Source organism: Triticum urartu, chromosome 2A, assembly GCF_056163025.1.
Source record: "Triticum urartu cultivar PI428250 chromosome 2A, HENAU_Tu73, whole genome shotgun sequence".
In the NCBI taxonomy this organism is placed as follows: domain Eukaryota; kingdom Viridiplantae; phylum Streptophyta; class Magnoliopsida; order Poales; family Poaceae; genus Triticum; species Triticum urartu.
Genome location: NC_141874.1, coordinates 73,969,327 through 74,041,196, shown reverse-complemented (window position 1 = coordinate 74,041,196; position 71,870 = coordinate 73,969,327). Strand labels below are relative to the sequence as shown.

Here is a 71,870-nt window from a genome sequence, read left to right as displayed (position 1 = left end):
GCAGCGGGGTTGCAGCGATGGGAGGCAGGCGAGGCATCGCGGCTGAGGGGAGGGGGGGGGGGGGGGGGGGGGCACGAGGCGGCGACGGGCGCAGGCGCTGGGCCAGCGGCAGCAGTCGAACGCAGCTGTGGCGCGCGCGTGTGCGGACGCAGGGGGTGCGACCATGGCAAGCAGGTGGCCGGAACAGCAGGCGGGTGCGCGCGGGAGTAGAGATCGAGTAGCGACCATGGCGAATTCAACACGACAACTACAACGACGGATACAAGGGGAAAAATAGGGGAATCGGTCGAGCGCCTCACTGTGGAGCTCAAGGATGGCTCGTTGACGGTCTAGGAGCAGCAACGCGGTCGAATTTGAAGACGAACGCCGGCGGCAACCGAGGAAGAAGAAGCTCGATCCGCATGACGCAGAGGCGCCGAGCTCGAATGGGTGGTCGTAGATGACGTAGACGAACTCATCGGAGCTCCTGGATGCGACCTCAGGGCGCAGGGATGACGGTGGGCGCGTCGACGAGGTCGGCCATGGCGACCACGATGCGGTTGTTCGCGAGAAAGAGGAAAGAGGCGCGAGGGGTGGGGGAGAAGCTAGGGTTTCGGTCGAGTGGGTTCGAGGGCTCGCTCTTAAACAGCCAGGGGACCGGGGGATGGTCGGCACGTCAACTAGGGGGCGCGGCCATGGTGGGATGGCCGCCACGATCCCCTTCTGCTCCTGTAGCGAGGAGGGAGATGAGTGGGGTGTGGGTTGGGCCTCCCAGTAGACCTAGGGCCCAAGTATACATTATGTAGGCTTTTTATTCTCTCATTTTTTTGTCAAATAAATAGCTACTGTTTGCATTTATTTGAGTGAGCAAACAATCCTTGCTATAGGTGAAACTTCACACATAAATATATTTCATTACTCTAGAGGGGCCCACAAAGTTTCAAGTCAATTTGAAAATCATAAACATTTATTCGTTTTGAAAAGACCAAATATTTGTTGTAGGACCACTCATTAATTTCCTAGGAATTTATTGGCAACTCAAAAGAAGTTGGCTCTATCATGACAACGATCAGGGGAATTTATAGAATTATTCGAACATTTTAGTTTTGACATTTGAAAACTTTTGAGTTTGACTTGATTTTAAATTTTGAATTCGAACGGGATTGAATCATCGCGAGGTTAACAACAGTAATCGCGGTGACATGGCATCACTAACAGGGGATTACTGTAGCTTAGTTATCCGGGCGTCACAATTCTCCTCCACTACAAGAAATTGAAGAAAATATGCCCTGGAGGCAATAATAATGTTATTATTTTATTTCCTTATATCATGATAAATGTTTATTATTCATGCTGGAATTGTATTATCCGGAAACATAATACTTGTGTGAATACATAGACAAACTAAACGTCACTAGTATGCCTCTACTTGACTAGCTCCTTAATCAAAGATGGTTATGTTTCCTAACCATAGACATGTGTTGTCATTTGATTAACGGGATCACATTATTAGGAGAATGATGTGATTGACATGACCCATTCCATTAGCTTAGCACCCGATCGTTTAGTATGTTGTTATTGCTTTCTTCATGACTTATACATGTTCCTATGACTATGAGATTATGCAACTCCCGTTTGCCGAAGGAACACTTTGTGTGCTACCAAACGTCACAATGTAACTGGGTGATTATAAAGGAGCTCTACATGTGTCTCCAAAGGTAAATGTTGGGTTGGCGTATTTCGAGATTAGGATTTGTCACTCCGATTGTCGGAGAGGTATCTCTGGGCCCTCTCGGTAATGCACATCACATAAGCCTTGCAAGCATTGCAACTAATGAGTTGGTTGCGAGATGATGTATTACGAAACGAGTAAAGAGACTTGCCGGTAACGAGATTGAACTAGGTATTGAGATACCGACGATCAAATCTCGGGCAAGTAACATACCGATGACAAAGGGAACAACGTATGTTGTTATGCGGTCTGACCGATAAAGATCTTCGTAGAATATGTGGGAGCCAATATGAGCATCCAGGTTCCGCTATTGGTTATTGACCGGAGACATGTCTCGGTCATGTCTACATTGTTCTCGAACCCGTAGGGTCCGCACGCTTAAGGTTTCGATGACAGTTATATTATGAGTTTATGAGTTTTGATGTATCGAAGTTAGTTCGGAGTTCCGGATGTGATCACGGACATAACGAGGAGTCTCGAAATGGTCGAGACATAAAGATTGATATATTGGACGAGTATATTCGGACACCGGAAGTGTTCCGGGTGATTTCGGAGAAAACCGGAGTACTGGAGGGTTACCGGAACCCCCCCCCCCCGGGAGAAGTAATGGGCCATATGGGCCTTAGTGGAGAGAGAGAAGGGCAGCCAGGGTGGGCCGCGCGCCTCCTCCCCCCTTGGTCCGAATTGGACTAGGAGAGGGGGGCGGCGCCCCCCTTTCCTTCTCCCTCCCCACTTCCTTTCCCCCTCCTAGTAGGAGTCCTGCTCCTACTAGGAGGAGGACTCCTCCTGGCGCGCCAATTGGGGCCAGCCGGCCTCCTCCCCTTGCTCCTTTATATACGGGGGCAGGGGGCACCCCTAGACACACAAGTTGATCCACGTGATCATATTCTTAGCCGTGTGCGGTGCCCCCTTCCACCATAATCCTCGATAATATTGTAGCGGTGCTTAGGCGAAGCCCTGCGACGGTAGTACATCAAGATCGTCACCACGCCGTCGTGCTGACGGAACTCTACCCCAACACTTTGCTGGATCGGAGTCCGGGGATCGTCATCGAGCTGAACGTGTGCTAAAACTCGGAGGTGCCGTAGTTTCGGTGCTTGATCGGTCGGGCCGTGAAAACGTACGACTACATCAACCGCGTTGTGCTAACGCTTCCACTGTCGGTCTACAAGGGTATGTAGATCACACTCTCCCCTCTTGTTGCTATGCATCACCATGATCTTGCGTGTGCGTAGGAAATTTTTTGAATTTACTACGTTCCCTAACAGAAATCTTGTCCCAAGATTTAAGAGGCATAAGGGGGGAGGTTCTAGTTACGAAATTCTAGCGAGTGTACTCGGTCTTAGTTGCTCTCCTCGAAGTGGTCGATCCATAACGCTGATGTTTTCATACTTCAGCTTGAGCTCATCATGATGAAGTCGGCATCCTTTCTTCAGGAACTCCATCGTACTTACGAAAAGGATAATGGGTAGCTTCGGAAGAACGAAACTCTACAAGGTTGCTATCCGGCGTATAACTCAGGGAATGTGGCAGAAAGTAACTCTCGAGTTGAAACTTAAGAAAATATCAAGAACAAGTAAGAAGGCACAATAAGAAGTTTCAAGCGGGTAGGCCATCGTTCGATGCCTAATCAGAAGGTGAAAGGGGTTCAGAGCAATGGGAATAAGTATTGCGTCAGATACCAGAATAGATCACTTGGCAGGTGGCCCGTGAATTACATATGAAGTCAAGCGCGAGGAATAACTTTGACAACAGGGTGCATAGGAGAGTCAGGTTTTAATCCTGGGACCTGTGGTTTATGGGCCCATCATGTGGGTTAAATGTCGAAAGGGCACTGACATCTTGCACGGTCATGATAGCAAGGCATGTCAGTGGGTAGCTTGCCAGTTATGTTGGCAACAATGTTGGTACCAAGGGCGAGGGACGAAGAGAACCATTTTCCTGCTCGTTGAAACGAGGCGGACCTATAGGCAAAGTTCTCGTCCATCGGTGGTTACCGGAATGTCATCAACAATAGTAACAGGGTCTTGCTGACAGAGTTGTACACTGAGGTGTTTACATAAGCAGGAGAATATTACTGCTTAGATCATATAGATCATGAGAAGGTTTAAACAAACCAATGGAAAGGAAAAGTGATTATCAGGTTTAAACAAAACAATGGAAAGGAAAATGTGTTTAAACACATATTTCAGGGGTGTATCCTTCCCAAGGGAAAGCAGAGCATTAATATCCATGACAGGATATAAAGTAGCAAACCCTTTAGGTAAGGGAGAGAAATTTCATGACATTACCCATACGACGGTGTTGGATAATTGGTAAAGAAATTTTAGCATTGTGTTTCAAATGTTCTTATCGATGATAAGAGTACCACAGACATGCTTCGAGATAGCATTGACATGGTCTTCAAGCAAAGGTCAGGCCCTGGATACACGAAGGGATTCATCAGGAACAACTTATAGAATAAGTCTTATAATTTCCTCATGGAAGAATGGTTAACCTTGCTAAAAAGGAAGAACCATAACAATAGGTCCTTCGGCCAGGTGTGCTAGGCATGACGTCACCTTACCGGGTCATATAAAGACCAATGTTATAATTCTTGGGTATATGTTCCAACCATCATATCTGACCGAGATTCAGATCTGATTGGAATCAGGATGCCTCAGACTCAGGATGCCTAAGCATAAAAAGGTGCGACACAAGTTGACGAGAAGACATCGCAAGATTCTCGGGAAATGAACTATGGAAGCAAGTTTTGAATCATGCGTTCATCATTAAACCAAGGAGAGGATGAGGAGGTGGCTGATGATCTCAGCCACAATTCATTGGGATTTCCAAAAGATGGATTTCCACAATCATGTGAACAAGGAGATAACATTAGTCGGATCAAATGATATAATGATGTATGCTCGATGAAAACACACACAATTAAACATTGGTTGAAAGTTGCCCCTGAAATATGGGCAGAGGTAGCATGATCAACGTTAGAATGGTGATTTGATAACCAATGGTCTAAGAATGAAATATCGACCATTAACTTCAAAGCAATAGGGTTGCTAGAACTTTTGAAGTGGCACATCATAGTTCAATTGTCGGTTTTCCGGTTAGAAACAACACGGGGACCAAGGGATGAACGGATATGGCAAGAAGTATCACCTGTATCAAGAATTCTTAAGAGGTGGTGAAATTCTAACAACATTCTTGACATAAGGGATGGTAATACTCCAAGGTAGAACATAACATAACCTAGATAACATGGAACTCAAAGTATAACACAAAACACAGACGAATTTGTGTTGAACGGAAGGCAATAAAGTGGTCGAAGATAACACAAATCATCGAGGGCAAAGGATGGTATTTCTCATCAAGAATTCAATAGATATCTTGGAAGGCCTCGGAATGCTGATGATGATCACGACACATGTGTCGGGAGATTTCATGAAGATTTAATCGATTGGCGATGACATCAAGCCAAAGGAATGATGAAGCGCAAGGTCATTGGAACCACGGGTACGACACAAACTCGAAATCAGGCTTGATGTTCAAGGCGGGATGATATGATAAGGAAGATTGACGTAAGCTTAGCTCATCGTCGAAAGCCGTGCTTTGGGAATAAGGACCGGGTGGCACAGTTTAAACTTTAGCACAAGGTGATAGCTGATCAGGCTAGGATTGACATGCTCGAGTACAAACTCGTGAGTAAAGGAGATTACTAAGAGTTGTTTAATCATGGTGTGGACCCGATTTAGTTATCGGTGTCCTCGAGTGACTAACAACTCGGAACAAGGAAACATTGGAATCGGTGAGGAATAATACTCGATAAAGGCTCATAATAAGCAACATGGTTCGATGATATTATCAAGATACTAGAGGGTAATACTCGGAGGTAGAGCAAAATAGAGGGTTGACAAGTGTATTGATCTGCAAAAGACAAGTACTTTAACTTGTCTGAGAAAAGGAATCAAGGAATATCAACATGGCCGAAACCATAGTTGCAAGGGATCCAATTCAAAGACACCGGAAGAATTATCCAACTAATTAAAAGTTTTTCAAGAAGCTTCCATGATAAGTTCCACATTAGGTGTTGGGGAACGTAGTAATTTCAAAAATTTCCTACGCACACGCAAGATCATGGTGATGCATAGCAACGAGAGGGGAGAGTGTTGTATACGTACCCTCGTAGACCGTTCGCGGAAGCATTATATCAACGCGGTTGATGTAGTCGTACGTCTTCACGTCCGACCGATCCAAGTACCGAAAGCATGGCACCTCCGAGTTCTGCACACGTTCGGCTCGGTGACGTCCTCGCCTTCTCGATCTAGCAAGAGGGGCGGAGTAGTAGATCAGTTCCGGCAGCACGACGGCGTGGTGACGGTGTTGGTGAAGAACAATCTCCGCAGGGCTTCGCCTAAGCACTACGAAAATATGATGGAGGATAAACTAGAGGGAACGGGGTTGCCGGCACACGGCTTGGTGTTTCTTGATGTGTCTTTGGTGCTAGCCCTGCCCCTCTATTTATATGTTGGGCCCTAGGGTCGAAACTTGGAGTGAAAGCCTCCACAAAGTCGGTTTCACCCGAAAGGCAAGAGTCCTTCTCGGACTCCAGGGCCAGACGCCAGGGTTCCCGGCGTCTGGACCCAGACGCCAGGGACCCTGGCGTCTGGCCCCTGGACTCCGCAAAACTTCCTTTTGCGCTTTCCAAAAACCTTGTGGGCTTTCCCCTTTGGCCCAAATAAAGTGTTCTCGTACCCAAACATTTTGGGAAACATCTGGAACCCCTTCCGGTGATTTCCGGAACCCTTCCGGTGACCAAACACTATTATCCCATATATCAAACTTTATCTCCGGACCATTCCGGAGTTCCTCGTCATGTCCATGATCTCATCCCGGACTCCGAACAACATTCGGTCACCAATATACATAACTCACATAGTACTATATCATCAACGAACGTTTAAGCGTGCGGACCCTACGGGTTCGAGAACTATGTAGACATGACCGAGACACCTCTCTGGTCAATAACCAATAGAGGGACCTGGATGCCCATATTGGCTCCTACATATTCTACGAAGATCTTTATCGGTCAGACCGCATAATAACATACGTTGTTCCCTTTGTCATCGGTATGTTACTTGCCCGAGATTCGATCGTCGGTATCTCAATACCTAGTTCAATATCGTTACCGGCAAGTCTCTTTACTCGTTCCGTAATACATCATCTCGCAACTAACTCATTAGTTGCAATGCTTGCAAGGCTTATGTGATGTGCATTACCGAGAGGGCCCAGAGATACCTCTCCGACAATCGGAGTGACAAATCCTAATCTCGAAATACACCAACCCAACATTCACCTTTGGAGACACCTGTAGAGCTCCTTTATAATCACCCAATTACGTTGTGATGTTTGGTAGCACACAAAGTGTTCCTCCGGTAAACGGGAGTTGCATAATCTCATAGTCATAGGAACATGTATAAGTCATGAAGAAAGCAATAGCAACATACTAAACGATCGAGTGCTAAGCTAACGGAATGGGTCAAGTCAATCACATCATTCTCCTAATGATGTGATCCTGTTAATCAAATAACAACTCTTTGTCTATGGTTAGGAAACATAACCATCTTTGATTAACGAGCTAGTCAAGTAGAGGCATACTAGTGATGTTTGGTTTGTCTATGTATTCACACAAGTATTATGTTTCCGGATAATACAATTCTAGCATGAATAATAAACATTTATCATGATATAAGGAAATAAAATAATAACATTATTATTGCCTCTAGGGCATATTTCCTTCAGTCTCCCACTTGCACTAGAGTCAATAATCTAGATTACACAGTAATGATCCTAACACCCATGGAGCTTTGGTGCTAATCATGTTTTGCTCGTGGAAGAGGCTTAGTCAACGGGTCTGCTACATTCAGATCTGTATGTATCTTGCAAATCTCTATGTCTCCCACCTAGACTAGATCCCGGATGGAATTGAAGCGTCTCTTGATGTGCTTGGTTCTCTTGTGAAATCTGGATTCCTTTGCCAAGGCAATTGCACCAGTATTGTCACAAAAGATTTTCATTGGACCCGATGCACTAGGTATGACACCTAGATCGGATATGAACTCTTTCATCCAGACTCCTTCGTTTGCTGCTTCCGAAGCAGCTATGTACTCCGCTTCACATGTAGATCCTGCCACAACGCTTTGTTTAGAACTGCACCAACTGACAGCTCCACCGTTTAATGTAAACACGTATCCGGTTTGCGATTTAGAATCGTCCGGATCAGTGTCAAAGCTTACATCAACGTAACCATTTACGATGAGCTCTTTGTCACCTCCATATATGAGAAACATATCCTTAGTCCTTTTCAGGTATTTTAGGATGTTCTTGACCGCTGTCCAGTGATCCACTCCTGGATTACTTTGGTACCTCCCTGCTAGACTTATAGCAAGGCACACATCAGGTCTGGTACACAGCATTGCATACATGATAGAGCCTATGGCTGAAGCATAGGGAACATCTTTCATTTTCTCTCTATCTTTTGCATTGGTCGGACATTGAGTCTTACTCAATTTCACACCTTGTAACACAGGCAAGAATCCTTTCTTTGCTTGATCCATTTTGAACTTTTTCAAAACTTTTTCAAAACTTTGTCAAGGTATGTGCTTTGTGAAAGTCCAATTAAGCGTCTCGATCTGTCTCTATAGATCTTGATGCCAATATGTAGGCAGCTTCACCGAGGTCTTTCATAGAAAAACTTTTATTCAAGTATCCTTTTATGCTATCCAGAAATTCTATATCATTTCCGATTAGTAATATGTCATCTACATATAATATCAGAAATGCTACAGAGCTCCCACTCACTTTCTTGTAAATACAGGCTTCTCCAAAAGTCTGTATAAAACCAAATGCTTTGATCACACTATCAAAGCGTTTATTCCAACTCCGAGAGGCTTGCACCAGTCCATAAATGGATCGCTGGAGTTTGCACACTTTGTTAGCTCCCTTTGGATCGATAAAACCTTCCGGCTGCATCATATACAACTCTTCTTGCAGAAATCCATTCAGGAATGCAGTTTTGACATCCATTTGCCAAATTTCATAATCATAAAATGCGGCAATTGCTAACATGATTCGGACAGACTTAAGCATCGCTACGGGTGAGAAGGTCTCATCGTAGTCAATCCCTTAAACTTGCCGAAAACCTTTTGCGACAAGTCAAGCTTTGTAGACAGTAACATTACCGTCAGCGTCAGTCTTCTTCTTGAAGATCCATTTATTCTCAATTGCTTGCCGATCATTGAGCAAGTCAACCAAAGTCCATACTTTGTTCTCATACATGGATCCCATCTCAGATTTCATGGCTTCAAGCCATTTTGCGAAATCTGGGCTCACCATCGCTTCTTCATAGTTCGTAGGTTCATCATGATCTAGTAGCATGACTTCCAGAACAGGATTACCGTACCACTCTGGCGCGGATCTTACTCTGGTTGATCTACGAGGTTCAGTAGTATCTTGTTCTGAAGTTTCATGATCATTATCATTAGCTTCCTCACTAATTGGTGTAGGTGTCACAGAAACAGGTTTCTGTGATGTACTACCTTCCAATAAAGGAGCAGGTACAGTTACCTCGTCAAGTTCTACTTTCCTCCCACTCGCTTCTTTCGAGAGAAACTCCTTCTCCAGAAAGTTTCCGAATTTAGCAACAGAAGTCTTTCCTTCAGATCTGTGATAGAAGGTGTATCCAATAGTTTCCTTTGGATATCCTATGAAGACACATTTCTCTGATTTGGGTTCGAGCTTATCAGGTTGAAGCTTTTTCACATAAGCATCGCAGCCCCAAACTTTCAGAAACAACAACTTTGGTTTCTTGCCAAACCACAGTTCATAAGGCGTCGTCTCAACGGATTTTGATGGTGCCCTATTTAACGTGAATGCGGCCGTCTCTAGAGCATATCCCCAAAACGATAGCGGTAAATCAGTAAGAGACATCATAGATCGCACCATATCAAGTAAAGTACGATTACGACGTTCGGACACACCATTACGCTGTGGTGTTCCGGGTGGCGTGAGTTGCGAAACTATTCCACATTGTTTCAAATGTACACCAAACTCGTAACTCAAATATTCTCCTCCATGATCAGATCGTAGGAATTTTATTTTCTTGTTACGATGATTTTCAACTTCACTCTGAAATTCTTTGAACTTTTCAAACGTTTCAGACTTATGTTTCATTAAGTAGATATACCCATATCTGCTTAAGTCATCTGTGAAGGTAAGAAAATAACGATATCCGCCACGAGCTTCAACATTCATCGGACCACATACATCTGTATGTATGATTTCCAACAAATCTGTTGCTCTCTCCATAGTACCGGAGAACGATGTTTTTGTCATCTTACCCATAAGGCACGGTTCGCAAGTACCAAGTGATTCATAATCAAGTGGTTCCAAAAGCCCATCAGTACGGAGTTTCTTCATGCGCTTTACACCGATATGACCCAAACGGCAGTGCCACAAATAAGTTGCACTATCATTATCAACTCTGCATCTTTTGGCTTCAACACTATGAATATGTGTGTCACTACTATCGAGATTTAATAAGAATAGACCACTCTTTAAGGGTGCATGACCATAAAAGATATTACTCATATAAATAGAACAACCATTATTCTCATATTTAAATGAATAACCGTCTCGCATCAAACAAGATCCAGATATAATGTTCATGCTTAACGCTGGCACCAAATAACAATTATTTAGGTCTAATACTAATCCCGAAGGTAGATGTAGAGGTAGCGTGCTGACTGCGATCACATCGACTTTGGAACCATTTTCCACGCGCATCGTCACCTCGTCCTTAGCCAATCTTCGCTTAATCCGTAGTCCCTGTTTCGAGTTGCAAATATTAGCAACAGAACCAGTATCAAATACCCAGGTGCTACTGCGAGCATTAGTAAGGTACACATTAATAACATGTATATCACATCCTATATACTTAAGAAGTTCACCCCCACTACTTGATTTATCTCAACATGCAGCATAGACACATCAGCATCCAATCACATCGAGCCACGCCACCTCATGCAGTTCCCCTCAAGCCCACCTCTGATCTGACCTTTAAACTCCTATAATAATATCTTCAAATTATTTCATTAGAAAAACATGACACTATAAGCTCCCCCCCACGCTTGGTCTCCTTCGGAGTTATTTCCTCCACAACATCGTTCATCTCCTCCGTTACCATCCCATCTCTTCGTATCCTCGATTCCACTCGCGCAAATAAATCTGAATGCTTCGTGATCGTGTCACATCCTACAAAAAAGAAAAGCCCAACTGGTCTTTCCCCACGTCATTTTTCCATTTCCATCTCTTCCCAAAATAAAGGACCAACCTTTTCCCTTGGCAATAGTACAACGCAGCGGCTAGAAAATAAAGGAAGCGATCTCCGCATGTGGGTCTGGTCCTCTGGTACGCCCACCGGACTTCGGCGCATCTGCTGGCTCTCTCCGACTGCGGTTCGGTATGAATTGGTCTGGTGCCCGACAGCACCGTCGAGAAGGCGGTGGTCTTCCTCTCTCTCTCTCTTTCTCTCTCTCTCTCTCTCTTCTGGCGAAGTTAACCTCAATTTCGTTAGGGAATTGGTGGAGATTGGTATCGGTTGTATCCAGTGGGATCTAATCAGGTTTACATGAGTCTCGTGTTGGCTTCCTTTTGGACAGGCAAGTGGAGATGCCGGCCAGGTATTACAACCAACGATGGCCACGCCCCTGCTACTCTATCCTTCTAACTTTGGATTTTTGCATTTTTTTCTTAACCCATCCCCTAAACTGATTTGAGTCATTTTTTTAGAGTCATATTCATGTAGTTCAACTGGATAGTCAGTACTTTACTAGGTATGCGTGTTCTTGCCCCACATTTATTCTTTTGCATTACTGCTTTCCCTTCATTTATTTCTTTTGTCTTGCTCGGTCATATCCTTCAAGTCATTTTAGCTTTTTACTAATCTTCAATGTTGATGACCGAAATGTATTTCTGGCAATGCTTAGGGATACCCATGAAGAAATATGACACGATGATGAGTACTAAATTCCACGAGCTTGCATATTGCAGTCTTTTCATAATTATTGCTCGTCAAGGTCAGACAAATTCTCAAATATAACACATTAGTATCTCAAGTAACCTGTTTGAGCACATCACACATATTTGATTCAATTTCCCAGTGCTACAATTTTCAGAAAGGCCAGCAAGTAGGTGTTCATCGTGTGGTGTTCAAACTTTCAGATATTTATTGGGACAATATTACCATTAATTAGTGCAAATTTCAGACATCTTTCAATTGGAGGGTACTATGGTATGTGGGTGCCAAAAATAAATATGGTGAATGGGCCAAAAAATTATTTTAGTATTTTTCATTTTTACATTTATTTTATGCATACCTCTTTGATAGGTATTTTAGACCAAATGTTCCGCAGCAACGCGCGGGGCGTTATCTAGGTCCAGGTTTCTTCTCTTGCCATCCTTTAATGGTCATGCACCCTTGATAAGCGAAGATTGGCTAAGGACGAGGTGACGATGCGCGTGGGAAACGGTTCCAAAGTCGATGTGATCGCGGTCGGCACGCTACCTCTACATCTACCTTCGGGATTAGTTTTAGACCTAAATAATTGTTATTTGGTGCCAGCATTGAGCATGAACATTATATCCGGATCTTGTTTAATGCGAGACGGTTATTCATTTAAATCAGAGAATAATGGTTGTTCTATTTATATGAGTAATATCTTTTATGGTCATGCACCCTTGAAGAGTGGTCTATTCTTATTGAATCTCGATAGTAGTGATACACATATTCATAATGTTGAAGACAAAAGATGCAGAGTTGATAATGATGGTGCAACTTATTTGTGGCACTGCCGTTTAGGTCATATCGGTGTAAAGCGCATGAAGAAACTCCATACTGATGGACTTTTGGAGCCACTTGATTATGAATCACTTGGTACTTGCGAACCGTGCCTCATGGGCAAGATGACTAAAACACCGTTCTCCGATACTATGGAGAGAGCAACAGATTTGTTGGAAATCATACATACAGATGTATGTGGTCCGATGAATATTGAGGCTCATGGCGGATATCGTTATTTTCTCACCTTCACAGATGACTTAAGCAGATATGGGTATATCTACTTAATGAAACATAAGTCTGAAACATTTGAAAAGTTCAAAGAATTTCAGAGTGAAGTTGAAAATCATCGTAACAAGAAAATAAAGTTTCTACGATCTGATCGTGGAGGAGAATATTTGAGTTACGAGTTTGGTGTACATTTGAAGCAATGCGGAATAGTTTCGCAACTCACGCCACCCAGAACACCACAGCGTAATGGTGTGTCCGAACGTCGTAATCGTACTTTACTAGATATGGTGCGATCTATGATGTCTCTTACTGATTTACCGCTATCGTTTTGGGGTTATGCTTTAGAGACGGCCGCATTCACGTTAAATAGGGCACCATCGAAATCCGTTGAGACGACGCCTTATGAACTATGGTTTGGCAAGAAACCAAAGTTGTCATTTCTGAAAGTTTGGGGCTACGATGCTTATGTGAAAAAGCTTCAACTTGATAAGCTCGAACCCAAATCAGAGAAATGTGTCTTCATAGGATATTCAAAGGAAACTATTGGATACACCTTCTATCACAGATCCGAAGGCAAGACTTCTGTTGCTAAATTCGGAAACTTTCTGGAGAAGGAGTTTCTCTCGAAAGATGTGAGTGGGAGGAAAGTAGAAATTGATGAGGTAACTGTACCTACTTCCTTATTGGAAAGTAGTACATCACAGAAAACTGTTTCTGCGACACCTACACCAATTAGTGAGGAAGCTAATGATGATGATCATGAAACTTCAGGACAAGATACTACTGAACCTCGTAGATCAACCATAGTGAAATCCGCGCCAGAGTGGTACGGTAATCCTGTTCTGGAAATCATGCTGCTAGATCATGATGAGCCTACGAACTATGAAGAAGCGATGGTGAGCCCAGATTCCGCAAAATGGCTTGAAGCCATGAAATCTGAGATGGGATCCATGTATGAGAACAAAGTATGGACTTTGGTTGACTTGCCCGATGATCGGCAAGCAATTGAGAATAAATGGATCTTCAAGAAGAAGATTGATGCTGACGGTAATATTACTGTCTACAAAGCTTGACTTGTCGCAAAAGGTTTTCGACAAGCTCAAGGGGTTGACTACGATGAGACCTTCTCACCCGTAGCGATGCTTAAGTCTGTCCGAATCATGTTAGCAATTGCCGCATTTTATGATTATGAAATTTGGCAGATGGCTGTCAAAACTGCATTCCTGAATGGATTTCTGCAAGAAGAGTTGTATATGATGCAGCCGGAAGGTTTTATCGATCCAAAGGGAGCTAACAAAGTGTGCAAACTCCAGCGATCCATTTATGGACTGGTGCAAGCCTCTCGGAGTTGGAATAAACGCTTTGATAGTGTGATCAAAGCATTTGGTTTTATACAGACTTTTGGAGAAGCCTGTATTTACAAGAAAGTGAGTGGGAGCTCTGTAGCATTTCTGATATTATATGTGGATGGCATATTACTGATTGGAAATGATATAGAATTTCTGGATAGCATAAAGGGATACTTGAATAAGAGTTTTTCAATGAAAGACCTCGGTTAAGCTGCTTACATATTAGGCATAAAGATCTATAGAGATATATCAAGACGCTTAATTGGACTTTCACAAAGCACATACCTTGACAAGGTTTTGAAGAAGTTCAAAATGGATCAAGCAAAGAAAGGGTTCTTGCCTGTGTTACAAGGTGTGAAGTTGAGTCAGACTCAATGCCCAACCACTGCAAAAGATAGAGAGAAAATGAAAGATGTTCCCTATGCTTCAGCCATAGGCTCTATCATGTATGCAATGCTGTGTACCAGACCTGATGTGTGCCTTGCTATAAGTCTAGCAGGGAGGTACCAAAGTAATCCAGGAGTGGATCACTGGACAGCGGTCAAGAACATCCTGAAATACCTGAAAAGGACTAAGGATATGTTTCTCGTATATGGAGGTGACAAAGAGCTCATTGTAAATGGTTACGTTGATGCAAGCTTTGACACTGATCCGGATGATTCTAAATCGCAAACCGGATACATGTTTACATTAAACGGTGGAGCTGTCAGTTGGTGCAGTTCTAAACAAAGCGTCATGGCGGGATCTACATGTGAAGCGGAGTACATAGCAGCTTCGGAAGCAGCAAACGAAGGAGTCTGGATGAAGGAGTTCATATCCGATCTAGGTGTCATACCTAGTGCATCGGGTCCAATGAAAATCTTTTGTGACAATACTAGTGCAATTGCCTTGGCAAAGGAATCCAGATTTCACAAGAGAACCAAACACATCAAGAGATGCTTCAATTCCATCCAGGATCTAGTCCAGGTGGGAGACATAGAGATTTGAAAAATACATACGGAGCTGAATGTAGCAAACCCGTTGACTAAGCCTCTTCCACGAGCAAAACATGATCAGCACCAAAGCTCCATGGGTGTTAGAATCATTACTGTGTAATCTAGATTATTGACTCTAGTGCAAGTGGGAGACTGAAGAAATATGCCCTAGAGGCAATAATAAAGTTATTATTTATTTCCTTATATCATGATAAAGGTTTATTATTCATGCTAGAATTGTATTAACCGGAAACATAATACATGTGTGAATACATAGACAAACAGAGTGTCATTAGTATGCCTCTACTTGACTAGCTCGTTAATTAAAGATGGTTATGTTTCCTAACCATGGACAAAGAGTTGTCATTTGATTAACGGGATCACATCATTAGTTGAATGATCTGATTGACATGACCCATTCCATTAGCTTAGCACCCGATCATTTAGTATGTTGCTATTGCTTTCTTCATGACTTATACATGTTCCTATGACTATGAGATTATGTAACTCCCGTGTGCCGGAGGAACACTTTGTGTGCTACCAAACGTCACAACGTAACTGGGTGATTATAAAGGTGCTCTACAGGTGTCTCCAAAGGTACATGTTGGGTTGACGTATTTCGAGATTAGGATTTGTCACTCCGATCGTCGGAGAGGTATCTCTGGGCCCTCTCGGTAATGCACATCACTTAAGCCTTGCAAGCATTGCAACTAATGAGTTAGTTGTGGGATGATGTATTACGGAACGAGTAAAGAGACTTGCCGGTAACGAGATTGAACTAGGTATTGGATACCGACGATCGAATCTCGGGCAAGTAACATACCGATGACAAAGGGAACAACGTATGTTGTTATGCGGTCTGACCGATAAAGATCTTCATAGAATATGTAGGAGCCAATATGGGCATCCAGGTCCCGCTATTGGTTATTGACCGGAGACGTGTCTCGGTCATGTCTACATTGTTCTCAAACCCGTAGGGTCCGCACGCTTAAGGTTTCGATGACAGTTATATTATGAGTTTATACGTTTTGATGTACCAAAGGTTGTTCAGAGTCCCGGATGTGATCACGGACATGACGAGGAGTCTCGAAATGGTCGAGACATAAAGATTGATATATTGGAAGCCTATGTTTGGATATCGAAAGTGTTCCGGGTGAAATCGGGATTTTACCGGAGTACCGGGAGGTTACCGGAACCCCCCGGGAGCTATATGGGCCTTAGTGGGCCTTAGTGGAAAAGAGAAGAGGTGGCCTGAGATGGGCCGCGCGCCCCTCCCCTCCCTTGGTCCGAATAGGACAAGGAGAGGGGGCCGGCCCCCCTTTCTCCTTTCCCCCCTCCGCGAATCCTATTCCAACTAGGATTGGGGGGGGGGGGATCCTACTCCCGGAGGGAGTAGGACTCCTCCTGGCACGCCTCTCCTAGGCCGGCCGCACCCTCCCTTGAGCCTTTATATACGGAGGCAGGGGCACCCCAGAGGAACACAAGTTGATCCACGTGATCATATTGTTAGCCGTGTGCGGCGCCCCCTGCCACCATAGTCCTCGATAATATTGTAGCGGTGCTTAGGCGAAGCCCTGCGACAGTAGTACATCAAGATTGTCACCACGCCGTCGTGCTGACGGAACTCTTCCCCGACACTTTGCTGGATCGGAGTCCGGGGATCGTCATCGAGCTGAACGTGTGCTAGAACTCGAAGGTGTCGTAGTTTCGGTGCTTGATCGGTCGGGCCGTGGAGACGTACGACTACATCAACCAAACGCTTCCGTTGTCGATCTATAAGGGTACGTAGATCACACTCTCCCCTCTCGTTGCTATGCATCACCATGATCTTGCGTGTGCGTAGGAATTTTTTTGAAATTACTACGTTCCCAACAACAGTAGTGGAAGACGGACAAGAATGTAGGGCCACTGATGATAAACTAGCATCCTATACTAAGCATTAGGATTGAAGGTAAAGGTAACAACAGTAGTGGCAAGGATAGGCTATGCATCAGTAACATGCTACACTACTCTAATGCAAGCAGTATAGAGAAGAGTAGGCGATATCTGGTTGTTGGGGAACATAGTAATTTCAAAAAAATTCCTACGCACACGCAAGATCATGGTGATGCATAGCAATGAGAGGGGAGAGTGTGATCTACGTACCCTTGTAGATCGACAACGGAAGCGTTTGGTTGATGTAGTCGTACGTCTCCACGGCCCGACCGATCAAGCACCGAAACTACGACACCTTCGAGTTCTAGCACACGTTCAGCTCGATGACGATCCCCGGACTCCGATCCAGCAAAGTGTCGGGGAAGAGTTCCGTCAGCACGACGGCGTGGTGACGATCTTGATGTACTACTGTCGCAGGGCTTCGCCTAAGCACCGCTACAATATTATCGAGGACTATGGTGGCAGGGGGCGCCGCACACGGCTAAGAATATGATCACGTGGATCAACTTGTGTTCCTCTGGGGTGCCCCTGCCTCCGTATATAAAGGCTCAAGGGAGGGTGCGGCCGGCCTAGGAGAGGCGTGCCAGGAGGAGTCCTACTCCCTCCGGGAGTAGGACCCCCCCCCCCCAATCCTAGTTGGAATAGGATTCGCGGAGGGGGGGAAAGGAGAAAGGGGGGCCGGCCCCCTCTCCTTGTCCTATTCAGACCAAGGGAGGGGAGGGGCGCGCGGCCCATCTCAGGCCACCTCTTCTCTTTTCCACTAAGGCCCACTAAGGCCCATATAGCTCCCGGGGGGTTCCGGTAACCTCCTGGTACTCCGGTAAAATCCTGATTTCACCCGGAACACTTCCGATATCCAAACATAGGCTTCCAATATATCAATCTTTATGTCTCGACCATTTCGAGACTCCTCGTCATGTCCGTGATCACATCCGGGACTCTGAACAACCTTCGGTACATCAAAACGTATAAACTCATAATATAACTGTCATCGAAACCTTAAGCGTGCGGACCCTACGGGTTCGAGAACAATGTAGACATGACCGAGACACGTCTTCGGTCAATAACCAATAGCGGGACCTGGATGCCCATATTGGCTCCTACATATTCTACGAAAATCTTTATCGGTCAGACCGCATAACAACATACGTTGTTCCCTTTGTCATCGGTATGTTACTTGCCCGAGATTCGATCGTCAGTATCCAATACCTAGTTCAATCTCGTTACCGGCAAGTCTCTTTACTCGTTCCGTAATACATCATCGCGCAACTAACTCATTAGTTGCAATGCTTGCAAGGCTTAAGTGATGTGCATTACCGAGAGGGCCCAGAGATACCTCTCCGACGATCGGAGTGACAAATCCTAATCTCGAAATACGTCAACCCAACATGTACCTTTGGAGACACCTGTAGAGCACCTTTATAATTACCCAGTTACGTTGTGACGTTTGGTAGCACACAAAGTGTTCCTCCGGCACACGGGAGTTACATAATCTCATAGTCATAGGAACATGTATAAGTCATGAAGAAAGCAATAGCAACATACTAAACGATTGGGTGCTAAGCTAATGGAATGAGTCATGCCAATCAGATCATTCAACTAATGATGTGATCCCGTTAATCAAATGACAACTCTTTGTCCATGGTTAGGAAACATAACCATCTTTAATTAACGAGCTAGTCAAGTAGAGGCATACTAATGACACTCTGTTTGTCTATGTATTCACACATTTATTATGTTTCTGGTTAATACAATTCTAGCATGAATAATAAACCTTTATCATGATATAAGGAAATAAATAATAACTTTATTATTGCCTCTAGGGCATATTTCTTCAGTCTCCCACTTGCACTAGAGTCAATAATCAAAAATATTTATCTTATTATTATTATTGTATCAGATCTCACTCTTGCAAGTGGCCGTGAAGGGACTGACAACCTCTTTATCGCGTTGGTTGTAAGGTTCTTATTTGTTTGTGTAGGTACGAGGTGACTCGCGCGTGGTCTCCTACTGGATTGATATCTTGGTTCTCAAAAACTGAGAAAAATACTTACGCTGATTTGTTGCATCACTCTTTCATCTTCAAGGGAAAACCAACACATGCTCAAGAGGTAGCAGCGCGTTCCACCTCTAGCCTGCTGTCGTTCAGCAATTGACGCCGTGATCCGCCGCCATGCCCATGACCTTCATGATCACGTTCAGATCTGCGCGGGGAGGGACGGCTTAGGAGCAAGAGTCCCGCCGCCACCGACCACCGACCGAAGCTTTGCCCGGACGGCAGCGGCCGGTGGCGGCGAGGGAGAAAGAAGGCGACGGGGGCCTAGAGCAGCGGCGACGGCGAGCCGCCCGAGTCACCGATGGGACGACGCGGGGGCGTTCGATGCCTTTTTTCTGGGGCATTCGTACAAAAATGGGGGAGAATTTACTTCCCCGGCCTCTGCACCAACTAGGGATGCATGCGACCATTTTAGTATGAGTACCAAGATAAACATGGTCCTCAAATTTTTTTAAATGAGTATCAAGATATTTTTTGACGAGTGGTTCCACCACACACCAAACTTGATCCTCAATAAATGAAGGAAAACCCATGTGCATCACCTGTCAATTCTAGGAATAGAACTCGTGTCGTTAGGCTTTACAACCGCATGCCCAACCACTGAGCCAAGGCTCTCTTTAAGATATCAAGATATTAGCACTACATTTGGCATGACATTAACTGCACGCTAAGCGTGTTGAGCGCTCGACATTGAAGCAGTCTAGATCGTTGGATTGACATGATTTGATGACCGAGATTAATTGGATTTGCCCCTTAGGGTCTTTTTATATTGGTATAGATGTAAGATTATGTCGTCCATATCATCGTTCGCCCAACATTCCCATTCCCTTTCATCTTTTATCAACTAACCTAATAAAATGATGTTTTATTTGGCAAGACAGTAAGTGATTCCCAAATAAAATCCTAAAATTTATTCAGATAAGTAAATAACGAGTGGTTTGATAAACAATTATTTATACAATCACAATAATGTGAAAGCTAATCATGGGCCAACATACTATATATAATATTTACACACGTTGCAACGAGCGGGCAATTATCTAGTCCACGACAAAAGTCCTAATGAAAACTATCATACCACAAAATTTAATTATAAAATTAAGTACTAATTCAAGATATAAACAAGACAAATGATACTATGATAGTTGCTTAGTACAAATTGGGCTATGAGTTAGTCCCATTAATGGTACCACGATTGACTTTGTTATGATTATTCCCGAGTTGTGAGTTGAACTTGTAAATAACCTCTTGTAGCACGTTAGACATTATATGTATGCAATGCTTATATACATTTTTCTCAAAATAAAATAAACTAAAATATATTGGCATGTACTTTTATACATTAGGGGCCTCTTTGATTCACAAGATTATCAAAATGCATGAATAGGAAAAACATAGGGATAAGATGGTATCTCCTCTTTTATCCCATAGGATTACAAAACTATAGGAATTTGGATGAAAAAGTGTTTGACAACACAAGAAAAACAAAATAATTATACCGAGAAGCATAAATGAATCATATAGAAAAAATCTTAAGGATTCAAATCATGTGAATCAAACGACCACCGTAAGGAAAAAAATCCTAAGGATCGAAACCTTCAAAAATCCTATGAAGTTTCTTTAAAATAAAAGGAGCCTTGATTGCACCGGAACTTAGTGCATTGTACGTGTTCTCCGAGTGCTCCTATTATACACTCTTTGTGTGAAATAGACCCTCTGGACGAGCCAACCACTGACGTCGACACTCGCTGGCCCATCTGTTGCCATCATTCTAATCACATGTCTCCCGTTATCAACGGTTAACACCATTGTCACGCTGCCTTGTTGCCCTGCCCAAGTCGTCACCTCGTCTCCACCCCTTTGAACATTCCCCTTCTCCAGCGCCGATGATCCTCCTCACACCTACACCGTTAAAGCACCGCCTCGCCTCCATCGGTGACACCGTTGTTGGCCATGTTGCTCCCAACTCCGACTCAAGTCTCCGACCCCGGTTCAATCGGTCACATCTATCGCTCACCATGGGAATTGGGCGGATAACAGTGAAGGTGTGCATGTTTTTGAAAGTGATATCCAAATGACATCTTATATAGGATATTTATCAAGGAAAATAATAGCTACCCGCAAAGAAAAAAGCCGATACAACGAAAAGACAATGGGTCGCGGGCCGTTAGTACAATGAGATTACATTGCAAAACATATTAGCCTTTTTCTTCGTCCCATTATATGCCGCTGAAGATTGAAAACGCCTTAGCTATACCAATTTTAAAAATTGCAATAACCACTCGTCCGTTGAGACGAGATTTAGAAGCCGATAAAGAAGCATTTGTCGGAGCATAGAATAGGATTTTTAATTTTCCATGTTTTCCGGTCTACAATGAACATCGATGTGACCCAAAATAGTTGGGCCTGCCAACAAACGAATCCAATCTCTACTCATAAAGGAGCAGTCCGTACGTCGTTCGTTCGTTCGCTCGCCTCCCACCCCATCCATCGAAGCCACCATTGATTTTTATTTAACGTAGCCCCACCTTTGGTTTTAGGCCACCGCTTTCTTTTAATCCAAATTAAGAGGAAAAACCCAGCCCCCATCTCCGCACGGTTCGCTCTCTCTCTCTCTCTTGGCACGCACAACCTGATCCCTCAACGCACTAGGGTTAGCGACCTCCATGTCGCCACCAGCCGCCATGCCGACATCACCTTCGACCAAGACCGACGAGTCCACGGGATCCCACGAGCGCGGACTTGGAGGAGTTGATCTGCAAGGTCAAGGTGCAGGCCTTGCCCCAACGCAAGGAGAGGAGCGTCGGTGCCTTCAGCAGCAGCTCGGCGCAGGCCGGGATCCATGGAGAGGTACGAGGTGCTCAAGGACATCGGCGACGGCAATGTCAACGTCACGCGGATGATGTGGAACAAGGAGACTGAGGAGGTCGTCGCCATGAAGTACATCCCATGGGGCTTCAAGGTAATTAGGGCTCCCCTGTGATCTATTCGTTCCAGCATGGGCTGCTCCCTCGAGTTTTTCTTATCCCGTCGGGATTCCCCTGCTGCGTATATAGTAACGGGGCAAACTTTTGGGTGTCCTGGTGTGTTTGCGGATTGATGAGAATGTGGCGAGGGAGATCATAAACCACCACTCGCTGCGGCACATCAACAAAATCCGATTAAAGGAGGTGTGTTTGCTATCTATTCCCTTGAGCCAATCGAGATGATTTTATATCGAGATGATGTCGCCTCTTTAACAGGGAATGATGAACAACAGGGGATGATGAACAGCATGGGAACAAGGAGGAACTACCAGCCTGTTATAGACTAAGCACTAAAAGCATGCTTGCATTCACTTTAGCGAGTTCATTCTGTTAAGAGCAGTGCTTTCGTTATGTGTATGATGCTTGCTGTTTGTTGAAAGATCTGTTCCAAGGAATAAATTCTAAGTAATTTGTGGCTGCAATTTAGTGATAACCTTTATAAGATGGACTGCTTATGCGCGCTGGAAGTTTTGTAATAACCGTTGTTGCACATATGTTATCAGCATGAGAGATATAATATATTCTTTTCATCCTCACAAACTATTGGAGATGGAGCTCATTTTGCAGAATTTTCTACCGAGTTGCCAAATTTTGAGGGCCTGCAATTGAAGAATACAACACTTTTTGTTGGAGTGGAGACTAGAGTAATCATATCTGCTGCAAGAGAGATGTATTTTATTTTTGTTGGACATTTTCTGCATCTTTTATGGATGGTAACATTTGAGACAGCAATTTCAGTGCAAGCCATCAAGATCAACTTCAACATGTCTGGTCTCTAAAAGTTACTATTGACCATCGTTCGTGCATCCTATAAGGTATAGTCAGTACTATGAGTAACTTACGAGACATTGACTGTAGAAGTTCTTATACAACTCTTGTGAATTCTAACCGTCTTATTCATTTAGGATACCTAGAAGTATGTGGTACACAATCTGAAATAATTGCATGAAAAATAAAGTATTACATCCAGTACATCGAATCATCAGAATTGATGGGACATCTCTATGTATAATCCTGAAGGAAGTGCTACTATTGAGAATGCTCCAACTGAATCAGTCAAACATGAATGTTTGACAGATGAAGTAAATCAGTTGCTGGAGAAGGAATACAGAAAAACTATTCTATATGGTATACTTGAGGTATTTTGACATTTTTAATGTCCGCCTCTGTATCTTATAGTTGCAAATACTTGAGAGCCATGTCATAAAATTACACCAATTATCTGGTATTGTGGTTTTTTCTCTGTTGACGTATATGATTTTCTAAACAAACTTGAACTACTCATATCTGAATATATTACTTCGTTGTTGAAGCTTCACATTGCCTTAACCTTCAGCGGTGCTGCAAAACTCCTTTCTACCCTGGAAGCATGCGACCTTTTGGGCCGAAATGCTATTTTTTCCTCCACTGCCTTGTCGCCAGTAATGGAACCATGGAAACTGTACTACTTTTCTCCACTTTCTTGATGCAATTCACAGGAACATATCTGTACTGCTATGAATTATATTACGGAATGTGTGCTCCTTCATGGAACTGCAGTGTCTCTTTGTTCAGTTAGTTATATGAAATATTTTTCTTTTCTTTTCTCATGGACTATGTGCTACTTTGTGGAGAAATTTGGTTCAGTACTAACCTTCGAGAGATTGTTCTGAGACACAACTGCATCTAGCGTTTTATTAGATTAGCAGGTTAATTATACAAAGAAAAAATAAGGGAATTTCCTAGTAGTACTATATATGCTTGGAGCTATGAGGTAATTTTATTATGTGTGACTTTCTTGCTCTCACGTTTTCTGATTTTGTCAATTTTAAATGTTCAGTTTCTATAGTACTTTGTCAATTTTAAATGTTCAGTTTCTCAACTTATTGTGAGGCTTGCACCGATCGAAGTAACCATGCGCCCTTGACTTGATCAAATGTATGTTTGCTAATTTATTTTTGAAGTGTGTTTGCTCCTACTATCTTATTATTCCTTAGCTAATTATGTTTTGGAATCCGGTGGATGCAAAGGAATTTCACCATAAGAAGGTGCTAACCTTTTGACAGGGAAAACATAAATAAAAATGAAATGGCTATTCTGAGATTTCTTAACAGGTTCCAAAGTGACAGACATTGCTAAATCAGATTACATACTATTCATAAAGATAACCCTCCATTGCATTATACCTATTAAGACTTAAGATGAAACACTTCATTGAATGCATTTTTCTGATATTGTTCTGCGGAAATGCACGAGCATTCTGCTAGAGGATGTAGACATAATCATGTACTCCCTCTGTCTGGAATTACTTGTCGCAAAAATGAATAAAAATGGATGTATTTAGAACTAAAATATGTCTAGATATATCCATTTATCTGACAAGTAATTCCCGATAGAGAGAGTATTATATTATCCTTAGTATGAACGTGTTTCTAAATAGTTTTTCTTGCTCAGACATGTGTTAGATTCAACACGACATCTCTAAAGTTTTGCGTGAAGCAAGATATTCAGATGTCGACAACACTTTTTGATAGCTGGGGGAGGGGTATGAGATGTGGAAAACGCCCCAACGACCGGCTAGCCGTGTGGGAGAGCATGACACGATTGGCTGTGCGAAAAGAGAGTTAGAGAAGTTGCTATATTTTTCTTATTTATCATCTTCAATTAAAAAGAAAGGAGCGACTATTTATGTGATGAAATTAATATCACATAACTTAACAAGTCAATTTGAGAGGATAGACCAAAAGGTTATGTATAAATGAGCTAAGTATTTTATAGCTCTTGGAATGCCCAACAACATATATCATATATATTTTTCATGGTAATGCACGGCATTTAACTAGGAGACATTTTATCTGCCTTATTGGCTGGGGGCGTCATTGACAACACATGCCTCCTCCTTTTGATTGCGGTGGTGAATCAACATGAACATGTGGGGTGGGGATGAGGGTAGAGAGCAGGGCAGCTGGCGGGGAACTTCTCCTTGACGGTCCGTGGGGAAGTACGGTGTGAAGAAGAGAGGGCACCATGGCGAAGGTGTGGTGGGAGTCATCCGGTTTGAAAGGAGAGGGCTCCAACGAGAAATGTCCCGCTATGGTGAGAAATCGAGGGAAGGGGAGGGTCCGACAGGCAGAAAAAGGGAAGCGTGCCTCGTGGGGTGGAGTTTTTGTGTTGGGTCCATGTATTGGAAATAACATGATGGATAGTCCGTACAACCACATTTCTTTCCCACACATAGTCTAAATTTGGAGCAGCCGGACAATACCAATTGAACTTCGAGGAGCCAGCTGGGTGTGCATACATGCCCAGACATATGAGGAAAAAATTAGCTTCGATCGTAGAGACAATCTTAATCATTTGTTTCATTCATATATATGCATTGTGTCTTTTTAAAAATAATAATATACATTGTAGCCCGTAGCAACGCACGGACATTCTAATAGTAGGCCTGAAAGCCCACTTGCACTGATATTTCAGTACCACCAGATCCCGGTGTCCAATGTCAAACTCATCGCTGCCCTCAACTCACTGACTGAACTGTGGGCCCGGGGAAACACTGCACCGGCATTTCCCGGCCGCCCACCAGTCTGCAGTAAAGCCTCACGTCACAGCCGTACACGTCGGCCTTAACCGGTACCGCCGCTACACACACAAGCGAGAATCTCTCCACTTCACTAGCAGGTGGGCCCAAAAATTGCAGTGAACAGCTCGGTCCACTTGTCAGCGACATGCTCCGGGAGCGAGCTCGAACTCACCGCGTCGCCGTGGCACCGGCGGAGGGTCGTCTCCGCCGGAAATTAAAATCCGCAGAGCAACGAGAGGGGAGGAAAGAAAGGAGCACGAGGCGTAAAAAAGCCCAGGCGCTCCCCTCCCCCCACCCCCACGCGTACAAACGGCTGCCAGCTCCACGCGAGCCACCACCCTCCCGCCCCGCCCCGCCCCCAAAACCCTAGCTAGCCCCCGCCTCTCCCCCGCCGCGGCGCTCGGAACCGCGCCGGGATCCAGGAATGGCGTCGGCGGACATGTTCCCCAACGTCTCCTTCTCCGACGTCAACGCCGCCGCCTCGCAGGAGGCCGCCGGGAAGGCCGTGTTCGGCCTGGACCCCGCCACCGGGGCGGTGCGCCTCAGTCTCGTCAGGCCCGGCGCGGAGCAGGCGTTCCAGATCGACCTCTCCGACGCGCAGGTACGAGCCGTGGTCTCCGTGATTTGGGGAGGAGTGGTGCGGCGGGAGTGGTCTGGGTGCGGCTGGGCTCGAATTCGTGTGGTTCTGAGGGGCGCGTGCCGTTGCTGCGGGTTCGGATGAGTAATGTTTCTGGTTCTGCAGATATTCAAGCTGGGGCCGATGGAGTGGCTCTGCGTGAGCGGCGAGACCGAGGCCAAGGCTGGCGTGGAAGAGGTACTCTTCAGTTGCTCCGTTGGGTTCTAGTTAGTTTCGTGCCTCTGTTGGATGTACGGTGTACCCCAGTTGAAAATGTGTCGTGCTAGCTTCGCCCAGTTTTCTGTTTAAGGATTGGTTATTGCAGGGTAGATGATATCGAGGTAGGGAATCAATCAATTTCCCCTAGAAATTCTCGAGTGGTGATTTGGTGAATTTTGAAAATATTAGTTCTGTATCATGGCACGAATAATGCAGATTCCATGGTATTTTGTATTCCGTGACACACTATTTTTGGCACGTTTTATGCTAATAGTAATAGTGACTTGATCAATAGTAGATGAAATTGTAGTATGATCTAAGCATGGCTCTTCTAAATGCACTTTAACGTAGCTTCAAATTTGTATAAAAAAGCAACAAATCTCGACACCTTTTTCTGTTTGCAAAGGATTGTGGTGCTAGCTATTCTGGAGTAGAGCCTAATAAAACTCTGAATACTTTGTCTTGATTTGGTGTAAAGATGGATCCCGTGCCATGTAACACTTCTCTGTTGCCACCCTCTTGATACCTCGCTAAATTTCCTCCACGTGGGCTAGTGTTGAAGTTCTATGAATATTTGTTAATAATTTTCTGGCCCTGTATATTGGAACTTTCTTGTAGTACATATGAAATGGCTTCATGTTAACTCTCAGTTCTTTGAGGCAGAAATTGTTTTCAAGAGCAATTAAGGTTGTTCTTAGGACAGAAGCTGAGAGCAAAGCCTTCTCTCTAGCTTTTCAACGATGGAAACAACAAACTATTAGTGGAAAAGCTGGTTTGTCCTTTCATTTCTCCTTTCATTTCTTGTTTCTGATAATTTAAGTAGTATATTTGTTGCATTATCTTGGAGTATTTCTCTTAATGTTAGTTTGTATTAGAGTCTCATGCATGCCATCAGCTCCATCTGCAGTATATAAACAGTCAATAGTGACCCTCAAATACAAGACAAGTTCCTTTTCTTTTACATTCTAGCTACCACTGCAGTTTGACACATTATTCTAACACTAGCTGAACGATGCCATCTCCCTCCCCTGCCTTTGGTAGGCACATTTAGAACTAGCACATTTTAATGCTTTATGAATGCATGTAAAACATGCATGATGAATTCACTAAAAGTATGTACATCTTTGGTATATCTTGTTTCTGTGTGGCACTGGCACCTGAGAAATAGCCGTGACTTGTTCATCGAATAACTTACACCAGAAATGATGCCACAAATTCAATTTTTCCTTTCTCTTTGGTGGAAAAATAACCATAGCTTCTTAGCATGTCTAACATATTGCTGGTTATCTGACAGGTGAATCATTGGAGAATGGATCAATAGTGGCTTGCAAAAGTAAATTTGATACAAAAATTGAGGCATCATCAGCACAGATGTATTTCCACTACTATGGCCAGCTATTACATCAGCAAAATATGTTGCAAGATTTTGTGAGGACAGGTCAATATCTCTACCTGACGTTAAATACTCAACTAAATTTACACTGTGTATGAAGTTTGAGAAATGTTTACCTTTTTTGAACTAAAATTTTCAGTTATTTGATTCAGTTATCAACATGACATTAAACTCGTCTTCTGCATATATATAATAAGTGCATTTTCTTTCGCTCCAGGAACATACTATGCTGCTGTAATGGAAAACCGGGCCGACTTCGAGGGTAAAGTTGTGGTTGACGTTGGAGCTGGTAGCGGTATTCTTTCGTTATTTGCTGCACAGGTGCGCTCGAAGCTTCTTCATTGGTTCTTTGACTTTTGTCATTTTGTGTCTGATAACATAACAGGTGCTGTTTGTCATGTAAATGTCAGGCTGGTGCCAAACATGTCTATGCAGTTGAGGCATCTGAAATGGTTGAACATGCCCAACGGCTTATTTCTGGGAACCCATCGTTTGGGCAACGAATCACGGTTTGTTTTATATGAGTTGGATTCAATATGTTCCTTTTCAGTCTTTCCTTTGACTCTACTGAAACTGCACATCCCCCTCTTCTAAATAGATCATCAAAGGCAAAGTCGAGGAAGTTGAACTTCCAGAAAAAGCTGATATACTGATTTCTGAGCCTATGGGTATGGTTCTCAGCTAATTTTCTGGACGGTTCTATCCTTTTGTGCTTTGTCTATCTGTATGCATACCAATTAGTATATATTTTTAGCAATGTTCAATGCACACCTGTTGATATATTGAGAAGTGAGAACTCCTGTGTTTGTCTCAGCCCTTGGTAGCTCTAAACGACACATACTAGAGTACATTATAAACTGCTCCAAAGTGTAATGGTTATAACCTGTGGACTATTTTTGAAGACAAGGTCCTGCTGTATGTTTGATTCAGCAGTTTATTGTAGCATGGTTGAAATTTCAGGTCCAAAGTACTGTAATTTGAGTATTTGACACATAGCACTAGCAGCTTCGCATAGTTGTCATAGCAGGATCACACCTTAACAATTTGCATACTGCTAGCATTCTGAAGTTAGAAATTTGGAATACTAATTCAAAAGTTGATAGGCCCTTAGAATGATTAAATGTCTCCAGAGAATCAGGTATCACGTTTTGATCTAGCCCATTTTCTAGTGCAGGTTTTTGGTTTGTCTGTATGTTTTTGTTCAAAATGTGTTTGTGTTCCAACATTCACTTGTGCGCTCATTATTTTGAGGAATAATAAAATCATTATTTAGTTTATTTTCTGAAATTTGTATTTATGATTTATTATCATAATGTTTTGTAGGAACCCTTTTGGTGAATGAAAGAATGCTGGAGTCCTATGTCATAGCTAGGGACAGATTCCTTGCTCCAGATGGTAAAATGTTTCCAACAACTGGAAGGTGTGTTTCTTATGATTAACTCTGGATCATAATTACTTTTGGCATCTGTCTCCACTTCTCAGTTATTCTGTGTATGGTTATATATTTTCCAATTGAATCATTATTATCCTGTGCTCTTAATCAATTGTTCTTTAGCATTTCTTCTTTTCTTCATGCATGTGCCTGGCTTTTTTCTCCTTGAAAAAGGGGCACTTGCATTAGTTAATCATCCTTAGTAGCCTCCCTCATGGACAGCCCAGTCTTTCGGGCTCGGTCCACAGGCCTGAACTAAAACCTGACATGAATAATGAAATAAACTAATAGTGCTCAGAAATATAATGCTGAAATGGCCGGGCCAGGTTCGAGGCCCACAAAATATTGCTATGACGCCTGCCTTGCTAAAAGATTGAAGCTATAAAACGCGTTTGTGAGTTTTTGAGAAAATTTATCTGTTATATGATCAAAGAAAAATACCAGATGATGACAGTGCATTTTACATGTTCTTATAGCAAGGGATCCACCACCTATCTTGGTATATAGTCATATCATGTAACTCTGGCTAGTGCTTTGGTTCATAAGGCTGTGCTTTGTGCGACTGCATGGTTGTAACTTGGAAAATTGTTTTGGACCTTGTACACAGAATGGATGTGTTGGCAATGTTGTAAATCCATGTTGACAATACCAACAATTTATCAGCAAATAAAGAACAGGTCACACTGTATAGGCAGTCAGTTTGATAACATCTGTATTCTGGAATTGTCATACACCAATAGAACATCATATCAGAATGATGTCATTTGAAAGTTCAGAGTCATATTTTTGTGATGGATTGGAATATGTTTAAACTTTGTGCAATACTGATGTTAAATGGGTTTACAAGCAGTTTGGCTCTGCCTGAAATGTCGTAAACAACGAGCTTGCATGTATGGTTCTATAAATCATTTAAAAGTTACTCATTGCTGCTTGACTTCTTGAACATTTTCTAGGATTCATATGGCTCCATTTTCCGATGAATACCTCTATGTTGAAATGGCAAACAAGGTACTGTCATTTGCTAAACCCTACATTCTTATTATCCGGTGTTTTCTGTGGTTTTATTAATCCCACTGTATCATTTTGGTGAATTATAATAAAGCATAGTTACTGGATTTGGTGGTGTATTCGCTTCCGTGTTCTTGTTATGCGTGATATAAGATAGAACGGAACATGATATGAGGCTTCTGTGCTCAGTCATTTGTATCTATGAGATTGGTGGTTCGTTGATTTAGCTTCAAGTCCAGTCCTTCATCGGTGGATATCTTTAGCATATATAAACTGTAAAGTAGAGAGGAATGTGTGAATCCATCTCTGTTTAAAGCAACCAGCCAATCACAGGAATCCCAAGCATGTCCGACACTAAATTGTTTACAATTGAAAATCCGAAGTGTGTCCATAATTTCTGTAAATGGCATTGTTTCTTAATTTTTTTGTAAAGTTGAGCATTCATCCTTTTTGTCCTCCTGTCCTAAATGCAAAAATGGTTCTCTGCCTTTTGAACTCCCTTGTCGTCCTACCTGTCACCCAGTCAATTTTTCACTTTCTTTTCTTCATATACGCCTTTCCTAGTAATGTCATTCTACTAGCTGATTTACCTCTCCTATGCATAATTCAGCACGACTACTCCCAAGCTTAACTAGTCCTTAGTTTGTTCCAAGCATGAGGTGCATGGTACACTCATGTGAGGTTAAAAATTAATCTTTACGAGAATGCATGAGTAAATGAATGCATAAGGGGCAATATAGTCTTTTTCATTTGGTGCCTTGGTGGAAGTGCGGAAATTCAGGATATCAAGTAATGTGAAATGGAGGGAGTATTTAAGACCTCAAAAATGACAAGAATCTAATCAGGACGGTCGCAGCTTAAAAATGCAAACTAATATAAAAAGCAGCACAGTTGTTGTGTAATGGTACTCCCTCTGTTTGGAAATGTTAGATGTCGCGCTTTTGGAGATTTAACATTCATCAACAATTAGTTCAACAATATGTAGATCACATGATACAGAAGTTATACCGTTGGATTCATTTTCATCGTTTCCAACAGTAACAGTTTTCTAGACACTTTTGGTTCGTTTTCACCGCTCTTTCCAACGGTATTAATTTTACATCACATACGTATATTGGTTGAACTAATTGTTGGTGAAAGATAAATCTTGGAAAGCGTGGGCATTCCAAACTGGTGGAGTGCTAACTACCATCTCTGCAGGATTTGCTTTGCGTTTATCTTTTTACTGAAAAGAGTAATCCAGGTCTCTCTGAGTTCTGCATTCTTATCTTGAGTTTTGGTGTACTTTGCAGTCTCTCTTCTGGCAGCAGCATAACTTCTTTGGTGTTGATCTTACACCCTTGCATGGCTCAGCGTTTGACGGATACTTTTCACAGGTGCACACTACTTGATCTTACTAGTTAGCATTTTGCATTTCACTGCAGCTAGCCATGGTAAATTGATTGCTAAATGCGTGTTTTCATGTTGTCTGTAATTTTTTTTTTAGCTACCTCTGTAAGCATGTTTCTTCCCGCACCATACTTTAGACTGGAATTGCATTGACACTCAGTGTCACTAGTAAATACTTATTTGAGCCGTTTGTAGTTGATCGTTGGTTTTGCTTTCATCATGGATAATCAGGTGCTTCAGCTTCTTGCCTCATGTTTTGTTGAAAAGAACCTACTATTCTCCAATATATTTGTATTTAGACACTTAGTATAGTAAGAATGGAATACCCGTAACAAGTTGATCTGTGAAATGTTTTGCTTTCTGTTTCCGACTAGCTAATTGATAAAATTAATCGTAATCTGTTTCTCATGGATCTCGTAGGTTATCTGGCCGTGATCCGATCTTACCAGTTAATTGCTAAAATTACTCGTGCTTTATTTCTTATGGATTTCGCAAGTTACCGTACTGAGATGAACACTCTGGCTATTTCTTTCATGATTCCTGCTCGGTTCTGATGCGGTTGAAGGCTTGAAGCATGCCATTATTATATTTTTGCTACTTTGGTACTTTGTATATGGCCCAAGAATGAGTGCTATTGTTCTGAGCGACTGTTTCTTATTGTCGAATCTAAATGTGTTTGTAATTCTCATGTAGCCCGTGGTGGATGCATTTGATCCAAGATTGTTGGTTTCTCAATCTACGTATCATACACTTGATTTCACTACCATGAAGGTGAGATACATTGAGATGATATTGAAGTTAATTGCATTTTTTGTGGAAGTTATTGTTTGTACAAAATGTGGCATCATCGTATTTCATTTTCAGGAAGAGGACCTTTACGAGATTGATATTCCCCTGAGTTTTGTATCCTCTGTTGGTACTAGGGTGCATGGGCTAGCCTGTTGGTTTGATGTGCTGTTCAACGGGAGGTCAGTATATTTTGATCTGTTAGTATTATTTTTCTGGGTGCTGTATTGCATTAATAGTTCTGTATTCAATCCCTTTATTCATTACCCTGGTATTAAAAATCTGGTATGTTTAATGTAGCACTGTGCAAAGATGGCTTACCACTGCTCCTGGCTCCCCTACGACTCACTGGTACCAGTTGCGATGTGTACTTGCACAGCCATTATATGTCATGGCTGGCCAAGAAATAACCGGCCGCCTGCATTTGGTGGCCCACAGTGCGCAAAGCTACACAATATACTTAACAATGTCAGGTTGGACACCCTTTTATTCTTTTTTTACTACTAGTAGTCAAATCAATTGGTCTTGAATTTATGAAGCTCATCGTTCCTGTGGTCTTCTGATTCTTACTGGAAGCCAAAATGTGGGGTGTGGGTGCGGACCCAGGCGGCATCCTGCAGACATCCACTGCCAAGCTCGAACTCAAGGAGCCTTACTACAGGCTGTCTCAACCACAAGCTTATATGCCACAAGACCAACAGCAGCCACCGTTGTCATCTTTGCAGGCGCAAGTAAGTTGTTCGCAAATAGTTTTCAACAGTTATCTTCACATTGTATACTGTGATCGTACATCTCTGTTTATGACGGAACATCGACAACACTAGAAATACCACCATATGGTTATTCCCTGCCAAGGCACATGACCCTGCATTGTTCTAGTTTTGCTTCTATGGATAATACCTTTGTATGAGTCCCCATGCTTTCAGGATTGTTTTGTTTCCACGTAACAACCTTCACAATCACATTTCTTTTGTTTTACTGCACCTAACATGTGTACTGTACACAGGGATCTGGGCAGCAGATGCAAGATGGTCTCAGCCCTGGCATCACTGTAGATCAGGAGAGGGACTCCGCAGCCTTCACTTGACAGGTCTGAAAGCTGTGCCGCATGCTTTGCTTCCTGCAACGAGAGCTCAGGTCTGTACAACAACGAGAGCTGCCAATGGCTAACATTGCGTCCAGTTGCGGTAGGAGATCATCATGTCCGAGTTGTGCAGCTAAACGTGCTCGTCCCTGCCCCGCTATTTGATGTCAGAAAACAATAATAGTGATCGAACCGCAAGTCGAAGCTAGAAGACATCTAACAGAGAAGAGGGTTGTACGTTCTTATGTATAATTCTACAAATTGATTGTTGCGCGTGGGAGTAGAATATTGATAGAATGATAGTCATCATTGTTGTCCGCTTGCTCAAACTTAATAACAAGTAAAAGGTGAGCCCAGTTTTCTCCGTTAATAACTTCTAACTGGTCCGGTTTAGCTTCCCAGACTGCTGTTTTTATGCTGCATTGTGCTTGGTTCAATTTTTTGGGTCTAGTTTGAAGAGAAGTTTAATGCTAGATGGTGCACATGCTTCGCTTGCGGCGGACCCAAGAGCCAAGATGAAGGGATCATTCCTTTCGCCCATGGATCTTGCCAACATTCCCCGCTAAAAAGGATCTTTGCTAACATCAGTCAACTGTCCGGCACAATCTGGCAATGCCAGCTGCAGATAGGGGTTGGCTTTGGCGGTTACTGTTGCACAATCTGCTGCAACCAGTTAATTAGTGGAAACAATCACGACATGTCGATTGTTACCTTTCTGTTTCGGGGTCTACAGTGTGGCGAAGATCTTGTTCCAGCCCGTAGGGGCCGTAGGGCGGGAGATCCAATGCGACGCCGCGCGCAGGGGCTGCGTGAAAGTGGTGAAGACCCGACACATCACACACGTGAAGTGCGCGGTGGCGCAGTGTGATGATCACACGAGCGCATCAACGTGCCGGTGACGGAACTTCCTTCCTTCGTATGGTTCGGTCTACCGAGGCGTTTGATTTCCCTGGCACGAGGAATGAACCGCCCTTTGGTGCTCAAAAACAAGACGACGCTGCTCAACCACCGTGACAAGAAGTGTTCGTACACTGATCAAAAAGAAGTGTTCGTACATCATTCATGTGAAAATAGTGTCCCTGCAGAATTCGCAGCTTACTTTTCAGGCAAAGCCGCATTATCCAATAAACGAAAGCTGACGGTGGACGGCCCATATCATCGCACCCAAACCCCAACAAACACACACACTTCCAGAAGGCGAAGGTCTACAAATATCACACAGCGGGAACATATCTAGTGATACCAATCATCACATGATACCATATCTCAAAACTCAAAATTTGTGTTCCAAATTTTTTTGAAAAAAATTATGAATGTTCATAAGACATGTGTCTATCACCCCTAAAAATTTCAAATCCAAATCCGGAATATATATTAAGAAACAAGAAAGACAAATCTACATGTGAATAGTGCCATATTTGCTTCTGTCTTTTGTGACACTATTCATGCAGAATTTGTCTTTTTTATTGGGTCTATCTAGGTCTTAGTCGACTCAGTCAGATGACATCATCTAATAATAGCCCAGCCCATTTTTTATTTCTCATTTAGTCTGCTACTTTTCTAGTATTGTTGGGCCGGCCCTGCTATTGCGTCTAATGCCTTTGTCAGTTTCTCACGTTGCTCTGTGCCTTTAGGCCAGCGTTTTTTTGAGTCCATCGAGAGTTTCTGGAGATGCTGCTCGTTCTGGCACACAGGCCGGGTCAGTAGTAAGTTTGCATGATTTCCTTCCATCCGTTTTTTTGTTTATGTTTAGTTTTTCTTTTTTTCCTATTGTTTGTTAAACGTTCATTTCCTTTGAAAAATTAGTTATCAGCTCACTGTAAAAAGAAATGGAAGCATTTTGTTTACATTTATCATGATATTTTGGAAAATTTGCTCGTTTATTCTTAATATTATTCATCATGTGTTGGAAAAAATGTTCTTAAAAAACATCATGTATTTTGAAAAATGTTCACGTGTGTTTTCAAAAAGAAAAACTCAAAATGCACCAAAAAATAAAATAAGCATAAAAAATATAAAATATTAATAATAATAATAATAATAATAATAATAATAATAATAGTAGTAGTAGTAGTAGTAGTAGTAGTAATAATAATAGTAACAACAACAACCACCACCACCACAAGAACAATAGCAACAACATGCAGCTGTAGTCATGGCGACATTGTGTCTAGTGAAAAGATATGCAATTGCCCCCTTCCTGACAAAAACATCACTGAGTTGCAGTTGCATTGAAGACATGCAATTGCAGTCGGAGGAGACACTTGCAGTTGCGTGCCTAGTGGTAGAGATGCAACTACCCCCTCCCCGACAAAAACACCACAAAGTTGTAGTCACGTTGAAGACATGCAATTGCAGTCGAGGGCAACACTTGCAGTTGCGTGTGTAGAACAAGACATGCAATTGCGCCCCCCCCCCCCCCACAAACCAACACTAAGTTGCAATCGTGTTGAAGACATGCAATTACAGTCGGAGGAGACACTTGCAGTTGCGTGCCTAGTGGCAGACATGCAACTATCCCCTCCCTGACAAAAAAAACACCAGGGAGTTGCAGTCACGTTGTGCAATTGCAGTCGAGGGCAACACTTGCAGTTGCGTTTGTAGTACAAAACATGCAATTGTCCCGCCCCCCCTCCCCCCCCCCCCCCCCCCCCACACACACACACACAAAACAACACTAAGTTGTAATCGTGTTGAAGACATGCAATTGCAGTCGGAAGCGACACTTGCAGTTGCGTGCCTAGTGACAGACATGCAACTTTCCCCTTCGACCAAACACTAGTAAGTTGCAACTGAGCTGAAGATATGCACTTGCAGTCGGGGCGACACTTATAGTTGACCGACAAGAAAATACTTTTAATAAAAAGGAAAAAAGAAAGGTAAGTTGCACGCGGATGACATACATATACAATAGCGTGTGGCTGATGCGCATGCAACTCCGTATGATCGATGGATGTGACCGATGACAATACTCTTGAAAAGAAAAGAAAAGGTTGCATACCGATAGTTGACATGTAATTACGCACAAAAACAAATCGTGTGGTACTCCCTCCGTTTTTAAATATTTGTCTTTCTATAGATTTTAAATGATCACCACGTACGGATGTATATAAATATATTTTAAAGTATAGATTCACTCATTTTGCTTCGTATGTAGTCATTATTTAAAACCTCTAAAAAGACAAATATTTAAGAACAGAGAGAGTAATATTTATGAAAAAACAAAAACTAATAGAAAAACAGAAAAAGAAATGGGAAAAGGAAAAATGGGAGCAAAGCAAGTAAACAACCCAAAGCGAAAGCAGCAGGAAGCAACGACAAAAAGGAAAAAAACAATGAAAAAGGCCCGGCTGAACACCCGCCCAACACAAAAGCAACACACACGCACGCTACAAAAAGGCCCAACAAACAACAAGGAAACGGGCTGGTCGCCTTATACAGGCTGAAACAAAGACAAACACACATGGCGTGAATCTTAAAGCGAACAAAACATCCAACAGCTAACTCGTCGACTACTTCACGAAGTCTCAGTCAACTGAGTTTTAGCAGCTCCGTTTTTTTTATTTCTCAACGTGTATTTTGATTTTGGATCTGAACTTTTTAGGGTTAGTAGACATACGTCTTGTGAACATCCACAATTTAAAAAAAAACAATTTCATATTTTTTGAGACATGGTATCATGATCATGTCTTAGGCCAACTCCATCACGTGACCCCAAATGGATATCCGAATTGACCCGAATCTGTCCCTTTGGGGCGTCGATGGGTACGCCCGTGTTCGGCTGTGTCCATTGGGTCGTGCGTGCGCCCACCGCGCGGCCGCACCCCAAATTGTGTCCGGGATGGACGGGATTAAAAATAATAATTAAATAACTAAAAAAACAAATAAACGCATTTAAAAAAACATAAAACATATATATGGGTTGGCCACAAAATGGCCCAGTTTCAACGGCCACTTAAAAGGCCCAGATTCATAATTAACATAATAAGAAAATAAAAAAACTCCTCCCGCGCGCTCCTGCCGCGCCCGTCGGTGCCGGGGCCGTCGCCGTCTTCACTTGCCGCCGGTGTCGTCGTCATCGCTGATGAGGTCGACGTAGTCCAGCTGCGTCCAGAGGTGAGCCGGAGGTGCGTGGTGGACGGGAGCCGGCTGGACGGCCGGAGGTGCCTGCACCACCTCCTCCCGTGGCGAGGCCTCCCGCTCCGGTGACCGCGGCGGAGTGCGGCACCAGTTCACGCCCACGCCGGCGGCCATCTCCGGAGCAGTGCAGGACCAGCCCCACTCCTGGCCCAGCAGCTGCTGGAACGCGGCCGGCGGGTCCTCCCTCCTCACCTCCTCGACGAGGAAGGCGACGTCCCCGGCGGCAGAGAGGGCCATGGCCTCCTCCAGGCCGTCCCACCGCCGCTCGTCGTGCGTGCACATGGAGTCGTATATGACACGCTGCAGGATACGGGCCTCCTCCTCGTCTGTCATGCGAGGAGGTGGAGGGGGCGACGGAGACGGCGACAGCGTGGGCGTGACGCCGCGGACCCGCCTACGCCCGCGCTCCTGGGCGCACTCCCGTGGCCGCCGCGGCCCCGTCGAGGTGCCGACGAAGAAGGAGGCGCGCCTGGTGTCGTGCTCGTCACGAAACCAGGTGTCCAGCAGCGGGGAGTCGGGGGCGTACCTAGCGTTATAGAAAAGGTCATCGGGGAGGAGGCGGCGGTGGCGCTCGATCTCCTCGGCGCGCGCACGGCCGCTCTTCGGGACCGGCGGGATGGGGACCCGGTCGGCGGAGAGGTGCCAGTCATTGGGGAGATGGGCGTCGCTCCAGGGGAGCGGCGTCCTCGTCTCCCAATAACGGCGGCAGACCGACGCCCGGACGTAATGCCGGTCGCGCTCGCCGGCGGACGTGGGCGCGATGGAGAAGGCGGGCGGCGCGGGGGCCCGACGTGGTGGCGATGGCGAGGCGGGCTCCTCCTTCTTCACCGAGCCGCGGCGGCGTCCCGACGAGGAGCCAGCCTCGCGGTCATGCCTGCCTTTGCGGCCGTAATTCCAGAGGCCCATGGCTGCGGGCGGCCGGCCGGCGAGGTCTAGGCTAGGGTTTGGGACGTGGTCGCCGTTGTCGGGTTTCGAGGAGACCGCGGGGTGGCGTGGGGCAGTGTGGACGACGACCCGTTCACGCTTCCCACTTAAAGAAGGATGGCGACCGCTCGACGTGCGGATGACAGGTGGGGCCACCCGCTCGTGCGCATTGATGTGGGCGGGTGGGAGGTAGGTGGTCGCCTGCCACGCGGCCCCGACGCGGACGAGCACACGTTCGTTTGGTGTCCGCCGCGACCCAAACCCGGCGCAAGTTTGCGCTCGAAATGGGTCGGCCCAGACACAAAACGGACAAGATGCGTCCGGGCCATCGCGCGCTGGGCCGCCTCCTTTGTCCGTTTTACCCCAAATGGACGGGGCCGGACAGGATAGGGTCGCGCGGTGGAGTTGGCCTTATCACACACACTCCATCAGCAGGGTGAGGCCAACTCCACCGCAAGACCCCAAGCGGACGTCCGGTTTGTTCGGATTTCGTCCGTTTGGGGTGGCGATGGGCGTGAAACGCGCCGCGCCACCCCCCGCTCGCGCCCCGCCCCGCCCACGCACGCCGCACCGCCGCCCGTGCCCCCGCCGCGGCCTGCTGGCCGGCGCGCGCCGCCCCGCCCCCGCCAGCGCACGCCGCCCCGCCCGCGCCGCGCCCTGCCCGTGCTAGCGCCGCGCCACGCCCGCGCCCTGCCCGTGCCAGCGCCGTGCCCCACCCGCGCACGCCGCGTCGCCGCCCGTGCCCTCGCCGCGGCCTGCCGGCCGGCGCGCGCCGCCCCGCCCGCGCTACGCCCGCGCCGCGCGCGTCGCCCCACCCCCGCCAGCGCCTGCGCCGCGTCCCGCCCGCGCCACACCCCGCCCCGGCCCGCCCGCGCCACGCCCCGCCAGCGATGCTCCCCGTCACGCCTGCGCCTTACCAGGCCGCGCCACGCCCGCGCCGTGCCAGCCGGCGTCGTGGCTACCGGGGCCGTGCGCCAGAGCGGTGAGAGAAAAGGAGGAGAGAGAGGGGGGATGGGTGGGTGGGCCCCTTTGTTTCAATGACTAGCGGGCCAGGCCTCACATGCGAACGGACAGGGGCGGACGAGGACCACGCAGAAAACGTCCGGGCGTGTTCGTTTCAGACGCAAAACCAGACCAAGTTTGCGCCTAGGATGGGGTGAGGCGGACCAGAAACGGGCGCTTTTTGCGGATGGGGTCGCGCGCTGGGACGTCTCGTTTGTCCGTTTAACCCCAAACGGACAGCCCCGGACGATTTGGGGTCGCGCGGTGGAGTTGGCCTGACATCACGGCGCCGGACTCCGGTCACCACAGCCGCCCGTCTGCCCAAAGTCATAATTATCTCTCTCTCTCCTCTCGGCGCACGGACGAGTTAATTGCACAGAAGTACCACAATTCGGGCATCACATGCAGATTGGTACCATGATTGCTAATTTTTGCGTGTCAGTACCAACATTGGTCTAAGTTTTTGCAAATTAGGCTAAAACGCGTATTTATACGTATTGACGCCCGATCCGACAGCTCGGGCCCACCCGTCAGGTGCCACGCTGGCCAATCGGCGTGTGCCCGCGCGCTGACTAGGACGAGACGGTGCGCTGCTGCCCTCCAACCTGGTCCGGTCGCACCAGCTCCAGCCCGGCCGCACCATTCCCCTCCCTTCCTCCTCCTCGCTCGTTTCCTCCGTCGCCGCCGCCCGCGTCCCGACTGCCGGCTGTCGCACCGCCCCGCCGACGCCATGGTTTTGGAGGACGAAAGCAGCGACGACGGCGAGGGCGTCCACGGCGGCGGTGAGATGGCGTTCTGGCCTCCTAGCGGAACGGCTGGCGTCGACTGGGATGGCGGCGACGACTCCAGCTCCGCGTACTCGACCGACGACGAGGAGTCGATGTTACTCACCATGGAGCAGCGGTTGCGGTTGGCGCATCAGTGGGTGGCGAACCCTAGCAGCAGCCATGAGTTGACGCATGGACTTGGCGGCGTGCTGTAAGTACCCTTGTCCTCTTCCTCCTCTGATTTATCCAATTGGGCATTTTTAGGGTTTGTTCATCTTCTGCTTTATCTAGTTGGGGATTAGGTTTTATCCAATTGAAGTGACTAGTATAGGAAAATTAAACTAACCTAGTAACATAGTGTATTGCACTCTCAAATTAGTTCAATGACATTAAAAATTTGGGATTATTGTGGCTCTCCAAATTGTTCTGTACTGTCTGGTACTGTTACTTTAAATTGTTTTGTACTGTACTGTTGCTCTCCAAATTTTGCTATTGTGCTCAATTAGTAAATAATAGACTTACAGGTTACTTTAAATTGCACTGTACTGTACTGTTGCTCTGCAAATTAAGAGTAATTATAATGAATACATGAAATTTAATTTGTTCTGTAGTTTGGATGAAGACATTTGGGAAGTAAGGATCCATTTTGATGCAAGAGAGCCATTGGAGATGAAGCTGTGTGGTTCAGATATTACTTATCTGAATTTGGTTGCAGTGATGGAAACCCAAGGATTTAATGCATATGATTGTTTGTTTCACATTGAAAATCCATCTTTAGGAGAGAAAGGGCTGGATTTGGTAGACAGTCATGCAGAATTACAGATGATAAAGAGGAAGATCCAGGACAAATTGGTGCTTAATTTGCTAGTCAGGGCTTGTCCACCCCCTGATACTGATTTTGATAGGCAGCATTTAGAAAAACCAGACTTGTCCACTGTGGTGTACCAAGAGCCTATTGTTTATGATCTTAGTGAGCCTCCTATCTTAGCTGTTGATAAGGAAGGAGTAGTCTTTGACAGTCAATGTATCACACATCACCCTGCTGGTCCTGCTGGTGTTTGCACACAAGAAAGCAAAAATGCAACAGACAAGTTGAAAGCAGTTTTGGAAGAAGAAGAAGAGGGATATCAAGGATTTGAGGCTTATGAGGACAGTGATGACTCTGATGAGGATGGTAAAATTGGAAGTGACCCTAATTACATGGTTGATGATGAAGATGTAGAGGTGGAAGAGGGAAAGAGACAGAGAGAGCTAGAAGCACAAGAGGAAGAATCAGATGATGATCAATCAGAAGAGGAAGAAATGCTGCATTATGAGGGTGACACTGAAGTTGAGGACCCATTTGAGGTAGAACGAGATAGGACTTTTGAACAAGAAGAAGAAACTATAGTTGAACCTGTAAAGAAGAAGCAGAAGCTGCTAGTTAGAAGAGGCCCAACCACCAGGTCACATTGTAGTGAGCTACCAGAGGTTGAACCTGATTTCAGACCATCATCAGATGAATAAGAGAAGGGGTTGTTGAGGGAGAGTGATGATGATGGTTTTGAGCCACTCTCTTTTGTCCTACCAAATAAAAGGAAGAGTAGGGCAAAGAAAAGGCCTGCTAGGAAGTGGTATAATGAGAAATTGGAGCAACCACATGAGCAACTGTGTATGAAGTTGTGTTTTAGGGATCAGCATCAATTCAGAGATGCTTTGTTGAATTTGCACATCACCCAGGCCAGGAATTTCAGGTATCACAGGAATTCAGATCAGAGGATAATTGTTGAGTGTACTGATAAACAATGCCACTTCTTAATGGTGGCAGCAGTTATAAAAGGGGAGAAAACCTTTGTAATTAAGAAGATGAGACTAGAACACACTTGCCCTAGTACCACAGAGACCACCAGGGTTAGTGCTAAGTGGCTAGCACAGAAATATGAGCATCTCTTTAGATCTGATATAACTACTGGTATTCAGACTATAATTGATGCATGCAATGAAAAATATGGTGTAGATGTGCCCAAGTGCATGGCATATAGGGCAAAGAACATAGCTATTGAAGCTGTGTTAGGAGATCACAAGAAGCAATATCCTAGGCTTAAAGACTATGCTCAGACTGTCATGGACACAAACCCTGGGAGCAGAGTAATAGTCACTACTGTTACTCCAACACCAACTGCAAGAATACCCCACCCAGGCCCAAGATTCCATGCCATGTTCTTTTGCATGAATGGAGCAAGGGAAGGGTTTCTCAATGGGTGTAGGCCATTCATTGGTTAGTTCCTAAACCTTGTGCACCATTTACATATTGTAGAGTACTACATTTTGTTTCTCACTTGAATGTATTTAATGTTTGGAAATGTTGATTATGCAGGTGTTGATGGGTGCTTCATTAAGCTCACTACAGGTGCTCAACTCCTTCCTGCCACTGGTAGAGATGGCAACAACAACATATATCCACTGGCATTTGGCATAGTTGGACAAGAGGACAAAGCTAGTTGGTGTTGGTTTCTACACCAACTGAAAATTTGCCTAGGGGGAGAAGTGGGCAAGTTTGGACCTTATACTATAATGTCAGATAGACAAAAGGTATGTGTTTTGCAGAAGTGTTTACATTAGCTTAGAGTTTCATTATGTTTTGCACAAGTGTTTATAGTAGATTAGAATGCATATTTAATTCATTGGTGCATATTTCTTTAGGATGTAGCTTAGACTTGTTATATTGTTTGTGTCAGGGGTTACTGTATGCAGTGAATGCTGTGTTTCCAAATTGCAACCAAAGGTTCTGCCTTAGACATATATATGCAAATTTCCAAAATGCTGGGTTTAGGGGTGAAGATCTTAAGAAGTGCATGGATAATGCTAGCTATGCCTACAATGAACACAAATTTAATATTGCAATGAATGATCTTAGAGCTGAAAGTGAGGAAGCTTGGGAGTGGCTTACTGCAATACCAAAAAAGACATGGGCAAGGCATGCATTTGACACAAACTGCAAGACTGACTTGGTAGTGAACAACTTGTCTGAGGTGTTCAACAAGTACATTCTAGATGTTAGGAGAAAACCTATAAGGACAATGTGTGATGGGATAAAAGATAAGCAGATGGTGAGGTGGCACATGAAGAGAGAGAGTGTTAAGGAAGCAAGATGGGAGATAACACCTCATTACAGTGAGAAGCTAGAGGCTGAGAAGGAGAGGGCCAGATACTGCAAGCCAATACAGGCAGGGGTCAACTTATGGCAAGTTACAAGTGGGCAACAAAGACATGCTGTCAACCTGGAACTTCAGACATGTGGATGCAGGAAGTGGGACCTTAGTGGCATACCTTGCAACCATGCCATCTCTGCAATAAACAAGGCTAAAAGGAAACCAGAGGATTATGTCAGCAAATTCTTCAAGAAAGATTTTTATGCTGCAGCTTATGAACCAATGATCTTTCCTGTGCCTGGTGAGCATGATTGGACAAGGACCCCTGGTCCAGACATAGAACCACCTGCATTCAAAATCAAGAGAGGAAGAAGGAAAGAAAAGAGGATCAAGGGCAAATTTGAAGTACCAAAGCCAAAAGAAACTTCAAGAATGGGGACCATAACATGTGGCAATTGTGGTCTCCGAGGGCATAGGTACACAAACTGTCTTAAACAGTTGACGCGTGAGCTAGCTTTGAGGAAGAATAAGCATGTGGTAATAATTTTTCACCTTGAAATATACTAATGATTTCTTTCTTGTACATTTCTTTCTAGCATTATTAATTGTTTCCTTTTCTTTGCAAGGCTACTCCAAGTACCTCACAGCCAAGAGCTGCTGGTCCTTCTACTGCACCAACAGCAAGACAGCCAAGACCTGCTGCTTCTGCTCCTACACCACCATCATCTGGAAGAAGAGGAGCTGGCAGAGGAGCTGGTGTTACTTCTACTACAACACCACCATCTGGAAGAGGAAGGGGAGCTGGCAGAGGAGCTGGTGCTACTTCTACTACACCACCACCATCTGGAAGAGGAGCTGGCAGAGGCAGAGGAAGAGCTGGAAGAGGTGCTCCCAGGCAATATGCTGGCATTCCTACTGATGGCACACACACTGGATGGATGTCCTACTTCAATGCTAGCATGGGAGGAGGAGGAGCCATGTAATGTGAAATACTGTGGTGTTATTTTGGTTGAACTTGATGCTTGAGGTGGAGTACTGGTGGAGTACTCTAGTAATGTTGAACTTGATGCTTGTAATGTTGAACTTGAGGTGGAGTACTGGATATGTAGAACTTGCTAATGGATATGTGGTTGAACTTTAGGTGATTATCTGAATGTTGAACTTTAGGTGGTTATCTGAATGTTCACCTTTAGGTGGTTTTCTGAATGTTGAACTTTAGGCAGTTACTTGTGACAAATTAGTACCAATACTGCTGCTATCTGTTGCATGTCAGCATGGTGAAATTGCCCACATTCTGGAGTGAGCTCATTGGGGATCTGCGTGATGAAGTATGGAGGCTTAATGAAGCACGGTGATTCGGGGTCGACGGAGCCACCTAAGCCTAACCATTAGGGTTTACGGTGATTCGGGGTCGACGGAGCCACCTAAGCCTAACCATTAGGGTTTACGGTGACTCGGGGTCGAGGAAGCCACCTAAGCCTAACCATTAGGGTTTACGGTGACTCGGGGTCGAGGAAGCCACCTAAGCCTAACCATTAGGGTTTACGGTGACTCGGGGTCGACGAAGCCACCTAAGCCTAACCATTAGGGTTTACGGTGACTCGGGGTCGAGGAAGCCACCTAAGCCTAACCATTAGGGTTTACGGTGACTCGGGGTCGAGGAAGCCACCCAAGCCTAACCATTAGGGTTTACGGTGACTCGGGGTCGACGGAGCCACCTAAGCCTAACCATTAGGGTTTACGGTGATTCGGGGTCGACGGAGCCACCTAAGCCTAACCATTAGGGTTTACGGTGACTCGGGGTCGACGGAGCCACCTAAGCCTAACCATTAGGGTTTACGGTGACTCGGGGTCGAGGAAGCCACCTAAGCCTAACCATTAGGGTTTACGGTGACTCGGGGTCGACGGAGCCACCTAAGCCTAACCATTAGGGTTTACGGTGATTCGGGGTCGACGGAGCCACCTAAGCCTAACCATTAGGGTTTACGGTGACTCGGGGTCGACGGAGCCACCTAAGCCTAACCATTAGGGTTTACGGTGACTCGGGGGCGAGGAAGCCACCTAAGCCTAACCATTAGGGTTTACGGTGACTCGGGGTCGACGGAGCCACCTAAGCCTAACCATTAGGGTTTACGGTGATTCGGGGTCGACGGAGCCACCTAAGCCTAACCATTAGGGTTTACGGTGACTCGTGGTCGACGGAGCCACCTAAGCCTAACCATTAGGGTTTACGGTGACTCGGGGTCGAGGAAACCACCTAAGCCTAACCATTAGGGTTTACGGTGACTCGGGGTCGAGGAAGCCATCTAAGCCTAACCATTAGGGTTTACGGTGACTCGGGGTCGACGGAGCCACCTAAGCCTAACCATTAGGGTTTACGTTGACTCGGGGTCGATGGAGCCACCTAAACCTAACCATTAGGGTTTATGGTGACTCGGGGTCGACGGAGCCACCTAAACCTAACCATTAGGGTTTATGGTGACTCGGGGTCGACGGAGCCACCTAAACCTAACCATTAGGGTTTACGGTGACTCGGGGTCGACAGAGCCACCTAAACATAGGCTTCCAATGCATGATATAACATAACCATCTAATAATCCAGTGCTAACATAACCATAAAATAGTCTTCCAATGCTAACATAATCATCAAAACCTAGTGCATGAGAAATCATAATCTGAAGTCTAGCAAACATAACACAGAATATCTGATCCAGCAAACATAACACACATAACACACAACACTTACTACAATTCAACATATTATAAAGTACACAACCATTGTTCACAATACATAGTGGAGTTTAGATGCATAGTTCATCCTTTTCTCACAAAAGGATGAAAAGCATATCTACTACATACATACACAACCATAGTTCATCTTAGAGAAGTTCACATTTAGTAGAGCCATACACTACACAACCATCATGCCCACAAGGTCAGCATTGCCCACTACTCTCATATTCATTTTCTTCATTTCTCTAAGATGGCCTGGATCCCCTTGATCTTCTCCTTCAGCTTCTCCTCTACCTTAATCAACCCAGCAATCTGAAGCTCTAGCTTCCCCTTCTCTTCACCATGCTTTTCCTTTCCCTTGAGCAAATCAGCAACCTGAAACTTCAACTCTAGCTTATCTTGGGTGAGCTTCTCCTCAGACTTTGTGAGCTCTGCATTCTTCAACTCCAAGTTCATCTTAGCTTCAGTAAGCAATTGCTTATCAGTAATATGCTTCAACTTCAGGTTCTGGATGACTGTAGCTTGAGCTCTTGTCAGGTTCAGTAGCACATCATAATTCTGCTTAAACTTCTCAAACTCTGCATCTTTCTTTGCCATCTTTGCATTCATATCAGCCACCAGTTCACTTCTGCATTCATGCTGATATGTAATGGCAGACTGCAGATGTCTGAAATCCACCACCCTATCCTCCTGGAAGCTCATAAGCTGATGCACATCTTGGACTAGCTTGTCATAGTTGGCCTCCAGGTTGTTCTTCTCTTCTGTCAGATGGTGGATAGTGAAAGAACTTTCAAGATTGTCATTCACCCTAGCACTTTTGGCATCTTCAACCATTGCCCATAGCTTCAACAATGCATTCTGCATTGTTGGGGGCCACTGGTGATCAACCCATTCAACAAAGCCACAATTGCTACCTTCCTGCAAAAACAACAACAACAACAAAACAATTCATACATCAAGTAATTACACAAAATCACTGCAGTTGCCAAAAAGAATGTCTAAATTTAGTATCAGACCACTACATTTAACAAGACGAGCAGCCACTTGAGTAGCTGACTGACTAGTTTAGTTACTGTACTGTTCATATCAAGGAGTGTTCAAATATTTGTAAGCTACTCTACTACCACTATTAACATAAATTACTATGTTAGCACCAGACCACTACATTTAACAAGAGGAGCAGCCACTTGAGTAAGAAAAAATATACTCATGCTTGACCTAAATTACTATTAACATAAATTACTATGCCATTGTACTCCAGCAAAATATACTCATGCTTGACCTAAATAAGCTACTCTAACCACTATGAACCAAAATGTTGACAGCAAGCAGAGTACTCCAGCAAACAGAGTTCAATATGGCACTAACCAAGTAAGAAAAAAATCAGTATGCCTACAATCCTACAATCCATACCGGCTGTGCACATGCTAAAAACCTCCTGCCTGTGTCTGTTCCTTCAAAGGCAACAAGCCTCTCAGATGCCATGCCGTGCTTCTCACATGGAGACATCACATCCAGCTCAAGCCCCTTGTAATCTGGATCTTCAATGCTGAAAGGGACCTGCAGAAGCTCGCACAAAGACAATGGCCAAATCAAAACCTAGCGATATCAACCAAATCAAGAAATCCCAAATCTGAAACCCTAACCCTAACCCTGTACTGACCTCGCTGAGACCGTCTGTGGAGGAAGACTGCATGTACGGGAGGCTAGAATGGTCGTCGCTGCTTTCGTCCTCCAAAACTATGGCGTCGGCGGGGCGGGGCGGCGGCCGGCAGTCGGGACGCGGGCGGCGGCGACGGAGGAAACGAGCGAGGAGGAGGGGAGGGGAATGGTGCGGCCGGGCTGGAGCTGGTGCGACCGGACCAGGTTGGAGAGCAGCAGCGCACCGGCTCGTCCTAGTCAGCGCGCGGGCACACGCCGATTGGCCAGCGTGGCACCTGACGGGTGGGCCCGAGCTGTCGGATCGGGCGTCAATACGTATAAATACGTGTTTTAGCCTCAAAAACTTAGACCAATGTTGATGCTGACAAAAATTAGCAATCATAATATCAATCTGCATGTGATGCCCGAATTATGGTACTTCTGTGCAATTAACTCCGCACGGACCGACGAGGAAAAAGATACCGCCGCTAGCGACGTGCCCCTCCCGTCCCGGCCACGTGCCGCTCACGCCAGCCACGTCGTACCGGCTCCCCTCCCAAACCCGGACCCTTCTTCTGGCGCGGTGTCGACGACGGCTCCCATCGAACGCCCTCCCACATCGGACGGCCCCGCGACACCCCTCGCGCGCCTATTTAGGGCCCCCGTCCCGGCCCCGGCATTTCGCTCCCGTTTTAGCTGTAGCAGGGAAGGAGGAAAATTCCACCGAGCCGCATTCGCATTCCCCCACCAGCCAGCTTCCAGAAACCCCCCGTTCGTTCCTTCCTTCCTTCCTTCGATTCGCAGGCGGTTCGCGAGCGATGGCGGACGCCAGCCCGCAGGCGGTACGCGCAACGAAATCCCTCCCCTCCCCCCTTGCTTCTCGGCTCGATTCGGCGCGGAGTTTGCGCCGATTTGGTCTTGAATTTGGGCGTTTCGTGTTTGGTTGGTTGCTTGCAGGAGAGGCCGAGGCTGAGGCGCCTGGAGTTCGTGCGCGTGGTGGCGGTGCAGGCGGCCGTGTGCATCGCGGCGCTCTACGCGCTCGCCAGGGACCACTCCGGCTCGCTCCGCCCCAGAGTCGACGCCGTCGAGTCCGTCGTCAGGCGCGTCGCCGGCCCCGTCGCCCGCCGCCTCCACGGCGTCCCCCTCCACGTCCTCGCCTTCGTCGACCGCAAGGTACGTACGGTCCCCCGCACGTCTCGCGAGCCACCCCGCTTCCCCCACCGTAGCTTAGGGTCGACATCGGGTGCGGCTGCCCTCGTTTCGCGGCCCCGTTGCAGCGCGGCTGTGCTGCTGCTGCCAAATTGCCATGCTTAGCGCACGCCGCTGGATTTTCTAGCGGTGGACATAACCTCTGCAGTTTCCCGTTCTATCGAGAATTTTCCCGTTCTGGTGCGTGGAGTGGGGCCTCGTTTGGTGGGCAGAGCTGTGTGGTCGAGAATTCTCCCGTCCTGGTGCGTGGAATCTCCCCGTGTCTCGATCCCGACTAGATTCCTTTGATTCCGGCGCACTGGCGGAGACCCCGAGGTGGCGCCGCGGGGAATCACATGCGTCGATTGCATTTCATTTTGTTTTTGTCACGGCAATCCAGCGACACTTGTCGTCAATTTCAAGCATGGCTTTATTCGAATGATGTTTGCTTTGTGGCTGCTAATGAGTGGCGTGCATTGGCAATGGCAGGTGGACGACGCGGTGCATGAGCTGGGCCGGCACCTCCCGCCGGCGGTGAAGTCCGCGTCGGCGCAGGCGTCCCACGCGGTCCACGCCGTGCCGGAGCTGGCCAGGGAGATCGCCGACGGGGCGAGGCGGTCCGGCGTGAAGGGCGTGGCCAAGGACGTGTACGGGATGGTCCAGCCGGTGGCCAAGGACCTCTACGTGCGCTGCGAGCCGGTGGCCAAGGACCTGTACGCGCGCTACGAGCCGGCGGCCGAGCACCTCGCCGTCTCCGCCTGGCGCTCGCTCAACGGGCTGCCGGTGTTCCCGCAGGTGGCGCACATCGTCGTGCCCACCGCCGCCTACTGGTGCGACAAGTACAACAGGGTGATCTCGTTCGCGGCCGGGCGGGGGTTCCCCGGCGCACGGTTCCTCCCCGGCATCCCCATCGAGCGCATCGCCAAGGCGTTCGGGACAAACTCGGCCGGGGAGCGCTCGCCGGATGCCAAGCCGACGGGACTTGATGCCCAGACCTCCGAGGAGCGCTCGTCCGATGCCAAGCCTATGGGACTGGATGCCCAGACCTCCGAGGAGCGCTCGTCCGATGCCAAGCCTATGGGACTGGATGCCCAGACTTCCGAGGAGCGTTCGCCCGATGCCAAGGCTGTGGGACCTGATGCGCAGACCGCGGAGGAGAGCTCGCCGGATGCCAAGCCTGTGGAATCTGACGCCCAGACCGCCGGGGAGAGCCAGCCGGAGGCGGCCAAGACTATGGATCTTGGGGCCCAGGCCTAGGTGTGCCGCCGTGCCGCTATCATGCCCTGGTGGACGAGGTATGTCGCCCTTGGCCGGAACTGAATAAGATAATGTGGATCCAGGGCTAAAGAAGATACTGGCATCCTGGGTTTAGTGTCCTAGATACGTGCTCACGGGTGATGCTAATGATAATGATGTTGTACTAGCTACTATGCTTTTGTGTGGTGCGCGTCTCTAATGTTCTCCGTGCTTTTGTACAAAAAGTTGCTTGATGTCGCCTTCGTCGACTTGATCCAATGCAATTGGGTTCGTCCTTTTATGGGTTCGCTCGTCTCTGTGGACTGTGGCCACTAGTTAAGCACTGTTTTTGGTTTTGGTGCGTCGTTTTCCATTTCTTCCCTTGTTTATGCTCCGGGGTCTGTGGGCGGGTGGTGTCGAAAGCGCTTGTCGTCGTCGACAGGTTCCGGCGAAACCATCCGCGATTTGCGATCAAGTCCTTGTGCTCGCTGCCGTCCCCTTCAATCCGCTTGCCTCGTCTGGCCGCCGAGCTGCTGCGTCGTTTTCCTGCGATGGACGGACGGATGGTTTCGAGTTGAAGTTGCGCACCATCCGTCCCGCGCTGCTCTCCTCTTCCGGCGCACTCGCACGTCCCCAGGCCCGCCCCGAACCCGACCGAAGTTACCAAACCGTCTCTGCATTACTCCCACGCGCGCGATCTGTGAAGCCCATATGAAGCGGGCTTCACAGATCGCAGCCTCCACGCGACCACGTTTTCGATGCTCGACGCGTGCGCCGGCGGACGGAACGGCCCTGCTGCTCTCTCCTCCGGTCTCCCTGGCTTCCACGGCAGAGCAACGGGACACACACGCCAGCGCCAAAAACTGTAGTGTCAGGTCTGACATATTTCGCAAGATATATGAGTGTTTTGATGGTATTTAGATATGGCACTTTGTGTCCAACTATCACTTCACCATCTCCCCTATGTCTCAAGGATCTGTATCCCATATTAGGTATAATATGACCATATGTGTTTTTGATATAATATATCCATATTGAACTTCTCTAAATATATGAAGACTGGTATCTTAGGGGGATATGCTCAAGTCGTAAACTTAGCATAATTTGGTTTAACCCAAATATCCGTCTTGACATGATTGTGTGTATTTCATGTCTTATATAGACTTTGATTATAAGATCATCAACACCACAAATTAAGGTGATGTAAAATCCGATTAAGGATTTCTTCATGAATACACGTCAACAATCATTAGTATGAGAGTAATCCTTGTCAAGGAATAACTCACTTAGTCGGTTGCACCACACAATTCTCCGACTACTTCAAGTCATAGAATGACTTCAGAAGTTCCACACATGCATGTTGCGATTTACCTCTGGATTCAGAATATTAAGTCATTCAATGACTTGAATATATACATCCAAACTAATTGACCCATGGTAGTATGTAGACATTACATACATCAACCGTATGGATCTGTACTGCCATTAACATTCAGTATTGAAACATAATTCCACTTATACCAAAAAGGTATGCTACATCGTAACTGATGTCGGGTCTCTGCGAAAAACCCTTGTGCTACAAGCCTCGCTTTCTCACCACCTCATTTATTTTCGTTTCCAAACGAAAATTTACTTCTCTTCCCTCTGGAAGATACTTATGAGGAGCAGGTTTTACAATGGTAAATACCGCTCTTTTGATGAGCGAGTGCCACTCTTCCTTAATTGCTTCCTTTCATTTGAACCAATATAAGTGCACACAACACTTTCCATGGATTTTGGTTCAGGGCCCAAAAGGATTCTAGCAATTCTCAAGAAGAATTTTATGTCGACATATGTAGACTTTCTCATATACGATTCTCATGAATCAATATCATTGTGGAATTCTTACTATGCCTCTTAACTCCTTGTGATTTCCCACAACAACGGAGTCAAGGTGTTTCGATTTTCCAACACCTAAAAATGTGTGCACAAATGTGTTGGACTTTGGATGCCGCGCATCCCTCAAGTGTCATTCAACCCGAGGTTGAATCATATTTACTGATCGAGGGGTCAATCTCCTTTGTTTCCGCTAAAACTTATGAGAACTTAATCTCATGTGACCAGAATTCTCCCCCTCTTGGTCTCATCTAGGGAGACGAGTGGTTTATTAGGTACCTCCACTTGTTCTAGTACTTGACCATAGTGACACCTTTGTCATCAGTAAATATACTTGGCAGATTATTTGCAATATGCTGCAAATTTCTCATAACTTGAATCTGCAGTTCAGATTCTTAAGTACGTGGACAAAATGTCTATGACATTTGTTATCCATTTCCTGGCATTCTTTGTGGTACTCATCTCCCCCTAATGCCAGAAAATGTTCTTATTGCAAAAGCAATCAGCGTATGGGCTGCAAATAACTCCCTTGTACGGGTTAAGGTATTCGATGGATTAACAATCATACCAAAGTTATTCCTCACATAGATCCCAAACATATGTGAAGGCCCATGATATACGCTGGGGTGATGATATCGGTATATAACCGAATTACCGCAGATGGGAAATACTTCACTTATTTCCACGTACAAACTGCAAGGGGGTGCAATATCGGTTGATCTTATTTAGACCAAATATGCGGAGTGTGAGACCGCATGTTACCATCAACAAAATGTTGGTAAATCACAATTCTGCAACATTGGCCAAGCAATATTGAATCTCTTTCATAAGAGATCAAGCCAAACCATTCTGGTTATGTACTATATACTGAATATAACCATTGAATGCTTGTGAATTAACTTCAACGACATTTGCATTCCAGTGGAATTATCCCACGTTAGGATAATTTGCTCTAAATTCGTCAATTTGAGCAATTAATTCAGTAAACACATGGTTTGTGTGAATGATACACATCTAAGACCATCTTTTAGCTGCGTCTATTAACACCATGAAGTACCAACATAACCCAGATAGTGATTGAATAATCCGAACATATTCTTCAATGCAATCAAGAATATTGGCTGGCTCATTTCAAATTTTAAGGTGAGAGTGCCTTAAAATTAATTCCCCAATGTCACATGCAGTGCACAAAACAATCTCATGATTGTTGGGACTATTGCAACTTGTTAAGTTGTGGCCAACAGAATTGTCAATAATTTCTCTAATCGTCCAATACCATGATGATAAAGGAGGAGAAATTATTGTGTATACAACAAGATTGAGTATAAACTGATTCATACACTCAATTATCTAAACTATCATGTCCGAGGGACAAGATGTTGCAATTTATACTATATGTAGTAGTACAATTATAGGCTAATGATATTTAGGGATAACTAGGAGACTACACGAGATCTCCAAAATATCTTGGAATATCATTCCACAAGCATATCATCAATGTAGAGGAGTCGATTCTCCTTTACCATGCCGGGATATTTTCTGGTTATTTTCCTTTTGAAGTAGAACTTTAAACTTATCCCATTAAAATCATTTGCCTCCAGTGAGCCGGTGGTATGAATCCAATACATGAGCAATTGGTTATCATTAGTACAATATTTCGTACAACCACCATTTTGACAAACTTGAAAGTTGCCATTATGATCATTTAAATTAAATGATCCATTCCCTTTTGAGATATACACTCAATGTCTGCTTGTCATTTTTTCTCTTCACTTTACATTCAACTCCTCGTGGTTCTCTAACCACTATTGCTTAGTACTAACAGTACTAGCATGAATTTCAGGCATTGCAACCTGAAACAAAGATGATATTTCTGTTTACCATCCTAGGAGAACGTAAAGTGCAATAAGGACTTATAGTCAGATATGTATCTGAAGCCGCCTTATCACATAATCTCAACTTAGTGTTGATTTATAGACAACAGAATAATAAGCCTCAACAGACTTGAAGTCCTTAATACGAATGCATAATCATTCGTGTGGTGCTTATAACAATATATCTCGCCTAAGCCTTAGAGGGAAAATGGATATTCATTATCCATTACATACTCAGTTTAAAAATCGAGTCATTGCGATGTCACATAAATGCAAATATGCACATTTTAGCTATTTATAAATAGCCATGACATTTTCTGCAAGTGGAGTTTCTGTGGCAACAAGGCTCCAGGTCGAAAAAAATCTTTAATGTCCATGACCCATCTTAAATAGTTACTCCCACCAAATGTCATCCCATCGCATTCCCTTTCCAAAAAAGTCAGCCATATGTTGCATGAAATTCTCATGCATTAATTTACCTTCAGTAAATTAAGTAGGATGAAAGTGTTATGGCTAAGAATAATCATGGTGATGGTGATTCTTAGTGACCCATAGGGCAAGCCTTCCAGAAGAACACCATAGTGTGGTGTGGATCTTCCAAGTAAAGGTAGTCACCTCAAAAGGAACAAACATTTCATTTCCTTAAAACATATAGAGGTAGTCGACCACCTAGTGGTGCCTCACTCTTATGGACAGTTCCCATTGATCATAGCCTCCACAACCTTATGTTATTTATAACACATGAAGGTAATCACCATAAAATGGCGTAAACCTCTCAACTGTGCATAAACTTAATTCATAGCTATGATGATGTCTCATAAGTTGTGTATGCATGGAAGGTAATCACCAAAATATGCAAGTGTTTTGCATAATTCTCTTCCTAGCATAATATGCAGCATAGTCACCAATGCCTTGGATTCATCTCCTGATGGAGTATGTGACACTATAGTCACAACCAATGACAAATGCTATGAAGTTTCCAAGTATTTGGAAAAACATCATGAAGGTAGTCACCACGATGTAGGCCTCATAATGGCTATGTCATAAGTTTTCTGTCTTCATTTTGCTTTTAAAAACACATAGATAATCACTAAGTAGTGTAGATCTCACTCTTATGGAACTTCTCACAACCTTGTGTTAATTAAAAACACATTGAAGGTAATCACCACATGGTAGTGTAGATCTCGCAGTTGTGAACGAAATTAATTCGTCGCCATAATGCAATCCATAAATTGTGTGCAAAACTGAAGGTGGTCATTATGTGCGAATGGCATAATATAGACCTCACAATAACATTATATAATCTACAATTAAGCAGTAGATACCATTTGTCGATTCCTTGTGACAAATGTTAATTTGACATAGTTAGGCAGTGTCATACACTTCACTACCTTATGTTTCCTAAAATTTGCAAGCAAGTTTCATATTCTATGTGAATAATGAAATTAACTTATTGCTTTGCAACCATATTACTCATGTAATACAAATAAATGCAAAAGTATAAACATACCTGTGCAACCATATTACTCGCGCTATTCGTCACCCTGGGTGAGGAATAGTTATTCTTCACCCCCTCTCTATTTTGACGTCAATGCATCGTATTTTTAGGTTTCATAAATTTTATCATATTTCATACGTAAAAAGAGAACGTAAGAAAATATATACTCGCCGTAAAAAATATTTTATGTTATGTAAAGTTACGAACGTAAAAACATACATAAAAATGCGATATTTTTGGTCTTATAACCTATTTTTTTATTTTCTTATACCAAATTTTATGTAGTGAATCAATATGAATGTAACTATTTGTATTCCAAACGTAATTTGTTTATGAAGCGATCGTAAGATTACCTCGGGTGAAGAATAACTTATTATGCACCCTGGATGATGAATAGTAACACTACACACACACACACACACACACACACATATATATATATATATATATATATATATATATATATATATATATATATATATATATATATGAGGACTTGGGGCCTCAAACGATGATTTTGCATGATGTAAAATAATGCATAATCAATTATTATGCAATCCAGCAAGTGTACCATGTATATTTACTCTGAAGCCATGGTACCACTGTGGACGGCATCGAGCGCCGCTGAGGAAGAACTATGCCACGGCTGTTCATGCGTCCTCGACGAGGCTATCGCCAGTTTGATGTCGCCGAGCGCCGGAGCGCCATAGTGGCCTTGGTTGTTGGCTTCGGTCCATATGTTGCTTTTTTTTTTCTCAAACAGAATTGATTAGCATATTTGTTTAATCAAAACGAGAACAAATGAACGAGACATGTTTCCCCTGATCTTTCTTAGAGAGAAGTTTGGCTACCATGCAACCAATCGCTCCTGATAGCGTGGTTGCTGTTTAGCGTCGCCTCGCACTGGCCTGTCATCGCCGATGCCACATGGAGAGTCGCGCTAGGCCGCTGCTTCGTCTCACGCAGAAGTGCGCGTCAAGATTCGCCTGGTCGATGGGGAGCCGTCGTCTCGCCTTGCGCCTCCCTTCCGCAAGGCCGCCGCCGATCCGCAAGTAGCCGTGGCCGAATGCCACCACGCCAGGATCGATCCTAGGAAGGGCCTTATCCTGTAGCAATTAGTTCAATTCTTTTGGTGCTTGCATGATGGCCACGGAGAGAATGTGCAATTCCTAATCCCGTGCGTGCATGAGTGTTAGCCATTGGTAACCGCCGCTGGCCGCAAAGGGCCTGTGCATGGACGAGGCCCCGCTCACTTCGTGCGCCGTGCTCCTCGTCAAGCAACTCGCCGGATCCGATGGCCGCGCGCGCCAGGGACAACATCGTCGGGCCTCAGGCGTCACGCTGCCTCCGCGAACGCCCGTGGGGAAACTGCCATCAAGACCGATCGGTTTCTAGACACATGGTCCTGAATCGGTTTCTTGTGTGGATGCCGGCCTGGGCCGAGCGCCGCTGACGGGGGCATCACCGCGCCATGCACTCGAGGTTGATCCCTCCTTCCTGTGTCTGCCGATTCAGTGAAGAGTTCGCGCAGGCTATTCATGAAAACACCATCATTAGATTGCTGATCTTAATCATAAGAAGACAAAATTAGCGTTTCCTGATCGATTGCCCTTTATGGATGCATGCATGCGGATGCATGGCTGTCTTTGCCGAGCACGTATGGCGTCCATCAGCGATCAATTTTGAAGGTCTGTGTTCACGCTGGAAGGAGCGATGCTGAGGCCGTGACCGCCGCTTTGCGCCAGTAGCGGGCCGCACCGAGCAGCCGCGTCGTGCGCCAGCCGCAAGACCGGCGAGAAGACGTGGATCGATTTGTATCCATCCATAGTGATGACGATGCGCTGGATCCTATAGGCAAGCGCTGCTGATGTTCTGCCGTCTTGGATGGCCTTTTTCTCTCAACGGAGAGCGAAGTGCTGATAACGTGTTATAGAGTGAAAGTAAAAGAGACACATGAAGAGTCCAAATGATCCACTCATTCCATTGCAATGTGGGAGACGCATTTATATACATGGTGAAGGGGTGTGTTGGGGAGACACCTCTTCCCCAATAGACACCTCCTCGGAGGCATCCCTCCCATACAATTTATCACATGTTTTTATTTCTCAACAGTCCCGACGCGGACTGCCAATCGTTGAGGATACTACTCCCTCCATATCATAATATAAGAGCTTTTTTTTACAAGGACGGAGTCTCTCCGCTAGGGTTTCCTTGCCGGCCCCTCCCGCGCCCCCCCCTCCTCCCCCCTTCTGGTCCCGCCCCTGCATCGCCTTCCCGGGAGGTGGTCGGGGCGGCGCACCCCCTGCTCTCCCTCTCGGCCGTACCTGCCCTCCAGCTCCTCCCCGCCGCTGTAGGCGGGCGCCCCCGGCGCTGGTTCAGGTGGTGTCGGCGGCGGCAGGACCTCCTGTCCCCCCGCGCACGGCTCCCCTTCCCGGGGCAGGGGACGGCGGCGGTGCTGCTCGGCTAGGCGGCGGTCGCTGGCGGCGGGCGAGGTGGTGATGCTGCCCCTTGGTGGTGGTGGAGGGGGGGGGGGAGAGGTGACGTGCGGTGGCCAGCAACGTGCCCCCGGCCCCTCCCAGGCCCATTTGGGTCCTAGAGGGACGACCATTGGCGTGGCTTCGACGTCCTCTGCGTGGCGTGGAGGAAGAGCAGCTCGGATTCGTGGTGGTGGCGCCGACGGCGTGCCTTCTGCAGCGTGATGGCGGGGGCTTTACGAGAATTTGCGAACCCGGCCGGGCCTGTGGGCCTACGGGCCTTGTTGGGGATATAACTACTGGGTATGACCCGCCCAGGAGGGGCCGGGTCATGCCACTGGCGGCTTAAGATGAAGAGGCCCAAGAAGATATGAAGACGGCGGTTCATAGAGCAAGCTTATTGAAGGCCCAAGACCCGAGGACGACTTGAGGCCCACGGGTGTGAGCCGCCATATGTTTAACTTGTATTGTAAGGCAAGTTTAGTTAGTTATCAAGCCGGACACATTGTGTATGAGCCGGCCGGGACTCTTTAAGCCGTCAGGCATCAACCTATATATAAAGGGGTGACCCGGCGACGGGTTAACTCAAGAAATAACTCATTGAGAACTAGGTCAAGCGTATTCGCTCCATGGTAATCGAAACCCAAGCAATCTATACCTACTATTAAAGGGAATAGGTATTCTTAATTTGGTTTGGTCATTTTCATTGATTTATTAAAGGGAATATGTATTCTTGGTTTGGTCCTTTTCATTGATTTTCGTTTGGTATGAGCGCAAGCTAAAGTTTCGTACGGTTCACTCGTACACATGGTAAGCCATTTGGGCCAGGTACTCGTACGTTGATGGGCCTTCTACAGGCTTTCATAGAGACTGCGACAAATAATTGGGTCAAAATAAATCAACATCATGGAAATTGAACGCAATACCTCATGTCTGGCTCTTTGAGTAACAACCAACGAGTTATCCATCTTTCACGTTTACTAATCCCGCATCGCTCTTTTACAATGGTTCCCACCAGTAAATGTACAAGCGGCCTTAGGAATCAACCAAGAGACCGTTAAAGAAGCGGCCTTAGGAAGGATTATGAGCTTAAATAGGATGTTTAAATGGATGTGGCTAATTAAAGAAAGGATTGTGAGTAAATCGGTGGAATAATTAAAGAACGATTGTGGGATTTCAAATAGATGGGCTAATTAAAGGAAGGATCTAAGGTAAAAAGTAGGATAACTAAAAGGAAGGATCCATAGGCTTCATTGTGGTGGGGCTACTAAATTAGAAAAGAAGAGATTCGATTCGACTAAAACAGGTGATGACGTAATGGTAATTAAAGAAAGAATTATACTTCAACAAAATTAGTGGGAAATTATGCCCGTAAAGAAAATATGGACGCGGATAAATTGCATCCTATTTTTTATGTTCATTTTATAAAAGGTTACTGCATTGTAGCATGTTCTTCGTAGTGAATCGGGTGCTACGAGACATTATGCTTGCACAAAATATCAATTTTTCCCGTTGCAACGCACGGGCATATGTGCTAGTACAACCTAAAGCAGGAGTAGACTTTTACCATGTTGAGAGGGGCCGAATCTGGGTAAACTCTCCGTGTTATTTGTCCCATTTAACCCCTTCAAGCTAACCTAGCTGTAATGGCTCCACACCTAAGTCCTTTTGCTAGGGCATCTGCCATGTTAAGTCCACGACAGTTGGCGCCCACTACAAAAAAAATACACTTCCGTGATGATACATGTTTGTCACAGTAGGTCGCTTTTTTTGTCATGCATGTACATCCATGACAAATTTATGACAAAATCAAGATAGTCATACCTGTGCTGTCGTAGAAGTGTTCCATGACATTACCAAAATTATCATCACGGAAGTGTCCATTTCCATGACGATAAATCACGCATCACAGAAGTGCTTTCGTCAAGGGTGACCGACACGTGGCATCCACCGTAACGGAACGCCGTTAAGCTATCGGGTCGGGTTTTGGATCCGATAACCCGTTAACAGCCTCGACCAATGGGAAATTTACACGTGTAAAATTCTTATTGGCCGGACGAAACACGTGTCAGCTCGTCAGTGGGTCAGATAGGCGCCTATGATATGTCGACACATGGCACGGCCCAACAGAGGCCCATTCCTGTGAAAAGGCCGGCCCATTTGACTTGGTCAAAAGCTGGCGGGTCGGCCCATGGAAAGCCTGTTAACGGCCTATTCGAATATAGCCCATTTACAGCCTGCTAACCCAAGGCCCGTTACGCCCTATCCGAATTAGGCCCAGTAGCGTCATCTGGGCCATCCAATATGATTCCAGCCCGTTTTCACTTCTGGCCCATGACATCTTTCGGCTCATATGAGGCCCTATGTAACTCTTGGCCTACTAACGGTCCGTGGTGAAACTGGCCCGTAATGAACAGTGTATCACTTTACACCCATTAACGGCCCGTGGTGAAACTGGCCCGTAATGAACAATGTATCACTTTATACCCATTAACGGCCCGTTATTCCATTGGGCCGTTTCTAGCCCATGTTATCTTTCAGCCTTCTCAGAGCCCATTTATTCTTGGGCTCATTTCCAGCATTCATTTACTTACGGCCCGTTACTGTCATTTTCTGCTTGTGGGCCAAATTCAGCCCGTGGTTACAGTCGGCCCGTTTGTGGTCCGTTAATACGTTGGGCCGATTTCATAGCATCATCAAATACGACCTATTAACGATGGCTCGTTATGGTTGGCCCATGAACGGACGATTCCAACTCTAGCCTGTTTATGGCCATAATGCGGTCTGTTTGGCCCATGTTTGGCCAATCGATTATATGACCCGTATAAGGCCCATTGATAATACGGCCCGCAGAAGGCCCATTGTTTCTATGGTCCGTAGAAGGCCCATTGTTTCTACGACCCGTAGAAGGCCCACTGTTTCTACGGCCAGTAGGAGGCCCAGTGTCACTACAGTAAGTATTAGCCCATGGTTATTGTGGCCTAGTTTTAAAAAATAGGTTATTGCAGCCACTAGCTAATCTCGGAAAAAAAACTGCAATGACTACAAGCAAACAAATAAACAAGACAACAAGGAAATAAATACGCAAGCAACTAACGCTAGGCTATCATGGCTATTACACATATTACGTCCACTGGGTATCAAAGTTCGCCACCAGTGCAAATATAGGGAACAAAGCAGCATATCATATACACTGGTTGTCAAAGTTGGCGACCAGTGCAAATAAACGCCGCAGCAAAACAAATCCAGAACTGAAACCACTTTAGAAGATCTCAAGAAACAATATCCTGGGTACCCATAATGCTGGCAAGATGCTTAGCAAGCTTATTAACTTTCTCTTGTTTGGCGCTTAAATCCTCCAGCGCTTGCTGTTGCACCAGAAAATATGCATCTGAATTCTGCAGGGACTTCCTCAGTCCTTCAGCTTCCTGTCGCACCACATCTGATCGATGTCTTTCAGCTTGAAGTTGAGACTCAAGAAGATGAACTGATTCAGGCAGCGAGTTCGAAGAGCTTGTGCCAGCAGTAGTGGCCAGTAACTCGAACACTACATCAAGACAGGACTTTTGGGTTCCCTCACTGTTGTCAAGATAGTTTTTATCAGCTTTCTTGGAGACCAACAGGGATGTCTCACTATCTTGAACCTTATCTGCATTAGTTCCTTTACCATTGGATAATGCGGTACTGTTCTCCAATATTTTGTCCGCATTCTAAAAGAGAAACAAGCAGACACATCACATGTTTACCATGTTGTATATGAAACTCATTTTGGTAAATGAGTTCAGTAGTAAAGTGGACATGATAACAGCATGAAACAAACATATATCTATGTACCATGGTCACTTTATGGTCTATATCATTCTAGTTTTTGTTGCCAAATCAAGATAGAGACACAGTTCAAATAATATTTGTTCAAGACAAAGCAGAATAGACAGAATATAAGTGTGGGTAACTATAGAGCAATAACAACACTTGTAATGTGCATGACATGAGAACATAACTGTTTATTCAATTGAAACTGAAATCAACATAGAGCAGGTTACAACAGCAAACCAGTTGAAGAAACAAGTTTAAAACATACCTGTTGTGCCATTGGAGTTTCAATTCCATCCTTCAAATTTGAAAATAGTTGGTATGAGTAAATACAGTCATGCAAGAGCAAAGGAGTATGAACCATAGCTACAGAACCTGACCTGAGAACAAATATTCTTCTCCTTTAAGCGTTGAGTTGGGATTCGGAGTGGTGGTCCTTGTGCTTTGGGCACTGTAGTTCCCTTACTAACTGCTCGTGTTTGAGTGCTCTGTGGTGGAGACGGTGCTATGTCAACTGGAACTGGGTTACTATCTGCCGGGGTTGGGGTTAGAAGGGGTGTAGCTGGTTCTCAGTCCAACTGGGTAGGGGTACAATCTGCGAGAGTCTGGGTTATGTGCGGTGGATCTGGTCCTTGGGCAAGTACAACCGTGGTTCTAGCTGCATCAACTGGTAGCACTATCTTTTCTGAAGACCGTGTTGTTACTCCCTTAGATACTGCCATCACGCTCTCCAATTCAAATGGCTGATAAACAAGAAAAGTAATTGAAAGTATAGACATTGTATGATAGACAGGTGCAATGGATAGTGGGGAATAAAAGAGGGCATGAAATAATTCATATTTATGTTGTCTAACCAAACAGGATAGCATGACACAATTTCACATATATGATGGCTAACTAAACAGGATAGCATGACACAATTTCACATTATGATGGCTAACTAAAAAAGATGGAAAGACATAGTTCAAAATATGAGACTATGTAAACAGGATGACATGACATAACTATATAATGCGTTTATTAAATAGGTTGGCATGCCATAATTCACATACATTCACGGATAGAATGCCATAATTCAAAATATGATGACTGTAAACACTAAACAGGATGAGATGATATAACTATATGATGTCTTTATTAAATGGGTTGCCATGCCATAATTCAGATAGATGATGTGTATGTACTATGTAAACATGATGGCATGATATAATTCAAATATATGATTTATATAGTAAGCAAGTAAGCAGATGGCAATCCATATATGATGTAAAAACTAAGCAATGCAAGACAACATGCATGACATGGGTAATATAACCCTGCCAAGTTTGAGCATAGACCTCAGGGGGAAAATAGGACTGGTCATCAGTCTCTGAATCCTCCTCTGAGGAGCTCTTTGTAACCAGCAAGATGTTTGCTTCAGCAGGTAGCATTGTCTGCTCTGAATACCTTGTTTTCACTCCAGATACTTCCATCACCGCTTCAAATGGCTGATGCACAGGAAGAGTAGTTGAATATACAAACGTTGTCGACAAATGAAACACGTAATACAAAAAAATGATAGCATGATATAATTCACATACATGATGATTGGCTAAACAGCATGACATTGCATAATTCACATATATAATGCCTTTGCAACAAGATAGCATTGTATAATTCACATATATAATGTATTGCAACAAGATGGCAATGCATAATTCACATATATGGTAATTAGACACTGAACAGGTGGCATTCACACAAAGCATGTCTAAACTAATCAAATGACATAGAAATGCGAGACACCATACGCACGATATGAGCAACATAACCCTGCCAAGTTAGAGCATACACCTCGGGGGGGGGAGGGGAATAGGACTGGTCATCTGTCTCTGAATCCTCCTCTGAGGAGCTATCCGTAACCAGCGAGATATGCGCTTCGTCAGATAGCATAGTCTGCTCTGAAGACCTAGTTTTCACTCCAGAATTTGCCATCACTGTGTCAAATGGCTGATGCACACGAAGAGCAGTTGAATGTAATAACATTTTTAACAAATGTAATATGTAACCAAAAAAAGGATGGCCTGATATAATTTATATATAAGATGACTGGCTAAGCAGGATGGCATTGCAAAATTCACATATATGATGCCTGGCTAAACAAGATGGCGCTGCATAATTCACATAAACGATGAATAAACTAAACATATGGCATTCACACAAAGGATGTCTAAACTAAGCAGATGCATATTTGATGTATAAAGTAAGCAATGCAAGACACCATATGCATGATATAACCAACATCAGCATGCCAAGTTAGAGCGAAGACCTCAAGGGGTAAATAGGAGTTGTCTTCTCCTTCTGAATCCCCCTCAGAACAGATATCTTCCTCTCGATTACAATCCGAAATGCGTGGAGGGGGGGCTGCCTTTGCACCTACCATGGAGCGACATCTGCATGAAATTTTATTGCCACGCAAGGCTCGTCTCTTTTGCTCTACATGTTCAGTTCCATTGTTTACAATAACTGTCATGCATAGGAATAAAACATAGTGAGATTATGTAAGGAGTGCATGCAGAAATCCAGAGTGATGGTAGCAACCTGTGGATAGACCCAAAACCAATAATAGCAGGCAGATAATGGCTTCAGTTAAAAAATACAGATAATGGCTTCTTTACTATTTGTTTCCCACCCAACATGAAACTCATAGTAGACACCGTAGATTAACCAGATAGTAGATAGATACTATTGATAGCGGCCCCGATATGTACCCCACAACCATTTAAAAACTCAAGTTTGACCATTAGTTTGGAGCTGACTCAGAGTCTAATCGGTGAACAAGACGATAAAGTAGCATGTAATATTAAGCGATGCATAACGTAAGCCGACACGAAAGAGTGAGACCTCTCTTGCGGACCCGTGTAGTCCTCGAGGTCATATGCTCGGTTGATGATGGTAGTGCAGTTTTCATGGCTGCCAGCGGTGGGGAAGAAGATCTGAGGCGGCAAAAGACAGTCTGGAGGCCGGATCCCTGATGTGCTGGACCCTTCTGTCGTTGGAGCAGCTGAGCTGGGGTGGACGACGGTGCAGCAGGAGCGGGACAAACCACGCAAGGTTTTCTTTGACAACTATCTGTAAGAGAAGTAATTCTGTAAGGGCTAGTTTGAATTGGAGGATTCCAACAATGCAGGGATAGGAAATAGACATGAATAGGATAGGAATGCACGTGCAAAACAGAGAATTTAAAAACATAGGATTTCTGCCAATCTGGGTGTTTGGTTCACAACAATTGGAAGATCACATGATGCAAAGAAGCATGGTGACATTAAGTCAAACCACAAGAAAATGTACGGTTATAATGCTATTATGCTACTATCTCTTAGTCTTGTGCTTCATGAATAGGAATTTGAAAAGGAGGACAAGTGAAAATTAAAATTCCTACGTTTTTTCTTTCAAGGAGACACTAAAGGAACAAATCCATGTGCTCAGTGGACAATATATATAACATGTAGAGTAAAAAAGAGATGCAACAAGTGTAGAACCTCTTTGGCAAAGCCATGTCGATCTCAGCATGATCGGGTTGGCCGGTGAGGATGCTTCGGCTGACTTGGCTGTCGGAGGAGGGGAAGAAAATCTTAGGCGTCTGGAGATGGAGCCCGAGGTACTGCTCCACTGTGATGGATGGTTTCGTTGTTGGAGCAGCTTCGGTGAGTTGTACGACACCGAGGCTGAAGCAGGACAAGAGAGACAACGAACAATGTTAACCTGAGTGGAATTCTAATAGCATCTCCAATACATGACGTAAAATACATAACCACAAAGTGCTAGATGTAAAATACATCAGCCGCTCATCTCCGAACTTAACTGTCGAAACTGAACTTAACTGTCGAAACTGAATTTTGCTATCAAAACTGAATTTTGCTGTCGAAACTGAACGCACTAGCAAGGTGAGGCTACACGTCGGTCGACTAACTTTTTCATCTCTGGCCAATCGATTTTGCAGCCACTGGATACGAAATCAAGGGCATGCGGTTCATTTTCAACCTCCATCCCTCTGAGCCGGCCAAACAGCAGCCCCCCACCGCCCGTGGCCGGCGGTGCACCGCCCCGCCCGCCCCGAAAACACTCCCCACCGCCGGTCCGCCGCCGCCCCGGCCATCCCTCTAGGCCACCCCGTGTCGAGCTTTTTCTCCGGCGATCCCCACGCCACCGCCCCGCCAATGCCCTGCCACCGCCGGCGACCACCGCCCCCATCCTGAACCCTAAGATAGATAGTGGGGGTATCTCTCCGGCGAGCCCCCCTCCCCGCTGCGGCTGGTTCTTCCTTCACCCTGGCGAGCCCCCCCACCACCTGAAAATCGACTGACCCAAAAGTCGATTCAGTCGACTGAAGTGTAGCTAAATCGGAGCAGCATCGCAAGCAAGAGCAAGAGCGAGAGCAGCAACGCGAGCAAGAGCAATAGCAAGAGCAAACCAGGCAGGGGACCGAGAGCAAGAGCAGAGCAGCAGCGCGAGCGAGAGCTAAAGCAGCAGCAGGTCCTACTGATGTGGACATCACCGCCGAGGGAGCGACACCGTGGAGGAAGTGGCCGGCGACGCCGCCGTGGATGGAGCCATGCCATGTCGGCTCGGGACCGAGCGCCGACAGCACCATGAGATCGACTCAAGAAGAAAATGCGTCGATTAGTGTACAGCCTCTTTGGTGGCGCCGATTAGGCCGCAACTTCATCTGAGGAAACGGTGATGATGATGCTCTTCCGGTGGTGCAGGTGAAGACGGCGGTGTGGGAATGGAGGTGGCGCAAAAGACGAGGGGAACGTCGAGGCAGCTCCTTGGAGGTGGAGGACGGGGTGGCTGAACCAGCGGGACGATGAGATCGGCGATGGATCCTCATCCGGTACGGTGGATGAGGGACGTCGAGGTGTTGCTGTGGACGACGTCGTCGGGGAAGAGGCTCCAGCTGGGTGGCGGAGGAAGCACGGTGTGGGATTTCGTCGCAGGTTTTCGCGGCCTCGGTATACGAATGGGTGGGCGGATGGGATGGCAGTGGGGAACCATGGCTTAGAGACGCGCTTGTCCGAAATGTGGGGTAAGTTACGAAAGTACCCCCACCGATTTGAGGCGGTTCTTTCGGTTCAGGGGTACCACGGGCATTTCGCGTGTCTGGATTTCACAGGAGGTGGGAGTTTTCGCGTGCGTTGTAATTTCGGAATAGCAAGGTGCGGATTGACATGGAGGGAGTTGTCGGAGCACAACGAGACAAAGATATATCTTAAATATTTTGGGCTAACAAGGCGCGGGTTGAAGAGGCGGGAGTTTCGTAGCATGATAGACAGAGACGCTAGCTTGAATTTTCGGCATAACAAGGCGCGGCTTGAAATTTCGGAAGAACAAGCTTAACGTGTACCTCAAAAAAAGACAATTTGCACCTCAACACGCACAACACACACACAAACACCATTTAGACTAGAGTAAGGTACACGTGCATTGCACGCATGAGATTTGGCAACCAAATTATGAATAAATACCACATTATAGCATGCAAGCTTTGAGTCATGTATGCATGATGTAGATGTTCGTTTAATTCTTATAGTTCATTTCATTCAAAATCATCTAGTTTTTATAAGAAAGCTAATCTATTTTAAGATTCATGGAATTGTGCGTCGTAAGACATAAAGTAAAAACAAATAATGGCAAATTATGTAGAAAAACATTTGGGCAATTCTGATACGGAAGATTCTAGAACAAATAAGAAGTGCTTGTGTTTTGATGTTTGTGCATTATGCTTAAGTTCAACCATGGAGTCTTCTAGATTATACATGTGGCGAAATCTGGTGGAATCTAGATGATATCCAACGACCAGTAGTGCTTGTGTTCTGAGGTCTACCCTGGTGGCATCATCTGCCTTCAATATGCAGATGATACCATCCTTTTCTTAGACAATGACTCCACACATGCTAGCAATCTGAAAACAGTTCTAACCTGATTTGAACAAGTCTCACGCATGAGAATCAACTACTCTAAAAGTGATCTCATCCCTATCAACATGGATGATCAGGAGTTAGCTGACTTCCTCTCTATTCTAGTCTGTTATAAACGTAACTTTCCCATTAAGTACCTAGGTATCCCTCTCCACTATGATAAACTGAGGAGAGATGATATCCAACCCCTTCTGGATAAAATCATTAAAAGGATTGCTGGGTGGAGGGGCAAACTTCTCTCTTACAGAGGTAGATTGATCCTCATACAAGTTTGTTTGGCTAGCATTCCAGTGTATCTCCTCTCCTTCTCCAAGTTCCCTAAATGGGCAGTGAACCTCATCAATTTTCAGATGTCTCATTGCTTGTGGAATGATTTTGAGGAAAATGGGAAGCTACACCTTGCTAATTGGTCCCTAGTCTCTATGAAAAAAGATTTTGGAGGCCTAGGCATACCTAACCTCCAAGAAATTAACATCTGTCTTCTAGGGTCTTGGATTAAAAGATTCTATGAGGAACACCTGAAACCCTGGAAGCTTCTTATTGCCCATAAATACCTAGGAAATAAACCTAATATTTTTGTCCCTTCCTCCAACCCTAAGACCTCTAGATTCTGGAAAGGATTAAAATCTATTATGCATGCTGTGAAATTTGGCTACAGATGGAACATAGGGGATGGGAGCAGAACCAGGTTTTGGGAAGATAGTTGGTTTGGCACATCCCCCTAGCAGTCTAATTTTGGCCTATTTACTCTGTCCGCAATGAGCTTAACAAAAGGGTCAATGAAGTTTGGGACGGTCAATGCCTAAAACTCTCTTTAACAAAAGCATTACCTTTACTACCGAGCCGGATGCCCTGATTTGGCAGCTGGACAATAAGGGGAAGTATTCCTCCAGCTCCCTCTATCATGTTATCAACTTTAGAGGGGTTCAACCCGTGTTTATCCCTGCTGTATGGAAATTGAGAGTTCCCCTAAAATTCATGTATTTCTCTGGCTTCTCTCCAAAAACAAATTGATGACTAGGGATAACCTTAGAAAGAGACACATCATCAAACCCCTTGATTGTGTTTACTGCTTGGAACAAGAGTCTTGTTCTCACCTATTTTTTGAATGTATAGTTGCTAAACATCTCTGGGCCCACATTGAGGAATATTTCTCTAGTCAGATTGGCTCATCCTTCGAATCTGTCGCCAGATTCTGGATTGCTACCAAAATGTGCTCAGTTTTAAACACTGTTAGCTCAGCTGTCCTTTGGTACCTCTGGAAATATAGAAATGCTATGATTTTCAGTAACACCTCCTGGATTTCCATTCCATAGGTCTTGAGGTTGATCAGGAACATGATGAGGAACTGGACGATTCTCTCCTCTGGATCGGACAAGGACAAGTTGATAAGCTTCGTGGAAACCCTAACAAGATCCCTCCAGAAACCGTTGGTGATCACTTGTGGCTGAACAAGGCTCGACCTGCTCTGGGGCTGAACCCGTGGGCTCGTCTCAAGATCTCTGATGAAGATGATGGGCACCTGATGCCGAAAAAGAGGGACATCCACCATGCTACGCCTTCCAGCCCGGTCTCTCCACTTGCTTACTGGTTGCCGCAGGCTGACACGACCCCTCGGCTGAAGACCATGAAGGCTTCGCTGGACCCTCCTTGTGTCATTTGAATGCTCTATTCGCTCTGCCTTTGGCACCGCTCGGGTGATTTGTGTTATTCAGAGAACTTGTTCATTCACCCCCCTAATTTGTAGCTTTTCTACCTTTGCTTTCGAACTGCTCTTTGAGCTGCTGTATCAGAATATGTTGTGGTTTCGTTCTCAGCAATGGAACCGGGGAGATGCTCCCTGTTTTTCTAAAAAATATATTTCATATGTTATTATATATTATTTTTATTGTCATCATATATTTAACAGATACTTACATATGTAAGAAAACAATATCCCACATCTTATTAACTTATAAAAATAATTTCTTAACAAATAAAATCCTAGATTGTTTTGGCACGAAAATCCTAGTGATTGTGTACAAAGCTTGATAAGATTTAAGGACGAATGTAATAATATCACTTATTATTTAAATATATTTATAACAAAATGCTCAACCCCTATTTATTTTTTGATAACATTGCTGGCCCAACCCAACATTATAATTAGAATCAGCCCAGCAAAATCGTGTATTTCGAGAAAGTGCAAATGGCCTGTAATTTTTTAGGAAATAAAATAAACGAGCCGCATGGACGCTACATTATTTGTTCACCCAGCCGAGCTAATGGCTGTAATTCAAAAAAATATCAAATTGACTGTAAATTCTACCGCGCAAAAAAAGACTGTAAATTCTGAAAAAATGGGTTGAATACGTGCCACATTTTTGGAGGCTGAAATGTGGGCCAATAGGTCGAAGCCAATGCAAGTCGTTGTCAATTTAGTCAACAAATGATTCTGACATGTTAGCCGTTGGATTTACATCCAACGACAGGCATCCATCTTCAATCTCTCGTCTTCTTCCTCCAGCGCCGCTGGGACCACCTCCTGCCTCCTGCTGCTAGCAGCTCTGCTTAGCACGCTTCGCTATGAAGCGCTACTCCACCTTTGGCCAGGCCATCCCTCCACCCCTCCACATCTCCTGTTCTTCTCCACCGACTGCCGAACCACACCGCACTAGAACCAGTTAACCCTCGTACACCTCTCCGTCTGCGACTCTACTCCCGCGTCTTCCCATCTCTGGCTCGTTGCTGTCCGGGGCCTCGCCGTCATCCACCACCTTGGATGCGCTCGGCGCAGCATGGTCAACGTGGTCAACGAACGACACCATCGGAAGTAGACTGTGCGTGGAGAGGCTGACAGCTGGGTCCACGGCCGCACACAAGGAAATGCCTCCTTATTACACGCAAAATAATGATTCCTCCACCTGACATCTGGGACCCACCGGAAGGGCCTCTGTATTTTGCGAAATAAAGTGCCCCCCGCTGACATGTCGGACCCACCAGCTATCTTCGCATGCAAGGAAGTGCCTCCTTATTACGCACAAAAAATGAATATTCCCCCTGCCAGCTGGAACCCAGCATAGTGGGAGGCTGACTTGTGGGCCTACCAAGTTGACGGGGACGGAGGGCTTTGTCAACTTAGTCAATATGAACGATTCTAGCTCCTGTTACAGTACGATGTTCATCCAACGGCCGTAGTGCTTCTTCAACCTCTGGTCTTCTTGCTCCAGCCTCCCAAACCAGCGCCGGCGTGCCGCGTGCTCCTGCCTCCCGTGGCCGGCTGTGATGCCGCGGAGGCCTCACCGTCCCTACTACTCCCACCGCTGGCCAGGCCATCCCTCTACTCACCCACACCCCCTGTTAATCTGCGGCGACAGCAGCCTCACACCGCAGCCGAACTAGTGAACCCTCGTACTCCTCTTCGCGTGGGCATCCACTTCCGCGTCTTCCCCGGCTCCGAGTCATCCCCTTCCTAGTCCTCGCCGTCGTCCATCGCCCTGGTGCTCTTGACGCGGCGTGGTCAACGTGGTCAACGACCGACTTCCATTGGAAGAGTACTGTACGTGCAGAGGCTGACAGCTGGGTCCACGGCAGCCATAAGGAAGTGCCTCCTTATTACGCGGAAAATAATTATTCCTCCACCTGACAGCAGGGACCCACCGGACGGGCCACCAGTATCTTGCGAAAAAATCGTTTCCCCCTGACTGCTAGGACCCACCGGGTGGGCCACCGTATTTCGCGAAAAAACGTTCCCCCCGCTGTCAGCTCGGACCCACCGGAAGTGCCTCCTTATTATGCACAAAAAAATGAATACTCCCCCGGCTAGTTGGGACCCACCTTGCTGGGAGGCTGACTTGTGGGACTACTAAGTTGACGGGGATGGAGGGCTTTGTCAACTTAGTCAATATGAACGATTCTAGCTCCAATGACCGTATGATGTCCATCCAACGGCCGTAGTGCTTCTTCAACCTCTGGT

General features: G+C 45.4%; 4 protein-coding genes across 4 annotated transcripts; 3 read left to right on the top strand and 1 right to left on the bottom strand.

The window, feature by feature from the left end:
- Positions 1 to 26,054: 26,054 nt before the first annotated feature.
- LOC125535731 (putative histone-arginine methyltransferase CARM1) lies at positions 26,055 to 34,052 on the top strand. Its single transcript, XM_048698796.2, has 15 exons — positions 26,055 to 26,333; positions 26,475 to 26,546; positions 27,231 to 27,339; positions 27,862 to 28,005; positions 28,178 to 28,281; positions 28,371 to 28,469; positions 28,559 to 28,628; positions 29,284 to 29,380; positions 30,346 to 30,400; positions 31,693 to 31,776; positions 32,483 to 32,560; positions 32,654 to 32,757; positions 32,876 to 33,048; positions 33,152 to 33,306; positions 33,582 to 34,052. Exons 1-15 carry the CDS (start codon positions 26,157 to 26,159, stop codon positions 33,660 to 33,662), a joined length of 1,602 nt encoding a protein of 533 aa, XP_048554753.1. The 5' UTR covers positions 26,055 to 26,156; the 3' UTR covers positions 33,663 to 34,052.
- Positions 34,053 to 42,595: 8,543 nt separating this feature from the next.
- On the top strand, positions 42,596 to 44,701 carry LOC147983860 (uncharacterized). Its single transcript, XM_087539614.1, has 4 exons — positions 42,596 to 42,749; positions 42,849 to 43,063; positions 43,210 to 44,160; positions 44,250 to 44,701. Exons 1-4 carry the CDS (start codon positions 42,596 to 42,598, stop codon positions 44,604 to 44,606), a joined length of 1,677 nt encoding a protein of 558 aa, XP_087395740.1. The 3' UTR covers positions 44,607 to 44,701.
- A 1,892-nt stretch (positions 44,702 to 46,593) lies between these two features.
- LOC125535038 (uncharacterized) lies at positions 46,594 to 47,914 on the bottom strand. The gene is made up of 2 exons (XM_087539613.1): positions 47,770 to 47,914; positions 46,594 to 47,274 (listed from the first exon to the last, which is right to left on the bottom strand). Exons 1-2 carry the CDS (start codon positions 47,863 to 47,865, stop codon positions 46,594 to 46,596), a joined length of 777 nt encoding a protein of 258 aa, XP_087395739.1. The 5' UTR covers positions 47,866 to 47,914.
- Positions 47,915 to 48,598: 684 nt separating this feature from the next.
- Positions 48,599 to 50,722, top strand: LOC125535730 (stress-related protein). Its single transcript, XM_048698795.2, has 3 exons — positions 48,599 to 48,839; positions 48,955 to 49,170; positions 49,675 to 50,722. Exons 1-3 carry the CDS (start codon positions 48,816 to 48,818, stop codon positions 50,440 to 50,442), a joined length of 1,008 nt encoding a protein of 335 aa, XP_048554752.1. The 5' UTR covers positions 48,599 to 48,815; the 3' UTR covers positions 50,443 to 50,722.
- Positions 50,723 to 71,870: the final 21,148 nt, after the last annotated feature.

Excerpts from the sequence above, each read along its gene's own strand:
- LOC147983860 (XM_087539614.1), top strand. The coding sequence starts at position 42,596 with ATGGACACAAACCCTGGGAGCAGAGTAATAGTCACTACTGTTACTCCA. Across the intron at positions 42,750-42,848 it reads TGGGTGTAGGCCATTCATTG|GTGTTGATGGGTGCTTCATT; the intron begins GTTAGTTCCTAA and ends TTGATTATGCAG. Across the intron at positions 44,161-44,249 it reads TGAGGAAGAATAAGCATGTG|GCTACTCCAAGTACCTCACA; the intron begins GTAATAATTTTT and ends TTTCTTTGCAAG.
- LOC125535730 (XM_048698795.2), top strand. The coding sequence starts at position 48,816 with ATGGCGGACGCCAGCCCGCAGGCG. Across the intron at positions 48,840-48,954 it reads CGGACGCCAGCCCGCAGGCG|GAGAGGCCGAGGCTGAGGCG; the intron begins GTACGCGCAACG and ends GGTTGCTTGCAG. Across the intron at positions 49,171-49,674 it reads TCGCCTTCGTCGACCGCAAG|GTGGACGACGCGGTGCATGA; the intron begins GTACGTACGGTC and ends TGGCAATGGCAG.
- LOC125535731 (XM_048698796.2), top strand. The coding sequence starts at position 26,157 with ATGGCGTCGGCGGACATGTTCCCCAACGTCTCCTTCTCCGACGTCAAC. Across the intron at positions 28,282-28,370 it reads TTTCGTTATTTGCTGCACAG|GCTGGTGCCAAACATGTCTA; the intron begins GTGCGCTCGAAG and ends TGTAAATGTCAG. Across the intron at positions 33,307-33,581 it reads TGTCATCTTTGCAGGCGCAA|GGATCTGGGCAGCAGATGCA; the intron begins GTAAGTTGTTCG and ends TACTGTACACAG.
- LOC125535038 (XM_087539613.1), bottom strand. The coding sequence starts at position 47,865 with ATGTCTCCATGTGAGAAGCACGGCATGGCATCTGAGAGGCTTGTTGCC. Across the intron at positions 47,275-47,769 it reads TTTTAGCATGTGCACAGCCG|GAAGGTAGCAATTGTGGCTT; the intron begins GTATGGATTGTA and ends TTGTTTTTGCAG.